Genomic DNA, 60,948 nt, shown 5'->3' on the forward strand with positions numbered 1-60,948 from the left:
TATTCAAACATTCTGTTTCCCAGAAAATTCTGAGCTTTCTGCTTTTCCTTTTTTTCTCAGATACAACAGAATTTCTAAGTCTCTGAATTTTCCTGGGCTGAGAGTCCATAATACAAACATACAGATACCTGAATTGTCTATTTAAAGTTTTCTATGTAAAATTCAAATTTTCCAAATCAAAGGAACTTCAAAAAGTAACATGCATTATTCACTTGTAAAACAATATTCCAAAGGAAGATTTAGTCCAGACCTTTGCAGCAACATGACTATAACCCTCAGTGCTACTCCTTGCTGAGGCATGACACAACACTGGGCCAGTGGTGATGTTTTTCTATATATAAAATGTCAGTGATGTCCATTCCAGCCATGAGATAAGAGAATTTAAAGATGTTACTAAAGATGGACAAGGTATTCTATTGTAAGTGTCTCCCCTGAAGCAGGGGGGAAATTGGCACAGTTAGGTGAGGTTATGAGAGGGTTGGGTCCTTCCTTAATCCTGTACATGTCACTCATGGTAATTTAGGACCCGTTCTTTATACAGAGATGGCCAAGGGTGAAGACCCATGAACACTCTGTAGAAAAATTTTAATAAAAGTAGTAAGGCTGTAGCACATGGCAAATTACATCCACAAAAAGGATACTAAAGCTATAAAGCTAAGGACTCACAGGTCAGAAAATGTGGTGACAATATTTGTCCCTGCCTGCTGATGAGCACTGAAACACGGTCCTTAATTCCATAATTCTGTAATCATATACTTTGATCCTAGACCCATGAGTCCCTAGGGCTTTTGTTCAGTGTACAGGAGAGATCATGCACATTAAATAAACTGCCTTTCAGCATTTTGTTTTGCCTGTTCTTCAGCATATCAAGACTATCAATGGCTTTATTTGTCCAGCAGCCCTTTAGGAGATGTGAAGGTGTTGCTGCCTTTGTGAGGAGGAAGAACAGAGGTACAGAGACTTTAAGATTGAAAGTATCCCCTTATTTCAAGTTTAGGATTCCCTGTTTGGGGGTCTTTGGCATTATGCAGCACTTCAGCTGGTCAGGGCTCAGTTCCTCTGGGCACCAGCCACTGAAGGTGCCCACCACTTCAACAGTTAAGACCACAGATTAACACTCAAATGATTTAATTATGATTAAATTGAGTTGTCCAACTTGTGAGAGAAACTCTGCTTCGAAGACAGGAGTGATTGTGTTTTCCTGTTAGTAGCATTCCTGCCTGAAACTTTTTGTTCTCATTCCACAGGCATTATACATGTTCGGATTTCTGAAAAAAAAAAAAAAAAAAAGAAAAGAAAAAAAATAGCAGTCTGAGCATCCTGTTATATGTTCCAGGTTATGTGCTCAATCACACCATTATAAACACTTTAGGAAGAGTCCTTGTGCTAGTGAGGTGGCACAGTGAACTTCCTTCCACCACAGAAGGCAGGAGAACAGAGTGTGAGCCATATGCAGTACATAAGGGCAGGTTTATACTGGCTGCATTGACTTCTGTTTAGGATGAATCCTCTGAAGTGCTTCACTGCTTCCTAACAGAAAACCCAAACTCGCGTCCCTAACACCCTGCTAAAATCCTGCATGCAGGGAATAAACCGTTCTACATATAGGCCATGAAAATTCATCACTCAATCAACAGAATTATTAAAAGGTTTGTTCCCTTCAGGACCTGGGCTAAGATGAGAGAAAATAAGAACTGGGAGCACCCATTTAATAGGAGCAGGATTCACTCTGCCATTGCAGATACTTGGTACCCAGGTTCCCAGCTTCAAGTGGGATGGAGCCTACTCAGCGGCAGCTAGGCTGCAGACACCACTTCCAATCTTTTGTAGCCTGGCTGATCTATTGGTTTTAAAACCAAAAGAAGAAACACTTGTGAATGTTTTTTTTCCTTTCCAAGCAATTAACTATTTCAAGCAACAGCCTAGGAAACTTTGTTTGGCTCACACACGTTTCTACTCTTTGGACATGTTGGCCCAATGGCTGAAAGGACACAAGCAACACGTGAGGGGTGGTACTCATCCCCCAGCAGGGCAAAGCCCACAGTTTAAATTTTAATTCCACTTGGGTGAGTGCAGGGAAAACTACAGGCAAGCAAAGAGGGCTGCACAACCTTGTCCTCAGGCGCAGGACACAGCCAGCCCCAGGACAGTGGCTATTTCAGTCACGGCTCCTGAGGACAGCCTGTCAGACAGATGCGTTGGCTCGTACTGAGCTGCAGTCCCACGCGGCAGGAACAGGTCCAATTGCCATAGAGCACATTAAAAACAATGCACCACAGCATGTCTGGGCTTTCCCCATCTCTCCCGCTGCCCTTCAGCCTGCCGGTGCTTGCTCCCACCTCCCCACACTGCTTTTGCACCCCTCATTCCTCAGCCAGCTCCTTCCCGCCCACCGTCCCCTCACGCAGACCGCAAGGTACCAGCTACTGAGCTCTTTCCTGCCTCCTTGCTGCTGTGCTGCCTTCTCCATCCCTGGCCCTGCAGGCCCCCCTCACCTGCCCTCCCTGCACAGCCCCTTGATGTCCTCCCCCATCTCTGCAGCCTGTTCTCTGACCTCTCCTTCCCTCCCCTCCTCACACATCCCCGGTCCTGCTCCCGTGCCGCTCACTGCCGGCCTTCCCCCTCCCGCCTATACCAACTGAGCTATATATATATGTGTGTGTGCGTGTGTGCGTGTGCATCTCTATTTCTGTACGCTGCTTGTACAGGCCCAGGCTGAATGCAGAGTCCAAATCAGCCTGGAGAGACAAAGGGTCAGCAACCCGGCATCTAAACAGGACTGTGAGGCAGACTGATGGGACAAGCTGTAGCTCTTTCTCCCAGGAGAGTAGCGTAACTTGTGAAAATTGTGCACGCCATACTGTTCCTGAAAAGGATGTGTCATCACCTACATTTAACAGTGGTATCAGCAGAGCAAATGGGATAAAGCATGCACTGAAGGTATTTGAAGGAACAATTTTTCAGCTGCTTTTCTCTATGCCAGATGATTCTGTTGTCCAGTCCATCTCTCCTGGAGATACCGTAAACAGGGAGTCACATGGGAGAAAAAGCTCTTTCCCTTCATCCATGCTGGGGAAACAAAAAGTGGGGTAAGTTTAAAGATGACCCTCATCCAAAACCAGTCTTTTCTTGGGAATTGGACTCAGCATCCTAACTCAAAGATGGATTTTTCCCACTGATCCCCTGCAGCACAACGCAGACTATCGGGAGGGCAGATTCCAGGTCCAGATTGTAGCTTAACAACTCAGACCCATCACAAACAGTGATCAGCTTTCACTCAAAAACATTAGCATGTGGGCTGCCTTATTGCTCAGATTAGTTTTGAAAACATAATTCCCAACAGCTGCAGGGGACATAACCAGAAATCTACATACAACACTATATACCAACAAGCCATGGGGCAACCACTAATCTATATTGATGGTGGGGGTGTTTGGGTTGCCTTGCTTGTCACAAAGACAGAAGAGTCATAGCGAGAGAAGAAGTGAATGGGCTCCGATGGTGCCACTGATGGTAAGAGCATAGGGATGCATCTTGGAAGGGGAGTCAAGAGGTTGACCGGGCTGCAAGGAAGCACTGGGGGAAAAAAGATCATCTGGGTGCAAATAAGAACATTTCTGGACTACCAAATTCCTCAAACTTTGATTAAAAGAAGGAAAACTCACTGCCCACATTGCACATGCACCTGGTGTCCTTCGTGCACGGATCCTGAAGGCTATGATTACACAGAGAGGCATGCAGCTGGGTGCCAAGGGTGCAGCAGACTAGGGGTTTATTCCCCCTTTTGCCTACCTGAATCATACTAAAATAGGGGAGGCAAGGGGGACAAATTTTACTGAATAAACATCATTACCATTCCCAGTTTTCTTTCCTTCCTACACAGCCAATACTTTTTAATCACCTTGTGTCAGTACAATGTCATGTTCTGCAATAACAGTGCGAGATGAACCTGCTTATCTTTGACAGCACAAACTATTCCTGCCAGGGTTTTGCTCAAAGCAAGTGCTTCTCCACATCTCTACAGACTGGATGTTTCCTCAGTGCCAGTTTCTACCACACCAAAAAGATAAACTGCTTTGTACACAATGATGTTCTTAATGCTCTTGCTTCCATATAGCTGCTCTTATCCCTCAGGAAGAATCTCAGCATGCTTTACAAACATTGCCAACAGATTTATAAACTATATATAGAAATCATTTCACTCGTTACTGATGTACAGACATAGGGTGGCCACAGCAGCTGTTTGGAATTACATCGCGATATTGCTCAACAGGTTTGGACAGGAAGTAGAGGCCACTGTATTGCAAAGAAAGTAGCAGAGGAACTGCTGCATGCACAAAAAATGTGAGGTTTTGGAAGGGCAGTTTGAATCAGACGCTGTTTAGGCACCTGCAGTTTACCTATTCTTTCCCAAAAAAGCATGATAAAATAGGTAACATCTGCCAAGGTAAGCATTATATTATTTGTGGTGGTATTTGCAAATATACCATATATGCATGTCCAGGACAGGTAGTCCTTAAATTATAAGTGATTATAAAAAGTGCATGGAATTAATCCTTTCTTGAATGCCTTACTCCCAGATGGTTTTCCCATGTAGCTTTGCCAAACCTACAGATTGCCATTCAGATAAAAAAATTTGCTCTATTTCGTTATACACAGAAAGCAATACAGGTACTTAACGTCTGTATTTAGCATTTCCTTGGTTTTTGTCACTTTTTTTTAACAGTGTGTGTTTATGAAGATTTTTTTAAAAAGGAGATCCCGGCAATATAAACAAGTGACGTGATTCATAGGCAATTAAATACAAGCAGCAGTACTAAGTAAATTCTCTACTTTATCGTCTTTATCTATGTCTATTTTTTAAGTAGTCCATATTAATGATGATGGGAGTTCTGAGCCCCATATCTACCATGTGCATAATATGCAGGCAAAAGGCAATGCAGAGATTTCTACTGAAATTGTGAATTTTGAAAATTAAATGTAAATTCCTTGTACATGGCACCAGAGCTACACTGCTATATCAGTTTTATAACTACTAACAATTTACTAATATATTTTTACAGCTTTCCAGGAGAACCATGAAACATAGGCTCCTCAGGGAATATTTCTCCTGATCTAAGTACATCTTTTGCTAGCGTGAGTGACACTTAAGGGAGCATTTCAGAGAGAAAATGCTTCCCGTTGCAATATATACCCTTAAATATTTATACAGTAATTTGGTGCACTTACTTACCCATGTATTTCTTCCTGATTTATCCAGCATTTGCCCTGGATTTGTTTGAAGACTGCTCCATACATCTGGAGATGGTGTATTTTTGAATCAAGGTCATGATCTGTAGGGTGCAGAAAAGGCCTCCGATGGATAGACACCTCAGTGGCAAGGTGCCAGTTTTAATTACTGCAACCTAAACAAACAATTACCAGTGGAAAGGTCAGGGAGAGAACAGGCCAGAATAGGCCCATCAAGGCTAAAAAATCACTTTGGCTGGAATTACGTTTCTTGATACCATTTTCCTGAGTAGAGATCTATCCAACTGAATGCTCACAGGAAAAAAAAAAATGGGGGGAGGCTTTAAAAGTACCAATTCGGCAGGCAGAGTACACCAGGGAGGCAAAGCTGGCTACGCAGAAGACACAGAAGTGGAGGGCAAGAGACTGTTGGTTAGGTGCATATTGAAGGGAGTGATGGAAAAGCAAAAGACAAGACCTGTTCTACAGAGATAACTGCTCATTAATTTACGTCACTTTTCTACAAGCAAAGCATAAACAGCTGGAATTTTTAGAAGCCTTTTTCTACTCCAAGTAAGGGTCAGAAAAATTCCCTTTGCCCTACCCCAGAGTAGACACAGAAAAGCCCATGGCTTTGTGACTCTGTTTTTCCATGCATGACTGCCGTACTATCAGCAATAGCCTGAGAAAGGGCAGCTCAGGCACAAAGAGCCCGAGCCAGAACACCGACTGCTGCAGCGAAACACTGACATTGTTCCCCCTTGATACCTAGAACAAGGATCTGCCCCACCAGCTCCCAAGATTAGATGGTAGCCCTTGCATGGAAGTTTTATGGAAGGCACACAACATTATAGTCCCTACAGGGAATAGCTGGTCATATACAGAACTCATGGCTGTGGTTTGGTTCTTCACCGAGCTACAAACACACAGCTACAAAGTCCATCTCACTCGTGCTGCAAAGGCTGACGTAACCACTGTTGAATGTCTGGCTCCTTGGAGAGCTTATCAGTCTGGTGCAGCTGCTTGTGTCAGATTTTATGAGAAACAGAGACCAAATGATACCTCTGCTTTCAAACATTGTCCCCAAACTGATAGGAGTCCCTACCCCAGAGCATGCCTGAATCAATGCCAGGGCATTTCATTACTTCTGGCCAACACGGTCCGTGGGGTGGACATGCTGTGGAATAGGGTTGCAGTGGAACACCCCATGAGTCACACCCAAACAGGGGAGAAAATTAAATCGCAGCATTGCAAGGGTTCAATCACAGTCCAAGCAGAGAAAAAAGCAAGTTTTTTTCCCTACCAATTTCTTCTTCCAGCTGGGGCTGCTGCCTTTGCCTCTTCACACAGCCACCACTCCTGGACCAGCTGCATTTCCTGCTATCACCAGCATGTACTTAACTCCATAACAGTAGTATTCAGTGGTGTGGCTGCAAAACATGGGAGTTGAAAGACTTGTTCAATTGCTGGCTGCGCCATAAGCATGACACAGGGAAAACAGCTCCCCTTCCATGTCTGCCTTGCCTTATATTCCATTTAAAACAAAGTCTTGTCCTTCCTGCCTCCATTCAGTTTACAGATGCTTTGAAAGCATTAAAGGTGCTTTCTCATAATGTTGTATGTCCTTTAGCATCTGGGGAGCCGGGGAAAGTCTTCAATAAACAACTTCAGTGGTGAAGGACAGAAAATATTTAGATCAGGATTAGGCCACCTTCTATAACAAGCTACCGAGCAACAAAAAGGGCCCAGATGTACTGTTTAAAAGATAAACACAGTAATATTGTGTCTTTTTAGCTTACCTAATGATATCCTAAAGACTAGTTCATGATATTTGAAACACTTGGGGCAATGCTCTGTCCTAGAGCTGAATGCTTTGATGCCACAGGCAATGTAACTATTGCTTGAGGCGTGTATAAAGTCCTAAATATAAACCTTGGCCCATGGACTAAAATTACTAATGGAATTTGGCTCTAGCCACAGAAAGGGTTTAAAATCTCCTGTCTAAAGCCCTGTTTGATCATGTTTCGTTTGCTGGTTGCAGTATACTGTATCAGATATGCGACTACCCAGATTTTTGTGTTGTGGTTACTGTATTCATTAAAATTGCCGCTATTTAAGACATTATTATGAAGCCCATACTTCTGTTTAGGATTTCCCACATAGAAGTACCAGTTTATAGGTTATGCAGGATACAATCATTTAGCCTGGTATGTCCAGCATGTATTGACCGGTGGAGCCTTGACTGCTACGTTGGGTTCAGAGGGCACTCTGTGCTCAGGCCATGCCTGGAGGCACCAGCCACCCGGGGCATCCTCCTGTCAGGGGCCTGGCCCAGATGCCAGACACCTAGAAATTGTTCACAAGTGACCAAATTCTTCTTTTTCACTCTGGTCAAAATTTCTGGCAGAAACACAGAGGACATGTTTTGGAACACCAGGTGAATAGTAGCCCTAGTGAGAGCAGAAGCAGCAAATAAGCCTCTCTTCAACCCTCTACATGTCCCAGACCAGTAATTTTCAATCCTTCCATTTGCTTCTCTAAATCTGTTGTGAGGATGGACAGACCCACAAAGGACTGATGGAGCTGCTTTTGGAAGTGGAATCTACATGTCTGGCTGAGGTGTTAAAAAGTTGTATGTGACAATGACATCCAGCAAACAAAGAGGAGTTCTGAAGAACAGGGAGAGGCAGCACAGGCAGCAGGTCAGAACGATGCTTGAGCTGACCTTTGGTTTGTGTGACTGTGTATATGTGCGTGATAAGCAGCGTATCTCTTAAATTACATGTTTAGCTAAAACTCTGACTATGCAGTATGCAATCCTGACATCCACCAACTGAAATCTTTTCTTAGTTTAAGGGGTTTAGATTCTTATTTTTTTTCCTTTTCTTTCCTCCCAAGGTGGAAGGGTGGTAGAACAGCAAAGGGAATAAGTCCAATCCACTTTTAATAGAATAATTTAAAGAATATTTAATCAGATGTGTTTTCCTCTAGACATACGGATGCATACTGCCAAGTACAGCACAGCATGACTGACGGTGTTGTTCAGTCTGGCTGAGAAGTGATCTGTCAAAACTCTGTAGGAACCGTAAGTTATGACATTGCAACATTTCTCAGCCAAGGGGATATGTTGCTCGATTTCCAGGTTTGTTTGTCCATCAAAATCTACTCCTTTACAACAGCCTAAAGTCCCTCAAATTTTGCCAAGCCTTGAAACATGCAGTACTGGCACACGCAGCGGTTGAGCGGTGTCGGGGCAAACACTGCAAAAATAGCTAAAAAGAATATTTTAAGTGTTAGGAGAATTTTATAATAGGACCATGATCTTCAAAGTACAAAATGTGCTACATTTCAGGCCAATTACATGACAGAGATGTGCATTTAGTGGTTTCAATTTCTTTGCCAAGCTAAATTAGGCATTTATTTGCTTTTACAGATAAACTAATGCCACAAAATGAGAGCAGCAACTATATTTACCACCTTCATTGGGAAGTCCACCATGAAAATTCTTTTATCCTTTATTCACCTGAATTGCCATTTAGAGTGTGCTGTTCCACATAATTATTATAGCGTCTTTATTCTGATTTTAGCCTATATTTGGATAGTACAATGTTGTGTTAAAACATGAGCTTTAATGTATTAATTTTGGAAGAAAAAATTTGTTCCCATAAAAGAACTATGAACGACAAATATCAGAACGTGGTGAATGTATAGGAAACACCAAGCAGCTCTTTAGCTAGTAAAAAAAAAACAGTGAGGAAATGAGTCAAATTACAGACTGTATGCAGTTATTTTTAAAAATTATTCTAAATGTATCCCTTTTCCATACAGATCATACTCTTTAAATAGGATATAGTTCTTGAGAACTGGTGGAAGTGGAAACTTCTTCATGGATGACAGTTTCTGGAGTCTCCTTAACCCCAAGAGTTTACGTATTTTCAGGCGACACAGATGTTTCAATGGGCGAGGATTATCTAAAAACAATAATGAGAGAGAAATGGTGGAAGAATCAATGCCATTGACAATGATTGTAAGCCAGTTCACAATCTCGAAACAGCTTTAATAAAATTAATATCAAAACCTAGTACCTTGGGCATTACTATTTTGCCACTTCTGAATAAAATGCCATTCTTTTCACTTCAGAATTGTGATGATACACAATGCTCATATTAATCAAATTTCGGTCAGATACCTGCTTAACATTTTTGTCTCACTTTTGGAAATGTGCACACTGTACTGTCTCCAAAGCACCCATCTGAACACCTAAACCAGGACTTTATTTAGCATAATCAGTCACAACCAATGAATGATCTCCCCTTCCCCTAGGCGCACCTTTTAAAAATTGCATGTTAAGGCCAGCCATGGCACCTTCCATTTCTGCTGTATCAGTAAGGCACCAGGACCAGACCCTACCCATGCTTGGACCCGCTGAGTCTTCTAAACAAATACTTCTTATCAGAATTTACACCAGTCAAAGAGCTCAGTTTAATTTAGCCTTCCTGAACATAACAAAAACTTTTACCATACTTGAAATACTAGTAGTTAAGACTACCAAATTATTTGGATGTTCCTCTGACACTAACGAGAAGGAGTTCCTCTGCATGCCAATGTAAAATACTGAAGCAAAATTGAATTTAGGGTACCAGTTTTAAACCTAAATATTTTGGGGTTTACAGCTGATGTTAGATCAAATTCCATTTTTTTTTTTTTAAGTCAAATAAAATTAATTCATGCAAAGAGAACATTTAATACATTCCCCAACAGATTTTTTTAAGGTGGGTGAAACCTATCTCCGGTGCCACAAATGGTGGAATGTCCAGGCTAATGTGTAGAACTTCGAAAGTAAAGCACACATAAGAAATCTTATTCAGTTACAGTATTAATAGTGGCAACTCCAGATGTCTATCATGTAAGTTGGAGTCAGGAAATGATGGTACTGTGTATCACCATTGTGATGGCACACTCATCATCACCACCTACCACCTTGAACATAGTGGGATCTAAAACACACTTTTACAAAAAATCCTTTAACAATTAATAGACTTGAGAGATCACGGGAGCAAAAAAGATAGAAGTGTGAGCAATATTCCTCAACAAAAAAAGCTGTGCCCCATAGCTGTGCAATGGCTGGTGTCAGAATGGTTAATAAGGAGTCTGAGAAGCACCTCAGTCGTCTTGCTTAACTAAAAGGGCTTCCCACACAACAGTGGCCTGCCCTATGAGATTACTCCTCACCAGGTGCAAGTTTGACATATTCCAGTCCAATTAATTAACTTATGACCAGTGGCAAAAGGTAAAGACCCGTCTCAATCTGAGGACTAGACGACAGGCACAACCCAGTTCTCAGCTAGTACACATTTAGACTGCTAAAACACTTTGCGTGACCGTGACCTGGCATAAGCAATTAAAGTCTCCTATAATAAATCACAACATCATTAACTGGAAGTTAGATATTTACCCAGTATCTGACGTATCTCTGTCCATTCTTTCTGTGTTTCTAAGACAAACTTAATTTTTGTGCATAGAGGAACATAATCCATGTAATCTATAAAAACACGAACCACTTTTCCTGCTAAATGTTTCAACCAAGGAACAGCAATGAAGTCACAGAACTGAAAGGGAAAACACGTCGTCATAATTTCAATATCTGTGCAGATTGATGCCAAAATAACACATTTTAAAGCAATTACACAAGATAATTTAAACCAAGTATTAGCAATGACCTTTAACAGTCATAAATTGTTGCATAGATAGGTTACTTTAAAAGGAATTTTCTTCCATGCTTAACTTTTGTGATCACTTAATTCATGTGGACAGGTCTGAAGGCCAACAATTATTATAGCATTGCTATAATTTGCAGCACTGTTCTGTTCAACAGCGATATCTCTTTGGAAACATATCTACTCCATTGGTTTGGATAGGAACGGAAATTCCAGAATCCTGCCCCATGATTTCTTAAAACGCCCTTCCTGAATCTCTAATATATGAAGCCCAAACTAAAACCACTCTATGTAGAGTTTTCTCTCCCTCAGAGTAGAAAATTAAAAATGGTTGGTTTATTTTTAGGGTGTTTTAAAAAAGGATTTTGTCAGTATGTTGATCTTCATCCTGCACACATAATCTGGAATGTTTAAAGCTGGCTAATGAAAAGAGCAAAGTGAAGAGAAGGAAGGGAAGTTTTGTATTTACTGGGTTATCCTTTATTACAGAAGAAGTCCACCCGGGGAGAATCTCTTCCTCTGGAGTTGACCACACAAAAGAATTTCCAAAGATATCTTGATGCATACAGTCAAAACACATCTCCACATTATATCCATGATTGAGCAACAGCCTCAGCATCACCTCATCGTTCAAAGCATACTGAATGGCGCTGGGGAAATGAGTATCATTAACCAGCATAAAGTAGCAGTTGACGTTTGCTCCGTAAGATAGGAGCAGCCTTACAATTTCATGGTTGCCAGCTCTCACTGCCACAAGAAGACAGTTTAAAGGGTCCTTGTTTGGATTTGCCCCTGCTTTGAGCAATATTTCAGTGCAAAGAATGTCATTGTTAGAAACAGCAAAATAAAGTGCAGTTTTCCTTTCATCATCGTAACTATTCGAAATGTGTTCAGCCAGCAGAGTATTGACATCAAAACCATTTTCAATGAGGAGCTCTAGGCACTGCGAATTCTGGCCATCTGCTGCAGAGTGAACAGGGCTTAACCCACTTTTCTGGACTGCAGTTTGGGATGTGACCGGAATGAGATACTTCAGGGCCCTAAAAAACAGTGAATAAAACTAGTGAGGCATCTCTTCCCTGCATGAAGAAAATGACCCTCATCCAGCTACATGCTAAATTACCAGCTAGACACTTTACACAGGAAGATCCAAACACAGACGCGCCAGCTTGAGCACTGTCAAATAGGACCTTGTGTTTAAGTTCTTTCAGTAGTTTTTACTTAGTTCTAAGGAGTATGTTTTGCATTTTGCTAAAAAACACTTAAAAGTTAACTCAAACTAATGTAACACAGGCACTTCTGAAATATATATGATCTGTACATTCACAAGTTTACTGCAGTCATCTTCAATGTGACCTTGTGCCATGCTACATCTTAAAGAAGATGTGAAGTCCAAGCTCATACTCACAGGTAATGCCCCTCATAGGCAGCTTTGTGTATTGGAAGCAGTCCTGCCTTATTAGGCACGTTGCCACTTCCTCCATATTCCAAAAGAAGGCCTATGCAGTCTGGATTACCTCCTCCGGCTGCTTCAAACAGTATCGATGCACCATCATCTGCTAAGGCCTGGACATCTCCACCTTGAAGGATGATACAGAGTTTATAATTATGTCAAAATTAAAGTATTTGATCTGCAGTGATCAGATGCATCTTTTGCAGGTCATCACAAAAACAAGCCCAAAGTACCTACTAGTACTCAGTACTACTAGAAATTTCCTTTTCAGATGTAATTAAGTTAAAACTTTACTAAAACAAGAAACAGTTCTTGTGGCAAATTTAAAAGTCAAGCAAACGAACTACATGTTATAACTGAAGATTTTCAAAATTCTGGCATATTTCAAAAATACTTCATTTCATTAATACCAATATAATTCTGTACATGGAAGGATGGGAGGAAGGGAAGAAGGAAAGAGGGGGACAGAGGGGGGTGGGAAGAGGAAGGGAAAGGAGGGAAGGGAGAGGGAGAGGGAGAGAAGGGAAGGGACAAAGTGCGGGAAGGAAGGGACGAAGGGGAGGGAAGTAAAGAGAAATAAAGAAGGGCAAGAAGGGCATGTATAGCAGTAAGTTTCTCCTTGACTGACGTGGATTGGTATCAGCTCTACCACTCCCCTCCCATGCATTATAGAAATGTGTCAGCATCATTCCAGTCTAGCAGGAACACTCAGAGATGCTTCCTTTCCTTCCAAGAAACCAAATCTTCTCATTCATCACTGCGCCTTCTTTCCTTTTCCATGGTCACCCTAAAATACCTCAGCAACCAGGCAAGACGTATGCCAGTGCAGAGGTGCACTTCCCTTTCTCCTGACTACATACCTTTATGAATAAGATGCTCCAGCACATCACAGTGACCATATTCAGCAGCAACACCTAATGGTGTTACTCCATATCCATCCTTAAGGTTCACATTTCCACCATTCTTCAGAAGAAGAGCAACAATGTCTTTGCGTCCCTGCTTTGCAGCTTCATGCATTGCTGACCAACGTTTTACGCATGGCTGATGGATACTACAGTTGTGTTTAATCAAAGTGGATACCATTTCAAAAGAGCCCCTTCTTACAGCTTGAAGATATTTTAAAAGGAAGAAAATAATACAATTACATTTTCAAGTACGTTGTCTTGAAAGTTAAAGACATCTAATAAGTTTAGAAAAGCTTTTCCTTGTGTATGGTTATGAGGAAACTAAAAAGATTTCCAGTCTTATAAATCTGGGAATCCAATTTACTGGTAAATAAATGGTAATGTCAGCTGCTCGGGAAATCATGGTAAACCAACACAAGCTGGAAAACATGTCAGTTTGGTACACGGAGGGCAAAAGCAGCACCACTTCAGTTCTGAGAAAGCAGAAGCAGGTGTATCACGAGGAAAAGAAACAATAAAAATAAAATAATATTCAAATACGGTCCTTACTTATAAAGTTGGTGCAAACACTACAGTGTCCCCAGAAAAGTCCGCTTGTGACTTTGTCACCTGGTAACTCTAATCCTGCTGTGTACTCAGTGGCTGTTGACATCTGTCATACTTAAAGGCCACGTTCCGCCCTTTTGAGGTTCCAGTTTTGAAATTTTCATGGATAACTACACCTGCAAATTATTTATATATAAAATAGTGATCCTGAGTAAGAGTCTAATTTTACTTCTGAACTACCCTTTGGGGTATAGCGGATCTCCCCGCTGACTGGTGGGGCAGCAGATGGAGATCGGCATCATAGGGTTAGCAAATTTAACTTTTGTGAATGGCCCATTATACAAGTAAGAAGGTTTTTAAGAGTCAACAGTCTTCATAAATCTCTGCAATTGCTTTGAAGTAGAGTATTACCAAGTGTACCTGGAAGCAGAAATCATCTCACTAGATAGATACTTCTTCAGCATTTACCTTTGTACTGAAGAGCCCTTCAAGCCAGAGCTTTAAAATTAAAAGGAGTAACTAAATTATAAGCATCAACTATCAAGGGTTAGGCACTCCATCCTCTATTTCACCAAGATTGAAATGTATGACACACAACAATATCTACATACACATTTTTAGCACTAAGTGACACAAACACATAAAAAGCATCACATAAACAAAACATAGCTGACAAACCTAATTTTCAGGAGTTTGTCTAAAGAAATACTTAGGAAAAGAAATTTTGCATTATGAGGGGGAAAGTCCCTTTTCGTAAGGTCTAGTTAACTCTTTGAAGGATTCATTAAAAGCAAAGACTGAAAATAGGTTAAAAATTTCACAGACTTACAATTACTGAAAAGAGCTGAAACAATGCAAAGCAAGACATTGCAGAGGAAAGCTCTAGAAATGCCTCAGAGCCTTAAAATGTTAATACAGTTATCACATCTGATGAAAGTTAACAAAATTCAGAGAACTGAATGTTTAAATACTGATAATTGTATTATATATTGTATTTTCTTATATTGTACTAATTGCACAGATTGATTCTCTTCAGAAGTATGGAGATGTTTTGACATTCAACAGAAATCAGAAGCTAACATAGCTAAATTACTCATGTATAGTAAAGCCCATTTAAGTCTACCAAAAGCATAAAACCTTACAAAGGAATCATCTTTCTTTAGATTGGTGTATTACTTAGAAATGCAGTTGAAGCTTATTTTCATTGCAAGAGGGGAGGGAAATGAGATGGGAGATTTTGAAATGGAAAATAGAAGCCTACTTCTGAAGAAAACATCCTGTAAAACTAAAAATCTTCAATAACCTCCAGACCTCCAGAAAAAGTACATTCGGGGTAAAGTAATGGCTTATTCATCTATCATACTTGTACCTTAAGATGCTCAAATAGGACCAGGTTGGTAAAGGTTTTACAGCACCTGAAGACACCAAGAAGGTGCTTTGAACAAAAAAAAATAGGTCCCATTTTCTTAGGAGCAGCTCAGCAACCACCTAAAGCATAAGGAACATCTTTAAGAGCAGCTCAGTGATCTCCGAAAGCATAGCAAGTGCTGAACAGAACATTGGGTACATTTCTCTAAGTGCTGGGCATTTAATTTCATCTAAAAAGATGACCAGCATCTAAACCACTCAAGCCAACAGGAGTACTTGGGTGAATCCTTAGCAGAGTGATAAGTGCTATTCACTTTGCTTCAACCCAGGGAGGGGAGGCAATTACCAATGAGAAGTGGAGTTTCTCCTTTGTCATTTGCGGTATTGGGCCAAACGCCCTTTTCCAGTAACGTTCGTACATTTTCCACAAAGCCAGCTTTTGCTGCCAAAGTTAATGGTGTTTCTCCATCACACGTTTTGTATTCCCACATTGTTTTATAAGACGCTAGAGGTAAGAAAGCGAGAAAAGATAAAACAAAATTAAAGCACAAGGCTGTTAACACATACACACATACCAGAAATCCTTAAATGCTAGGTCATTATGAAAATTACTTGTAATTACATTTAACTTAACCTAACTGGTACTGCCAAACACACTGAATACTGAACAGTATTTCTGCTTTGTCTGTAGGCTTCTGAACAGAACATTAAAAATGGTCCAAGCTCTTTGCTGGTGTAAATTGATGCAACTTTTCCAAAAAGAACATTTGCCTGAATATTTACACAACATAAGCAAGATATTCCATGGAGGAGTTGATCTTGGGGTTGGTTTTTTTTTAAGTAAACAGTTCTAGCCTGTTGTTGTGGATGGCTGTTTATTGTTCTGTTTTTCTTTGCTGGTCCCCTTGTCTTCTGGGATATTTTTATGTTACTCACCATCTAAAATGATTTCAAGTATTTGCAGAATTGGCTGAGCTGCAGCCTCATGCAGTGGAAACCACCCTCTTTCATCAGCTTCATCCAAAGCATATTTCTGTTTCACAAGTTCTTGGAGCCCAAATACTCGACCTTTAAAAAAATCCAACAGATAAATAAAATGTAGTTGGAAAAATAATATAAGGGAAGCCCAGTTTTGCAAAGGGACTATTTTATTTTAGGGTTTTTACCTTGCTTTATAGATGTAACAATTTTCCTATTTTCCTCACTTGGTGGTACAAAACTATCAAAAAAGAGCAGAAAATAAAAAAAATATAAACAAAAAGGAGATGCATTATATTATTCATTCAATATTTTCCATTGGGTTCCCACCTGAGCCAACTTTCCTTTGAATACATCAACCACAATCTTGATGAGCCTTGTGACCTCCTAAGTTACACCTGTACTGTGGACCTCCAGAGTATCCAAAGTTCCCAAGTTAGGTACCATTTCTGCTGCAGGGTGACCTGATACATCTCCTGATTTAGTAAAGAATTCTGATGTGGACTAAAAAGCTGTATTTGTCCTACACTACAGGAATGAACCCTTCAGATTCAGAAACCTTAGACAGTGAATGAGAATGTGACGTTGTCAGAATGTCAATATTCACTAATGAAGGAGAGTTTGATGATACCAGTGGAACCCTTTTCCCTGAGAGTCGTAATGTTTTTAACAATATCATTTAAACCTCCATGAGATGGAAGTTAAATACTGGTGCCTACTAGTTCCTTGAGATATTTTGGTGATAAAGCATATTAAAAAATAATTAGATTTAATAAAAAAACACAACCCAGCCAAATAACAAGAGTAGCCAGTGGCTCTGCTGAGTGCCTTCCAGTGAAAAGAGAGATTCCAGTCCTACAACAGGATCCCAGAGGAAATGAGGAAAGGTTAACAGTCCCCCAAGACTTACTGTTCTACATCTCTCCATTTTAGACAGGGCAACCTACAAAAGGTGTTTATGGGATTTTTGCCTAAGAACTATTAAGACAAAGTTTAGCTTTGTTTCACACATATATTTTTCATAAGATGAATGGCCTTAAAAGCTAAGGGAAGTATTAGTTTAGCCAAGTGAATCTCATCTCCCTGAGCCCTCATCACCCCACATAGCTCAGCTGAGCCCTACATTTCCTAATCACAGGAGCTGCTCTTAACCATAACATTAACGTCCCGTATGAACCCTCACGAGAACACCTCTCTGGGTTTTTTGTTGTTGCTGTTCTGGTTTGGATTTTTCTTGTATGTGTATGTATCCGAGTGCACAGGGAAAGACTGAGACACTATTACAATTACAGAGCAGACAGATGACTAACATATCCAGATTTGTTGCCTTAAAAGTTTGAGGTTTTAGAAACGTTTGAGAAAAATAAAGAATTTGACTTTGTTTACTCTTTTCAATCATTGCTTCAGAAAGTGCTTCGCTGAGAAAGAGGTGTAATAGTCAAACTAAGAACTGCTTCAAGCATGATGTAAGGCTCTAAATATCAATGTCTCCAAATACTGTTAAAATATGGCATAATCGCTAACACATACTGAGTTGGCAGTACCTGTCATTATAGCTGGAAGACGCTGGCGGTTTGGCCCCATTTGATTCTTGAATGCTAAGCTGTATGGCATACTCAGTAAGCAGATCTTCAACCAAGTCTTCTCTTTCATCCACCATTTTTTATGGTGAGCTATTTTGAAATACACACAAAAACATTGTGTAAAGGATCATATCCTGCTTAAGGTATTTTTTGTAATAAAATCCAGTGTTGCCATCAATTTCTTTTAATTTAACAATGTTTTGGTGAGTTTATTCCTATTTTAAAATGATAAAATTCCTGTTTAAAAATGGTGATAGAAAAGAAAACAACCCTGGAAACATTTAGTACTTCTCACACCATTTCGGAAAAGTTCTTTTTATTGTTCAGACACTACATTTGTCATCTACAGACAAATACTGGACAATTTGTGAATCATAAAAAGAGACTTTTCCTCTTTAGAAAGCTGTGGTCATCAAGTCGGTGAATATATTATTTCCATACAAGCATGAATAATGAACAGTAAACAAAGTTATCGCCTCATGAATTATTCCTAATCAAACACAGGCATTCACAAAGAACTAATGAACGTAAATGCAAACATATATACATTTAAGAATTATAGACTCAAAAAATAAAAACATTCAAATTGTTTCAGAATTATTTAGAGAGGGTCTGCAGTTCAGAACGAAACACAGGACCAGTTCTAAGAGTGATCACACATCGTACTTACTCAGGATTTAAGCAAACATCAAATTATTTCAGAGAAGCTACGAACTAACTTGACTCTTTTGCATGGGGGGAGAGGATTTTCTCCCTACCTCCTTCACCCAATATGGCACTGGGAGCAGACATAGGATGGATCCACCAACCAGTGCCATGTGGACACAGGATTTCAGTGTGAGAAATCCCACGGCACATCACTATGGTTTAGGCGGTGACGTGTCATTCAGTTCTGAATTAAAAAAAAAAAACTTTACTAGAAAAGTTTTCAGCTGTAACCTGTATTCACCCCCCCTCTCCTGAAGCTGAACCCAGCATGGATGGGTAGGATAAATCAGGGATTCGAGACAGAGGATACCAAATACAGAACCTATTTTATGTTAATATAATAACGTATAAGATTTTGGACTTCACAGATAGGTAGTTGTACAGCCAAACATCACAATGGTCCTACGTCATTAATTATCACTTTCAGACATCATTAATACATTGAAAAAACCCCAAACCCCACTTGCAAATCTTGCTTTACTTTTGCACTGCCAAGGCATAGTCTATCAAAGCAGAGTAAAGACTTCGCGCCTCTGTGCTACTTCCGCGGATAGGAAGTTTCATGGGTTTTTCCCAGGAGTTCAGTGCACGAGCTCGGATGATGGTCAGGCTGCGCCAGTTACTGTTTTCAAGCTGTGAGAGCAGTTGGAAGACTCAGTAACGGAGTATGTCAAACCTTTTAACTATAGTCACCAGCTTAAATCCAGTCTGCTTGTATCACCAGCTTTAGCTGTGGCTTATGTTCACTATGCCTTTTGCTAGTGATATCGCATCAACCAAATGCCTTGCTAGGGAATGGTAACTGGAAGGTCAGGAATATTCCTTTTTACACCATCTTCCTGCAGGTTCTTGAAGTGTAAAATGTGGTATTTAGCTATCATAAAAGTCATATCAGGAATAAAAACTTAAGTTAATATATGCTTAACTGTACCTACCTATACAGGTGAGCGTTGGGTTTTGCCAGAATTTCTCCGATTCAATCTTAGCAGTGTAACATGTTTGGTCCTTAATCAGACTATGGACACCAAATGTTGATTTAAAAAAAAAAAAAACACCAACAAAAACCAAACAAGTAAACTGCTATTCCCACAGTTTATGCAGTAGTTCACCATATGCACCACACAGAATACCTGCCATTGTCAAAGGGTTGCACAAATATTAAACATTTACACTAAGCATCTGTTGTATGTTTCTCACAGAACAATCACAGATTCATAGAATGCCCTGAGCTGGAAAGGACGCGCAAGGATCATCGTGGGGTGTTCTAGTCATTCCACAAATAGAGAAGGAACATTGTAGACATTATTTAGAGGCCATTTTCTGAAAATGATCTTCAAAGGAAAGTGCTAACCAGAATTATTTTTAGACTAATTTCTGCATTGTCCCAGTAAATAATAAGTCAAAGTACCACATCCAATATTATATATAATCCCATTCACAAATACTTTACTACTTAGTAGATTATGATAAAGCTTGCAAAACAAAATTAAATTAGTAGGGGCTTAGAGTCAGATTGACTCACAAGCTAAAGGTCTCTTGGATTCAGATTCCCACATAATGAAGATTCCCTCCTCTTTCAATATGTACTAGAACCATGGCCCAAGTGTTTATCTGCAAGGATGGACAATCTGCAGGAAAGCAGAAAAAATCCCTGCTTCGGTCCCAGTTTCTTTGAAGGAAAAAATATACAACTTTGGTCCTGACTGCCACCTCTGACTGCAAACCAACTTCCACAAAAAATTTAAAAAAAAATCATGGACACATTTTCTGTTTTGGCTTAGAAGAACAGACCTTCACTCTGTTCATAACAGGCTGCTTGTCTCAAGGGTTCTCTGCTCCCTCCTTCTGTATCTCTAACCAAGGCTTCAGTGTAACAGTCCAAAACCAGATTTCACACACAAGCTAGACTGAAGAACTGGTCAGTGCAATGCAGACACACGTACCAAAACTTTTCAGACACTACCTAGCGTTAAATCTGCTGCACATCATATTAATGCTCAGAAGTTCTGGAAGTTATCTTTTGGCACGCTGTTTAGGTAGAACTTTTCAGGCAAAAAAGGATGCCTGAAATGACAGAGAACGTCGACTTACTGATATTCTGTTGGACAGGATGGACAATACGAACTTCTCTGTAATTCTAAAAAACAATGATAACGATGCTCTGAAACCCTTATTATCAAAACAAGCTTATGAAAGCCTATCAAGTTTGCTGCAGTAAAACCAAGTTAGTAAGAGGCATGTGGTTTTTTTTTTTAATATAGTTTGCTTTATGCAGAAACGAAGGTATCCCATGTCAAACTTCCAAAGTATAATACAAACCATAGAAATTTCGAAAAGCTAAACAAAACAAAGCAGCTGACCATTTTTTTCTAAATGCTGCCATGAGTTTCTTATTAACCAGAATGTGAAATTTTCCTCATCAACAATAAGATTAAGAAACTGAGGCTCTCTTCCTCAGCTCTTATTGGCACTTGGTTGGCAGGCAGGAGAATTCCAAGTCAAGGTGTGTTTATCTTCTCATTTTCATAAACATTTTTTGATGGCACCTTAAAGCTTCCACCATTTAACCCACAAATATACAGTTGTGAAAGCTGACAAACCTTTTAGACAGCAGAGATAAAACCCCTCTTTGACTAGCAGTTTCAGCAGTGTATCTCAATAAAAATACTTACAATCTGTCCCTGCCGTCAGCTGAAAGGGAAGTACATTTTAGAATAAATTAACACTTCACTGGCAGACAGGAGGTGCTCCTCATGAGACTAAACAGTTCATTTACGTAAGATAATTTATTAAGGAAAAATGTGTAACTTTCATAAGCTCTTGTTTCCCCCACAGCAGCTTAAAGGCAAACAGAAGCTATCCTCCCTTTCTTCCCACATTTCCTTATGTTTTGGAAACCCTTCATTTGAAGACTTCATGCCATTGCTGAAGTTTTTGAAGCATTTTTTATGAATCATGCTGACCCTCTCATATCTACATGGATAGATCTTCATGCCCTGCAAGCCCTAATGAAGTTGCGGTCCTTCGAAGAATTGAGACTGAATATTATTACATTACAGCCCATCATTATTATACTTACCCTAGAGCCTGACCCAAAAAGACTCCTGAAGACTTACATAGGCCTTAGGTTAGACCCTCACGCTGCAAACTCTGCAAGAAGGCTGTTTTGGTAGATTACTGTATCTTTGTGAAGGTGTTCACGTATGGTTTAGTCCTGTGATGTGATCAGTACCCTCCGACATCACTGACTCCAAGAAGAGTTAAGAGCACAGAGCATCTTGCAGGATAGCCATTTAGTAAGAAAATACTTTCATTTTCAGAACAATGTCTTGACTTTCTACCTCCCCTTTCTCTCCAAAAGATCAGAGGAAGAAATCAGTTTAGAAGTCATCACAGAAACTTGTTTTCTTTTCTCTGGTCATATACCTTCCATACCCATTTGGTCAACTAACTCCTGCTTTGCTGTATTCCCCAGACTGATTATGCCACAGGCAACATAAAGCTCTGCTTGAACACAGACTTAACCAGAAAGGTCTCAGATAAGCAGTGTTTCAGATTTGTTGTGTGTACTGTTTTCAAATTATCGTATCCCACAAAAATTCATAATATATTATAAAATGAGAAACTTAATAAGGTAGCAAGTGACTGTGACATGGTAAAGTAAGCGTAAGGCAAACAGCTCACCGTGGCACAAGTGCTGGACACATTGCCAGGGGTCTATATATGCTTCAAGAGCCTGATTTGCTGTATCGCTGCTGGTTATACGCTGTGCTGAGGTGACAAGGTCTGACTGAAGCGTGGATGTTCCACTAGGATCACAGTGGAATACAACAGCATGGCTGGTACATGGAACAGCAGCAGAGACATCCCTGCTACATTACATGACGTGGCAATAAAAAGGCTAAAAAAGCTCAGCAGCAAAACCTTTTTCCATTCACCTATGGAAGTTTCGCAATTACCAGACCCAGGCGCTATAACACTAGAAACAATTTCAAGTGCTTAACTCTAAACAAGCTTTACTTTTTGTATTACTGAGAACATTTTCCTTAAATAACATTTTGAGTAGTCTGATTTTTTTGATATTTTGTCCATTTATGCCTGAAAAACAAGGTATCGCTACTCACAGTTTTCCTTAAAAAAAGAAAAGTTTTGCTCTCTTAAATGAAGTTAGTTTTTTCATTGAAAAAAAATCTGAGCTACTTGCTAATCATGGAAGCTCCGTCTTTGCTTGGGAAGAAGAGTATCGAGCGTTCATCACTTTTAAACACATAGGTATAAAGTTAAAGTTACATGAGTGTTAATGTTATTCTAATTTCTTATCCTTAAAATAAACTAGACAATCCTAGCTTTGCTCTCTATAAATAGAAGGCCCTCAGGCATGCAAAGAGGTTATTCATAGCAATAAAATAATTAATAGTCTAAGTTTGGACTCAGTCTATTAAATATTACAGTCTTAAACGATTTCTCTGTTAGTCTAATTGGCGACCATACCATATATTCTCACCTTTTCAACCCATTATCTTGCCACTGTTACTCTGGGGCCTGCATTTTGAACAGCCAGGAATGGTGCCCTGCAAGCTGATGTGTCCTGTGATACTTCTAAAATTAAATACGCAGTTGCTAGATAAATTAAGGTCTGACCTTGTACAACTGTAACATAAGCGGACTCGACCCACAGGAAAGTATTACACATGACTTCTCTAAAATCTCGTCAAATGTAACACGAGGTCTGGATGGTATAATAAGATTATCTGTGCCCTCATTGGTTCAACGACTCTCATTAAGAGAATAAATTATTTGCCAGCTTAGTATCAAGGGCTACATTAACAAAATCTGGTAACGTATTTACATAAATTATAACAAATCTGAGAAGGTTTAGCCTTTAACTAGTTGTAGATCCTGCCATATTACGTCACCAAACACTAATCTCTCTCTCGAGGCCAATACGATGCAAAGCTTTATAGATTCAATGACAGCCAATTATGGTACTTATTTGACTAGATTTAATAACTTGAAATTAGACAAAGAAGCAGGAGGCATGGCACCACAGAGAGCAGTGATGCAAAAGCAGAATAACCCAATAGTAACATCAAGAATAGCAGTACCCAGTAAGTTAAATTGCAAGCATGGGATGGGGAAGAAGACGGGTATTTTTTTTTTCCTCTAGCTAGGCATAGGTATCACTGATGCAATACCTCTGTCTTCTTTTGGTTTTAACCAATTAGTTACTATCTTTACCAAAATTAACAGGAAAAAAAAGGGAACATAACAAAGTGAAACAACAAACTTTCAACTTATCTTTAATTGTTCTGATGAAACGAAATTGTACACTGTGAACTCTTCCATGCCCCATGATTCACTTGCATTTATAGAACCATAAAACTGTAAGCTTAACTAAGGCACTACATGCATCTCGTCTTTGGACACAAGATCAAGAAAACCATTTAATGATGATAAATAATATTCACTGCAACTTCTTTTGCCAGTGCAACCTAAGTAAGTGTGGCAAGCCTCCAAAAAAAAAAAAGTACAACAGAAGGAGACAAGCAGGGCTGAGACCCTGCTCTACTGTTGGCTAAGAGCTGACAAGAACAGAAATAAATTCCTATATAATAGAAATATCTAAAATATATGTTTATAATATATATAAAGAACACAAATGTTTTAATTGCTTACCTCGAGTTCTTTCATTTCCTTTACACAACCAGGATATTATCAGAACTGGTACATATCCCTAATACAAGCATGGCATTGTTTTGCTTTTCAGGTCTTTTTAACACTATTTTGCATTGCTCTGTAAACAGCGTCTGATTCTGACCTTACATAGTTACTATTTATAAATCCATGTCAATTACATTCCATGCACGTAAAGCCAGAATAAATAAAGACTATAAGACCATAAGATACCAAATCATATGGTTATCTGCAAGACTTCACAGGGAGATAAATTCATTGGTGAGACAAAAAAGGGAAGAGGTGTTATAGCTATAGCAAGGCCTCCTTAGGGCACCTACGTGCTGTATGTTAACACACAGGACAATACTCCGAACAAGAGCCCCCAACGTTACACAGGTAATAAACTGTGAAATGCTACATGGGTGGTTTTGGGGTTTTTTTTTGGTTTGTTTTTGAAAATAGGTAATTATTGTACATATTCTCATAATACTTCTTAGGTCTTGAAGTTGTTATATTTTAAAATATTTACAGAAACAGAGTTTGGCAATTTGGGGAAATTCCTACTGTATCACTTCTGAATTGATTTCATGAACAGTCTCATCAACATGGCTTGCTGGTTTTCACTCTTTGTACTAGGATGTGGGAAGGACACCTACTTTCTTGGGTTGTCTGAACAGATGGTTAGAACTAGTGTTTGAATGACGCCAGCTGAGCTAATTTGGCTAAAGAAGATTGCCAGGCACAGAACAATTTGTGCTGCAGTTGGTTAGTGTAATCAGGAGAGATCATCTGGTTGGACCATCACAGAGCAGGGAAAAATACAGGGATGATCTAATAAAAAAGGCTGAAAATTTTAAAGAATGTAATTTTGATAGGAAAGAGAGATCCTCAATGCCTTGGAAAGAAGCCCCAGGTCTCCCTGATGCAATCTCCAAGAATATTCAGGTGTGGAGAAGTACAAACACTGAATTCTGATATAAACTGTGTTAATCACTTAGCTTTAGTCATGGATCAGAGGTAGCATGTGTCTTATTAAAAGACAGTGAGAGCTCTACGGTATTCTGAAACTTGGTTTGTTGGGTTTGCTTACCAGTTATGGAAAAGAGGAGCTCAAAAGCAGGCCAAAGGAATTATAAAGAAAAATTTGTCCTGAATAAACACAATATAAAGTTGCAACACAATTATTATCAAATCTTACTGACTGTGCAAAACTCACCATTCAAATCAGCAGCTAGGCCATAAAGGACTGTAGAACTAGAAGTGTATACAAGGCTAACTGGAAGATCAAATGAACATCATGTTTACCTCCAACAATAATTTAAACTATCTTTTAATTGTTCTTTTCTCCCATTCTACCTCAAGTCCCTTTATTGAGTTTTCAACTTTCCATCAGTATTTTACAACTATTTTTTTCTTTATTAATGGATCACATTAACTCAGAAATGACCTATTTGCCATATTCTACTACTGATCCTTATTTTTGGTTCTACAGTTAATCAGCTACTTTTAACATACTTTCTTGATCAAACCAATTTCACAGCTAAAATCCACAGATAGTATATGCATGCTTCTGCTTATTAAACAAATTCCAGAATACTATCCAGACTATTCCCTGAGGTAGAAAGTTATCAACCTCAGGAAGACCTGACTAGTAAATGCACACACATACAACCCTTTAACATAATAATTTTGCTCATATATAAAATATTCTAAGTGTTTATAAGCCTCTACGTTATTTCTAAATTAGACCCTGTCCCCAGGCATAAAAATGCCTATTGTTACACACTGCATCAGGTATCACTCAGAAGGTACTTTTTATATATATGTTGCAGAAAACTAGAATTGATGTACTAGTAACTTTTGCATACCCTAAATGTGTTTCATGAAAGAATAACACAAGCTGACACATATTCAGATTGTATCTACTACACCAAAATCTCACCTTCAGTGGACATGAACAGCTTTATTTCCAAGTACACATCACACAAAACTGCTCTCAGCAGCTGCCAAACATACTTCTGAATCTTTAAGGTTTAACTCATGAAAGGGAGCTTCGAAACCAACTCTGATGCTTGGACTCTGCAAGACATTTTTGAAAATAAAGAATGCCAAAAACTATGAACCTGTAATAGTTCTGAGAACTCACTGCCAGCTATTATCACTTGGCAAAAATCAGTTGATTCCAAGCGCTGTCACCTGCTGCACAGAACACATCAACCAAATGCGTATTCCATCTTTCCTAGAAACATGCTGAAAATCTAAATACAACATACAGCGCTTATGACTTCCATGTGATGCATTTCTGGTAACAAATCTTTCAACAGATTATTCCTCATTTAGAAACTGCCAAGTTCTACAAATTGATCACAAGCTGTCTTTGGCCATTTCACGTAGACAGCTTCACTAACTGAGAACATATTTAAAAGGGGAAATTCAAATCTGTGTAAGCGTAGCAAGGCACGACCTGTGGCGCGCTCCTACAGCACACCCAGCCCACCTAAAAGCGCTGGGCTCCAGAACCTGGGCTGCCTGCCAATGCGACAGCGCTCCCGCGTAAACACTGGGCACGGACGGGCCGCCCGTGGTTTGAAGGGCAGGGATCCCAGAGAGCAGTCCGGGCCGGGCCGAGCCGAGCGCAGAGCCCAGCAGCCGCTCCCTGCGCAGGGCCGAGCGGCGCTGCCCAGGCCAGGCCTGGCCCCGCCGAGGCTGGGCCGCTCCACGGCAAGGGCCCAGCCGCCTGCCCAACTCGACGGCCGCCACACCGCACAGGACGGAGGCTTTCTTCAGAGGGGGAGCCCGCGCTGGGCTGGGCTGGGCTGGGCTGGGCTGGCCTGGCCTGGCCTGGCCCGGCCTCCCGGACTAAGCACGAAGCTGCTCAAGCGACAGTCCAGGCCCAGCCGGCACCACTACGCGCATGCGGCCCCCCGGCCTTCCGCCTGCGCATGCGCTGGGCAATCCCGCACCCAGCCTGCGCCGTTCCCCGCCCGCCGGAGCCGGGAGCCGAGAGGCCACGACGCATGCGCAGTACGGCGTCCTTCGCGGCGTCCTCTAAGCAGCGGCGGCCGGCGCCCGCCTCTGCGCGTGCGCCCGGTAGCTGTGGCGGGGCCCTTGTAGCGGCGCGGTGATGGCGGGGGTGCTGAGGAAGGTGAAGTGCTGCTGGGTTCTTGGGGCGGGTAGGCCGCCGCGCGCTGTCCCGGAGGGTTTCTGGGGAGAGGGGAGGGGGTGCCCGAGCGGTGGGCTGGGAGGGGGCGGGCCCGTCGTGCGGCGAAGAAGGAGGCGGGAGGGCTGGAGGTCTCCCCGCCGGGAGGGTCTCCAGCAGGTGCCCGGTAACGCGAGCCGCTCGCCTCCCTCCCGGTGCGCCGGGCGAAGCACTGCGAACGCGTGGGGTGGCAGGTGTGTGGGGGGCGGAGGCTCGTCTCGCGGAACGGCCCCTGCCGGGTGTGTGTTGAACCAAAATAAAATGATCAGATAGTGTGGAAACAGATGTTTAGGTATATTAAATGTATTCATGCTCTCCCTGCAGACCACCGGACTTGTGGGGTTGGCTGTGACTGAAAACCCTCATGAGGTATGTCGCGTGCCGTGTTCTGTATTTAGTGGAAGCTGTCAGTGAAATCAAAGCTTTTTGTTATGTGTTTGCGTATGTAGGTATGCTGTGTACCTTAAAGCTGTGCCAGCTTAGTGCAAAAACGCTCCAAAATGATAAAGGAAGAAATTCTTAAAGGCTTAATTCGTATAGTAGGGAGTTATTTTGCATATGTATTTTTTGTTGTGCGTGCTGATTTCAGAAACCTTTGTATAACTACTTTTATGAACCATTGTTTGATTTCTCTCATCTCCAGTGCAAAAGCAAAGAACTCTTTAAATTTAGTTCTTCATACACGTAATTTCTACTCCACAAGCATACAGATTTTTGCTGCCTTGCTATGTTGTGTTTCCACCAAGGGCTGAAATAACATACACCTGTATGAAGGAGATAGGCCAGTCTTACATGACAGAGGCTAATTGTGTGGTGCAAAGCCCCATCAAGGCCCTGTGATGGCACTGTTGAGACTGGAATGCTTCAGTGGACCTTGGGAACCACATTAGGTTGTTCTTGTAGCAATTTGGTGCTTGCTCTTTACCTCCACAGGCTCAGTAATGGAAGTATGTCTGACCCATCTTGCTTATTCAGGAGGTGTGAGCTTTGAAAGGATTTCAGTAATTCTTTGATTTCTATGCTTTGAAATTTCCCACTATGCAACGATTCTATTTCAAAAATGCTTTTGCCAACAATAGTTAGGAATACTGTCAAAAAGAACCATTGAAAAAAATCATTATTGTTCTGTACAGATAATTCTAGCTCAGCCTGCAGCCTTGGCAGATGCCTTCTGGGTGAACTTACTGAATTTTAGGTTTTTTCAGTAACTTAAAGCCAAGAGTAAAGAAATCAACAGTGCTTTAGTTGAAGTATAGGTTCTGTGCCAGCCCCCTTTGTGCCCTGTTTTTTCGTCTTTGTATTTCTTTGACTGCAGTGTTCTGCCTTTATTTCTTATGGTTCCTATAGGATATCCATTTCTCTTCAGTTAGATGCCTACATATGCCTATGTATGGCCCAAAAGCTGCAATTTCTTTGCCCCAATGTGTCCTTTATTATTGCATTTAAATGCAGCAATAAATGTTTCGGGTTTTAGTTTAAATTAAATTTGTCTGTCACTCAGAACTTCGCACCAGCATGAGGAGAAGTGCCAAAAAAACATAAAAATCTCATTCTTTGGTAGCTTATGTGCTGCTTTGTGTCTTTCCCAGGTAACTTTTCAGAAACTGATGGTTTGGACATGAATTTGCCTTGTTTTTTAAAAGTATGGTTAGTATTAGAAACACAGCTTTTATTGTTTCCATTTTTGTGTCAAGTGTACTTCAGATGGCAACTGTCCTTTTTTTTTCCCTTTGTCTTTGAGGAATCTGACTGTGGTAACTTCCCAGTCTTACCCAAGACAGAGTTCTGTGGTTCGAACTTAGTTATTTTGTTATTCCTACATTTTTGGACTGAATATCATAACCCTCTATATTTTGTGTATGGATAGTTAGCTAGTAGGTTAAGTAGGACAAGAAGTTAAAGAATTCTCTTTGTGTATTTTAATCGTGTCTTGTGATCACTTCAGCACCTGCGAATACTGTACACAAAAATCCTTGGTGTCCTGCAAAACATTCCCAAAGAAGCAGCATATAGGAAATACACTGAGCAGATTGTAAATCAGCGATTTAATTTGGTGCAAACGGTAAGTACAGTGCTGTTTCATAAATGTTACACTTGAAAATATTGTTGGAATGAGAAGAATGATTTTCAAAATGACTTTTTTAGGAGTATATGTAACTTTCAGGTATCAGTTCAGAAATAATTGGAGCCTTGAGGTTTGTTTTTGTATTGAATGGAATATTTTGATGGTGTATTAAAAAGAATTGTTAATTTCTTACTGATGCTTTCTGTGAAAACTAGAAAAAAATGTAGTTTTTTTTAGGATTTGTAGAACAGTGGTAACTTCCACACACTTGCACAAAAAATGTGTGTGCTCTTACCAATGTAGTATCTTAGTACAATCCTCGCCTTTGACATTTTAAAACACTTTTTGGTACATTAAACTATGCAATACTGATATTGAGTATTTAAGGTGATGATTGGAAGGTTGCATATAATTTTATAAAAAGCTAACATCAACATTTCCTTTCAAGATACATACAAACGCCCTTAGCTGCTCATGCTTCTTTGGATGTCATTAAATAGTACTTGATTTTTGTCAATTTGTCATTGCAAGTTTGATGTTTGTTTTCCAATACGAAAAGGGTATGAGATTTCTTTGATAATGTAAGGTGACAAATTAGCTAATTTGATGGTAGTTTTGAGGAGGACTAGAGCGTGATCTGGTTAAAGTACTGTTTTCTTGCTTTATGTGGGCTTTCTACTTCTCAGTAAAACTAAACATTTATTTATCTGTATTTGAATACACAGGAGACTGATGTGCAAAAACTACAAGACAAACTGAATAGTGGCCACATAGAAGAAGTCATTTTACAGGTAAAGGGGGGAAATTTAAGGTTAGATACAAAAGGGAGCAGTGGTTTCCAGTGTTCCTTTGGCTGAGCTTCTGCTCAGAAAATTGGCAGTTTTCTATATCTTCCTTTGCTGCAAAACCAACAGTCAAACAGAAGAAAAAAATCTGAAAATGAATTGTCAAATAGTGATTAGGATGACCATATTAAAACCTAACACAATTATGTGTTTGTTGTGTCATGCTTACATACATACTCTGTATACTTAAATTGGTTCTTACAGAGTCTAAATCAGTGGAAAGGGCGGAAGATGATTGAATAATAATCTGGGGGATAATCCAAATACACTGGAAAATATCATGAAGTTGTCATTGGGAATGACTAGGTGAACAGACTATATTTGGAGGTGATTCAGTATGTTTTTTAATAACGAAAGCCAAAACCCCTAAAATACACAGTTCCTTTTGATATTTATAGATGAAATTTGTGGTAGTCTTTGACAGTGATAGGTAGTGACATCACTGAGATAACGAACTGAAGTAGAGGTAATTTAATACTTTGGCAATTGTCTAGAACTTAAGAATCTGTGTGGTGTTTATTAACAGGCTGAAAGTGAGCTTTCCCTGGCAAGAAAAATGATACAGTGGAAACCATGGGAGCCTCTAGTTGAAGAACCCCCTTCTGACCAGTGGAGATGGCCAATATAACTTTCAAAATGGTGTAACCTCTTGAAATGACAAATATAAAAAAAAGTTAATTATTAATCTATTGTTACTGACAGTTGTCTTTAAATTAAAGATAATAACTTCATAAAAGCATGCGTTGTCCTGATGTCCACTTACATTTAGCAACCTAAAGACTGCTTCCAATTTCTTGCAAAAGTGGGTTTAAGAAAATTCTTTTCAGCTGTTGTACAACCTTTGGTTTATTTCCTGTTGTAATTTATTAGCAGCTGGGTATTTGTGCTTATTGTGAGTTATTTTTATAATCTGTATTTGTATGTTAACAAATCCAGATATTATAGGCCATTTGAAATGAAAATCAAAATTGTAGAAAAGTATGATCCTGCCCTTCTCTCCCACTTCTGGTTGGGTATTTTTGCCAGCCACTGCCAGTGTCTTTATGACCGGGCAGATACTGAGATCAGGGGTCTGATGTAACGAGAACTAAACAAAAATAAGAGGTTTTTTTTTTTAGATTTCAGCTGAATCACTGTCTTGAACCGGCTGACTTCACTACCCACATAAACACTAAATCTGACTCGGGGGAGGCGATTCCAAGATCCGAGGGGGAGAAGGAAGATGGCCCTTACAGTGACAGCAGGAACAGGTTTCTTGGTTAGCAGGAAGGCTACCGTACTTGTCAAAACACACATGGCACAGACTTTGGTACTGGGGCCTTACCGAGGCTTTGTATATAAATGTGTACTTCATAGATTTATTTGTATATTATTGACTCAGACCTTGAATATTAGTAGTATGAAAAAAATACTGGATCTTTCTTGACACGTCTGGCGAGGTTCTTTCAAACGTTCAAGTGGAAACAGTGCCTGCCTCTTATGAAAACTTTTGTTTACGGATTAAAGCTTGTAAGCCCCATTTAAAATATCGAGACTAGATCTAAGGATACTGTGCGAGTTTGCCTTTACTCACATTTTTTCAGTACCATTCGTAAAGTCCTTGCAAGTTTAAAGGTAGGAATATAGCTGTATGTTTATGCAGCTTGTTAAACGTTTATGACAGAGTGCCACTGCACTATATTACTTAACATAGTTTGTCATAGCTGTTTCTTTCAGTCATTAGGCCTATAAGTTTATTTGTGACATCATTATTAATGATTAAATACATCTTTATATATTTTATACATTCAAGGTATTAAGGGAGTAGGACAGTAGAAAATAAGCATACCTAGGGTAATAACTCTTGCAACTATTTTCACTGCATTCTTTAGCATTGTTTTTTTCAACTATTACTATAATTACATAAATCTTTTTTTTTATAATTGAAAAAGTGGAAGGCATTGTTGGTTGGTTTTGAAGGCTTTTTTGGCCTTGAAAAAAGTAGAAGCTGGTCTCTTCTGAGATAAAACCACTAGGTGGCATTCCAGGAGAGGACTTTGCTAAGGTTAACAAACACAATTTTCACATGAGAAATATTAAAGGATTACAAACTTGAATGAGGGCGAACGATGTCAGATAAGTGAAGATGAATGGCTTCAGGTAATAAGTATTGAGCTGATGTGAGAGGAAGCAAATTAAAAGAGTAAACAAAAAACCCCGAAGTCTAGTATGAATGATTTTGGCATGCAATACTTGGTGGGGGGGGAAGTTGCCAGAATATGGAGGCAACACTGGAATTCTGTCTGCTCTTTCATGACTGAGACATTAGTTGAAGTCTTTTTTGCTCAGTTATTTTCTGTTTCTAAAGCTGTATTTGCCGTGTGACTGGCAGTAGCTTTCCTGTAAGCTCGTGAGTCGTGTTGCAGGGGAGAGGAAGTCTCTGTTACTTGGCCCATGGCTGCTGAAACTTGATAGGTGGTCTTTTAAACTGAGCTTCACTGATCAAAAGCATACTCACATCTTCCCCCTTTCACAAATGCACAAATATAGCCTCAGTACAGACCCTCATATAAGCTGTTTACTACCTTAAAGGGATTTTTTGTTTTTATTAGCGCTGCATTTCCTAATTTTTATTCTCAGTGATTTTTTCTGGTCTGTGTGTTTCTTTCATGCAACTCAAAGTAGGATGATTTTCTAAGTCTTTCTATACAAAACACTGGATTAGCTCTCACAAATGTTTTAATTTAGGAATCAATTAACTTGAGTCTTAAGAAGATTCTACTGAAGCCAAATCTAGGAATCATTAAGAAGGACTTTTCAGCTTTCTGAGCGTTTTATCAAATTCTCAGAATGTGTTATGATTTCATTATCATTGGTTAAATTTGGTTTCGTTATCTTAGCATAAATTAATCATGTGCTAGGTAAGATTACTAAATTAGTATTATGTTGTAGCATCAGCTTCAAAATAGCAGTTACTGAGAACAAAGGGAGGAAAGAAAACGGATTGCAGTTCTGAGATGTAATGGTGTATGCCTTTTTGTACAGTATAGATCACGTCATCCTTGTTCCTGGGTAATTTAAAAATATGTCTTTGCCAAGGAGAGAAACAGTAATTTTTACCTTGCTGTTAATTCCGTAGCTATATCTCTGATACTGAAATCCACACTGTAGCAACAAAACAGTACAGACATTTTACAGGCAAGAGAAGCTATATTAGGAGTGCTACGTTGCAAATAATTTACGATGAATATGCTAGCAAGGCATAATTTGGAGTCTGACTGTAATGATTTTGCTTGATTTTTCTCCATTAACTATGTTGGAAATACATGATGATGCAAAAGATTTTATCATTATGTGCTGTAATACAGTAAGGTAAATCACTGCAAGCCTCAGAGTTAACAAACTAGATCTTTAAAACACTTTGAGATTGGCTGATTGAAGTCATCATGCAAAGGAAAATCACCCTATCTGCAAGGATGGTACCTAATAAAGACAGAGCCTGTTAAACCAGAAAAACAGCTTTTGGATTGCCAGGTAGCAGCAGTACTGAGGGTTTTGTTATTCCTCACGTGTTATCTGTGATGCTTAACCGATTTTGAGTGGCTGTGTTCTTAACAGGACACCATTTTCAGCTTTGACATAATTTCTGATGGTGTTCAAAGCAAGACAAGTGAAAGCTGCTTTTATTTACAGCATATATGCTATTTCGTTAGAAAAAAAATCCTCTTGCAAACTGAAAATAAGTTGGAATGTTTAATCAAGTTGACTATATAATAGTGACAAAGCAACACAAAATGACAGTATCTTTCTACAGAATTACTGCTGGTCCTATTCTACCCTGAGCTCAAGTTCAGTCAGATTTGGAAAAAAAAAAAGAGCATTAACAGTAGTAATGGGAGATTTCTGTCCTTTTGATGGGAAGCAGGCCCATGTTCAAATGCCTGTCAGTGTCTCTGAAAGTAGGTAACGGTGACCATGTCATACTGAGTATGGATATAACTTCAATGCCTGCTGAAATGCAACTTTTTTTTTTTCAGAATTCTCCCAGAGCTGTGACACAGAACTCTGCATTTCGCCTCTAAAATGGTGTGAAGTGAGCGTAGTCTCAGTTTTCCTGTAGCGCGCTGAAACACTTGCAATGGTAGTCTCAGAAATCACACATCAAAACACCAGGAAATTCAGTTTCGTATGGTTTTAATTCTGCTGTGTCTTGATTTCCACTCGGCAGCCTCAGGAACCGCAGACCTTGCAGGGGAGGATGACACTGTTGGGCTGACAACAGCGTGCAGGGCCGTGCTGCCGCGCAGCTGGGACGCGATGGTCTGTGGAGCGAGGGTTGCCAACACCCCAACGCGCCAGCTGTTCCTCACATCCCGGGAACGGGGCTGGGCATTAGCACAATTCCTGCTACCGTCCTGTATAAACTGAAAGGAAAAAGGGCTCTTTTTTTTTTTTTTTTTTTTTTCATGAACGCCACGATGAGCTAGTAAGAGTTCGCCTTCGCCCTCCGTGGACGGCAGCACAGGGTGGGGTGCCAGCGCCTGGGGTGCCGCGGCAGGGTCACCGCCTTGAGGCGGTGGCGGAGGCAGCAAGCACGTTCACCGGTGCCGCCGTCCTGCCGTTAACCGCCGCGGGGTAAAAGGGAGCCGGGGAGGCCTCTCTGCCTCTCCTTTCACGCCGCTTCCGTTTCTGCGCCCTTTTTGGCCTTGCCCGTCCCTGGGTCGGCAGGCGCGGAGCAGCGACCCGGCGCCGGAGGCGGGGGCGCGGCGCGCAGGCGCAGTGCGCTGCCCGCCCTGGTCGCTATCGCTACCGCCACGCGCCGCCGGGCCGGAGCCGCCCGGGCGGGAGGCCCTGCGGGGAGAGGGGCCCCCCGAGGGCTGCCGGCCCCGGCGGGTGGTGCCGGGGGTGCGGGGTGGGGGGTCACCCCTCGCCTGACTCCTGCCGGCGGCCTCCTCCCAGGTGCCCGCGGGGTTTTGCTACGAATATGGGATTTGGGCGCTTCCAGCCCAAATCAGTTGAGTGGCAGCCCGAACAACCTTCGCAGTGCGGTGTCTCTGGGTAACACTGCTCTGCTCTGTAAAGCCTTGTTATATATGTGTATAGCTATATAGATATATATAAAGAATTATGCCGACTACCTCTTGGCAATGCTATTGAGTATTCTGTTTGTTAAACACTAGTGAGAAGATGTCAAGCGTTTGCTGGAAGCAAACACCTTGTGCTATTCTAAATAGGCTATTTTGGAATGGATAGAGGAAAAAGCCTTTCAGGATATGAAGTGACCCATATATTTGGTACTAGAAATGTGCTAGTATGCTTTTTTAAATAGATACTGTGATTATTCTTGCAGAAAGGTTAAAAACACGCAACCGATACTTTAGGAAATGGAAGATTCATCGGGTGGTTGCTCTGAAGTTGTTATGGTGGAAAGGTCAGGTGCAGAGCAGCCATCTGCATCCTCTGGAAGAAGAGCAGCCGGAGAGGCCAAGAGCGGGGACCCAGCGGAGAAGCCTCTGCGCTCAGAAGCTACAGGCGCTGTACAGTCAGAGGAGGGCTGCGAGCAGCAGGCTTCCCTGGAGCAGTCAGCTCTGAAGGAACAGGAGCAGTCGAGTTTGGCGCAGTGGGAATTACCCAGCAAAGGACTAGGCAATCAAGAAGCGATCAGAAATAACGAGCAAGATGTATTTGAGCCAGATGCCCTGTTCAGCGCATCATCGGAGAGCACATGTCCCGTTACCAATGAGAAATATTCTACTTTAGTTGAATTAAGAAATTCAGAAAGGGAAGAACAAACATCTCAAAACTCAGTACTACCAGAGAATGCAGCAAGTGGGACAGTAACAGGTAAAAAATTTATTAAGGCTTTCTAAAGAGATTTTCTTCAACTTGATTATGGCTTCTTGCTCCTCCCACACCCTCATTCTGTTCATGTTTGCTGGTTTTTGGTCTTGAAGTGACTTTTTAAATTCTAATATAAAGCATGCTTGAAAAGGTGAAGAATGTATTCTGTATCTCAAGTTCCAGTAGCAATTTATAGACTAACTTGGCATTTTATAGAGTGGTCTTCGTTTCCAGAAACATGCGTGAGAATGTGTATGTGTTTTGTACATGCATTTGAAAAACAACAGTGCGTAATTCACACACGTACGTGGGCTACCCACAGTTTAGACTAGACAGTAGCAGTCACCTTACTATTTTACGTGTCTCAGATTCTCCTGTAACTTACCTGCCACCCTTCTGTTATCCATGCCTTTCTCCTGCAGTCCTTGAAACACTCCGTCATTTCCTGTGCTTGTTCCTCTCCATTCTGGGTGTCCTGTGTTACCTTCTCTTCCCAGTTCAGTGCCCTGTTTTCACAGGTCTTCAGAGCGAAAGGTAACGCGTCCCGTTCAGCAGGCGAGCACAGGGAGAGACCCTTCGGAGTATGGAGCTGCTGACTGCCTTCCTCTTGGCAGGGCTGCATTCAGATGCTCTTGTTCTGAGTAGCTGGCGATTGCTTCCTAGGAAGGGCACGGCACCAAAGCCAGACTCTTATCTCTAAATCAAAAAGAAGTTATTTCTGGAGCTTCAAATTAAGTAGATCTGGTTCAGAATGTAGTCTTTGAATAAACACCAGCTCAAGTGTTGTGTGACAAGACGACAGTGATTCAGTCATTGTGTACTTAGATCAGGTCTAAATTGGAGCAGGTTTAGGTAAGATTTTTCAATAAAAATTCACTGTATAAATGGCTAACTTTGATTTAAAATTTTGCGTTTGCAAATAAAACACTTCTTGTAACTTTTTAAAAATTGTAGTATGAATTTTATGTGGTTACAGTATTATGTTGGATGTCTTTAGAAAGTGTGTGATTAAATACTGTTTCAGCTTTCAAGCAGAGTGTCTTCCCACCTGAAAAAAAACCTATGATTGTTCTGTGTTTCAATAAGATAAATTCAGGGTAAACTTCAGTTATTTTATTTATTTTATTTTAAGAAACATATTAGGAATTAATTTTGGGTTTATTTTTAGGAAGTATGATTGAGGATTGTGAAGCTTTTAGGAGGACTAGAACTAACTTTGATGAAACTATCCAGTCTGAGAAGCTATGTCTTGATCAGGAACATTTTCCTGGGAAAGCAGTTCAACAGGATTATCACATGCCTGATGTCATAACTGTCAGAGTACAAACAGGTAATTGCTGTTTATAAATGTGTATCAATAAATATACATGCTCTAATCTCAATCTGTTACTAAAAGAAACAATATTTCTATCTTGGAACTTCCATTTCAACAGATTCTGATTCATTCCAAGATGTAGTTGTAAAAATTGAAAGACCTACCTATCATAAACCGTTTCTGGGTGGATTTAAGAACAGGATAACGGGAGTGGAATTTCATAATGCAGGATCACAAACGATACCCAAAAAACGACCTGTCAAAGGAATTCAATTATTTTGTAGGGAAACACAGGTAATGGCTTTGTAGTGTCTTTTTAGAATGTTGGTTTTGCCAAACAGAATACAATGTTGACACAATTATTTCCAGTAGGAGTGAGGATGTATATCAGAAGTAAGAGTGCAATTGAAAGTATTTAGTGGATAAATATCATTAGTCTTGTGATTTTTGTTACAAGTAGCTAATTTTGCCACTTACTGTAATGAGAGAAAAAAACCCTCTGTATATTTTATCTGACATGCATTTTTTCCCCAGACGGTTTTTGAAAAAAATAAGCCACAACAAACAAAAAATACAACATCAACACAGATGACTAAAATTGGCCTGTATGTGTCAAACATGACTGACAAACTAGTAAGTCCTGGAAGGTATCTTACAGCGGAAGAATACCATAGACGTAGGCTTGAAGCAGTAAGTTCTCATCTATCTGAAATTCTATCTGTAAAGCAAAGTATTACAAAGGTTATATGAATATTTAATGAGTGTTCAGAGAGTGAATTTAACAGCGAACTGCAAAATGTCTGCTTAATCTTCACCTTTTGTAATCTTTCAGATGTGGGGAAGCATGTGACTGCTCGTTTACAATATTAGTGCTTTTAATGACATCCGACACCTTGTGGTTTCTTAAGGCCGACGTGCAGTGGGCCTGTGGAGTTTTTTGGTGCGCTTAGTCGCCTCGTGCAGGCGATTCTGAGGACAGATTGTGTATAGTCATTGTGCAGAGGATGCCATTTAGGCACTCCAAGTTGCTATTTGAAAGCCCCGTATTCAGTGACTGCACACCTAACTTAAGTACACCCAACATCACGTTAGGTGGGGCACTGCTTTGTAAATGGTCTGCTTAGTAATTTAATTGCTTAAAATAGGCAGTCTTAATCTAACTAAATGGAGAAACATTTGGTTCCCCACGTGTCCAGGTAGGATAATTGTATTGACATGGTTGGCAAGATGCTTCCAAATCTTCTGGGTAGAAGTTTTCTGTAGAACCTCTTATTTGGTCAGCATCGGCTGGTGGAAGTAAGTCTCTTGTAGCAGTGGAACCCAAATAGGTAGTTGTTTCCTCAGGACTGCTGGTATGTTTTACTCTGATCATTGCTGCCACTTACTGAAGTCTGTAATGTATCTGTAGGTAATCTATAACGCACAGTAGAGAGACATGAGCTTGGTGTTGGTTCAAGTTGATGGATTTGCACAGCGCAGTGTAGTTCCATATTGAAATACTAGCTGAAGACCTATCCAAGGGAAACGTTAGGTTAAGATATCTCTAGAGACAGTATAACTGTATTAGTGTGGTATTGACCTGGTTAAATTGCTTGTGGTGCAAGTACTACCTCAGCTGGCAGATGCTCAGGCTTGTGCATTGTGCCTCCTTAGCTTAGTAGAGACATTTCCCCAGTCTTTATTGGCCAAAGCTTTGGAAGGTAGATTTTTAAATTTTCTTTTTTAAGTTCTGTCATAGGAGCATTGGTAATTTCAATTCCATTATTTGTTTACAAACAGAGTGCATTTGATTTTTGTGTGTGTGTGTGTACACGTTGATTTTTGTATTCAGGAATTTAACAGAAATTTTGCAAATGTGTGTCTAACTTCTGAAGCTAGACACGATATAAATGAATAGTAAAATGAGGACCTCTACCCACAAAGCTGAAGAGAAAAGAATAAAAACAATACATGGCAAAAGCTCTTTTTTAAGGAGCGATTTGAAAACGAAAAATAGATTTTGTAATTGCAGTTTATACTTTAACTTGATTGTTTAAACATCGTTTCTCCACTGTACTTGCTGATTAAACTCCTGCAGTTACCTACATAAGTAAGCACACTAGTGTTTAGACTAACAGTACATGAGTGTTTTTGTAACATTTAAATTAGTTGGAGTACAAGACAAATCTTAGAAAATGTGGTTAAGTAGCTAGAAGAAATAACAGTTAAAAAAAAAAAAAGCCATATAGTTTTAAATTCACGATTCTTTGGTATTGTATCATAAACAGGTAATAGTATTGCAGACGTATTTCCGTCGTTGGCATGCTATAAATGTTGTACAAAATCTGAGGGAAGAAAAGAGGTTAAGGCTGGCATGGGAGGCACAGGAAGAGTTACGGAGAAAAAAAGAGAAAGAAGAAAAACTGAGGAGGGAGCATGAACGAAGACTGAACCCTAAAACAAAAGAAGACTTTGAGCTACTGTACCATGCTTTAGAATGTAAGTTGTGGTTTTTTTTTTCTTAAAGAGGTACTTTTAAATCAGCAAAAGAGTACTGTTTGTTTAAAACAATCTCTTATGATTTTGACATTTCTGTAGATACTTCCTTGATTTTTTTGACAGAGTGGAATTTCTTTAATTTTTAAAGAACTATTTGACATTTGTATATTTCTAGAAGCAGAAAAGGCCTTGACTCTGTGTAAGCACTGCTCAGCAATAACTAAAACATCCCCATGTTATCAACTTTGTTTTCATCACAAATCCAAAACATAGCCCCATACTAGCTACTATGAAGAAAATGAACTCTATCCCAACTGAAATGAGCACACCTTTTTAGGAAGTAATCAGATGGAAGAATGATGCTATTTGGCAGGGCTTGGGTTTTTTGTTTTGTTTTGTTTTAATTAATCTCTGATATTAAGGTCAGCTAGAGAAACAGGAACTGTTTTTTTGGATCAGAGTTACTTTAATCATCTTAATCTACATTTAGGATGCTGAAAATAATACAATGAAGAAATTACTCTTAGGATCCATAATTCATCATTTAATATAGACTTTTTTTTTTTATAACGGATTATATTTTTTCTCAGAGTTTTACAACATATGACTGAGGTTATTCTTGTTGTCCTACTTCTCCTGTTTTTTCTCCTTTTTAGTTTATTCCATGTTTCACAAAACAATTGCCAAAATTTAAAAAATCTGTTAGGAGTCCTACAGGGCATCCTGAAAGACTTACTTTTCCTGTTGGAGTGGATGGTGTCTAATATGGGCAAGCACCTCTAAACTTTCCTGGAAAAATAAGGTGAATACTGCAGAAAATTGACATAACCTACAGGAGAATAATGTTGCAAATGTAACAAAAAACCTAGAGTATGTCCTTTTGGAAAAATAAAACCAATAGAAAGTGGTGGACCTCTACCAGCTTATAATGGAACTGCAAGAGTTCTTTTTAAAATGTCTCCGTTTAAGCAAGATGCTTGCATTGTGACTTGCAACAACTCTTATATTATCTAAGGTTGTATAGCTCTTTGGCAGTTTGGACATTACTATCTGTGCAGCAGAACTGGCCTAATGGACTACCTGCTTCATTACAAAGCCACCTGACCTATCTTAAACCATCCCAGCTATTTCCTCCATGGTAAACTTGGCATAAATTTGGTGGCGTGTGTTATTTGTAGAGGTTAGGATCATGATTCAGGAATTCCCAAGTTATACGCTAATCTTTTAACACTGTCATACTTTTTGTGGCATTGAACAAATCTTTTTGTCTGAATGTATAAATGACTTCCAAATATTACTGTTTGTGACAAACTGGTCTTAAACGTCAGAATTTTGGGAATGGTATCTCGATGAGACATGTGGTTTGTTAGGGGTTGTTTCCCCTGCCCCCCTTTTCTGTCATAGTCAGCTTTTCACTTCACAAGGATCAAGCCTTTTTGATTACCTAATCAGACACACCTTTAAAAGCCAAGGTGCTCAAATAATCATTTTTTAACTCTCCACTTAAGGCCAGTGCTACTGTTTGATATCTGATTTCCTGCAATATTTTCTTTAAAAAACTGCTTCCGATCTAATGTGCTACCACAAGTATCATCCACTTTTTTTTTAAAGTGCTTATTTGCAGTAGAAACAACAAAGCTGAGTAGAAGTTGTGAATGAGTGCTGATATTTCCAGTATTTTTAGATTTAAAATTTATTCAGAAAATAGTAATATATTAATGAAATTAATAAATTAATAGCTAATTTAAATTTTAGTATTATATTAATATACAATATATTATTTTGTATAAAATATAACTATTTTCTTTAAATATAAATATATTAATATATTATACAATATATAAAATATACAATACATAAAGTATATATCAAATGTATAATAAATAATAAACATATTAATTTATATTTTGTATAAATAAGTATATTAATAAAGTTAATATTAAGCAAAATTTTTTGGGCTTAATTTAATGTAATTGGATTCACAAATAACAACACTTTCAGCTTTGCATGTTTGGGAATTTAATATCTAGGCACCCTGAAAAGCATGTGCCACTTCAAAACTGGAGGATCAGAACAAAATCCAGTATTTGAAATGTCTTTCTAACATTTTGTTAAAAATAACAGCCTGGTATCAATCTTTTCGGTCTGTTTTTGTTTACTGGCGTTGACTAGCTGCTTCTCTACGTGGAGACTTGCAGTCATGCTCTTTATTTTAATAGAGCTTAGTGGTTCTAGGAAGTGTTTTTTTTCTACCTGCATCTGAAACTACTTTTACATTCTTATAGTGTCAACAGTCTACACAAGCTAAATCATTGTGACAGTAATAGAATGAGACTATTGGCCTCTAGAGACCTGTGAAGGTTATTGCTGCTGATCACAACAGGGGGATACTATTACAGGGTCAGCCAGTACAAGCAATCCCTGTCGGTACAGAAACTTGCCTGTTGACTGTATGGTGCAAATGAGATGTAGCTATATATTCAGTGTGTCTGCATACAGAGACGTTGGTTATTTACTTGAAAAGCATGAACTACTTCATTTTATAAAAGCTGGAAGAATAATAATTATAATAAGTAAAATCTCTGTCTGTATAACATATAATCTAAGAGGAATGTTTTTAGCTTGATTGCATGTGTATGGTGAATCAGGAGGTGAGTATTGATGATAACTGGCAGCTTCATTTCTGTAAGTACGAAATTGCTTACTGTATTTATTAGCTCTTCCTTTGAAGTTGCTGCCCCCTTCAGGCATATAAAGCTTCATGTAAATGAATTCTACAGAGTGCTTTTGTTTGCTGAAATGGCTGTATTTAAAAATATATCTTTTGGTACTTGGAACTTGTCAAACAGCTGTCATATTAATACCAAAGCTTGGAGAGCCTTAAGGAAATTAATTGAAATATTTCAAAATGGAAAACATAAGGTATTGTAGATAAGAAAGCCACAGGCAGAAAATAAACCTTCCTCCTTTCTCTCCTCCCGCCTCTAATCTTACCTGATACAGGATGTTACAGGTTTTTTCAGTAAGTATACAACACTTATTGGATTGTTTTCTTATGTTGGCTTTTGCTTTTGCATAACTGTTCTGGAACAATAACAACACTTTGAGATATTATTCAGGAATGTTGAAGTTTTGGATCTTGTAAAATTCCCAGCAAAACTCAAGATGTATTTGAAATGGAAAGGACTCCTCAGCAAAGCCAAGAATTGTTAAAAGGAACGCAAAGGATTCCTTATTGTTCAGTAAACACAATTTGATTTTACTGACAGATATCTGTAAGGGCATTAGTCTGTGTATCAGCACTTAAAGTCAGAAATGGGTACTACCAAATAAACCATGACAGACACATATGTATAGTTCTGAATGTTTCTGTCATTAAGCAGTCTAATTTGTAAGTGCAGCAGGTACCTGTGGTTTGGAGATTTGACCCTAGGAGTCAGAAGGCCAGATTCGTATACAGCACGTATGTATTCACGTGTTGCTGTCATTATTATCCTGTGTTTTGCATGCCACTTCCATTTGAAGGGTTCTGTTGTAGAAGAGGAAAGGGAGAGTAAAGCAATGGCTGTCTGATTATTAATGCACATCCGTCTGCCTTAGATGGCAAAAGATGATACCACTCAAACATTCAGTGTAAGACCTGGAGTGCTAAATGTTACTGTCAGTCAAGTTTTATCTCAGTTTTGGAGGACTTCAAGCTTCTTTAGATTTTACTTACTTATGCAAGGAGAAGCAGTAAGATTCTCAGCCCTGAGCACTAGTGGTACCACAGTAAGATGCTGTCCGTAGTCTGTTGAGAGGATCTCCGTGGTATCTTTTCTTGTGACTTTGATGAGCAATTGTTTAAAAAGTTCCTATTGCTCATACCTTTTGGAGATATTTGAGTCTCAAACAGTTATTTTAGATGCAAAATTGTGAAGAAATAATTTCATCACGTGTTTCCACAGGAGCTAAATTCTTTTTCTCACATAGAGCTTCTTTTTCTCCTAACCCATCTTCGAGTTTGAAGTACAAATTGGCAGTTTGGAATTGGTGTACAAACACATGTTCTCACAGAACATCTGTATAATTTACATTCATTTCTGGGCCATTTTGCATGTATTGAAAATATGCATAACAATCAACTCCCTAATATAGAAACTGGCTTTTAATGAATATTGAAAATTAATTATGTTATTTCTTAAATGCAAAAATAGAACTTTCACTGGAAAACATCTTGTAAAAGATACCCAAAATATTTGTATCTGTAGTATGGAGGCAGGAGGAGACTGAGCGGATTAATAGAACTCTTACTGGAGCTGAAAGAAAGGCAGCGTTTTGTGGACTTGTGGAACAAGAGGCACAGCTGATTGCTTCCATTGGGAGACACAAGCTAAATGCAGATGAGGAGAATCAACAAAAAGCAATACTGCACTTTCTCGATAAGGTCAGTGATGTAATTTTAGGCTCAACATAAAGAATAACAAAGTACAAGAACAGAAAAGGCTTCTGCAAACTGCCTGCCAGAAGTAACTTTTGTAGCTTTCACAGTGAATCATGTGAATGCTAATGTTACAAATGTCCCTATTATCTAGTTGTTCATGTCGGTACGATTCAGTAAATTTCTTTTCCAAGCTGAGAATTTCTTAGCTCTGTGACTGATTGAAGAACTAACAGTGCATCATTAAGACTGTTAACTACTTGTGTCTACAGTAAATCTCAGGGGTGTGTATATAATAAAATCGCACTGAGTGGATGAATTTTGTATAATGTAACTACTCTGCCTAAAGAACATGATTCTGATGGCATGGTTAGCAGCACTAAAGCTTCAAATTCAAACAATTCAGAATGGTTAATTTGAGGTTATAAAGCATCAGGATATTGTGTACGTACTGTTCTATATTCTGTACTGTGCACATTACAGTGATGTAAGAATTCATGCATGAAGCTATGCTCTTTCCTAATCTGTTTTTGAAACTTTAAAAATCTGCCTATTAGCTTCTCTTTCCAAAATACTCAGTTTCACTAATCAAAACTAATGACTAAGATTTTCCCTCTGGTATGTTCTGTTCACTGTTCTCTAGTGAAAAGTTTGCTACTGCATTTAAACTTAAATGCAAATGTTTAAGCAAATATTTGTAAAATTAAACTTTAACCCTGCAGAATGTTATCTTTCGGGAACTAGATTTGTCATTTATTTCCCCATTGAGCGCAGGCCTCTGGTCATCATGTGTCTGTCTTCAAAGAAAATATTTATTCGGTTTTCATGTACAGGATAGAAACCCAGAAGAGCTTTGACTGAATCTTATATCATATTGAACTCAGTTACTAATCACTAGTTTCAGTTGCATTAGAGCTTTACCTTGAGATTCTATTCTTGTATAATCTTGGGCATGAAATTTAACACAAGATTTTTTCAGGCTTTCGTCTATAAAACAAAGATGAGAATTCATTCATACACAGAGATGATTCAGAATGGCATTAGATCCAATGGCACCTTAGTGTAAAATACACATAAAAGTCCTTTTTAGGTAGATGTGCCAGCAATCCCATCCCCTCAGAAAAAAGAAATCGTTTATTTGGTGGCTGTTTTTATATTATGTGACATAATTATGAAAAGAAATATTGCAACAGAAATATTTTTATTATTTTTTTTAATTTTGACTATTTAGTGCTCAAAAGTAAAAATGGCAGTTTTATCCAAAAGAGATTTTTTTCATCCTTTTTATTACTGATGCATGGGACCTGGACTGTAAAAAGCGATCTGATAAAACCTCTCATCTTTCTTCATTATGAGCAAATTACTTATCGGAGACGGTGGAACTGTTACCAGGTTTATTGCTGTGATGTGATTGTATTCTCTGTTACTGCTTTCAAGAGTGCAAAAAACCAGAAAACGAAGTATTTAGGAATGATATCAAAACCTTGAGTCATTTCTATGTTGAATGTTTGCTTCCTCTATTTACAATCTGATCTGTTGTCTTCCCAGAAGAAGCAGCCTGGAACAGTCAAAGCAAATATGTTTCTCTCATAACTAAGTCTCTACCTTTATTTTTCCTTTGAGGACTGCTTTCCAATGTGCTACCCTATGTAGATTACTTCCAGTATATGTTCTCACAAGTTGTACAGTTTTCTTACATCTAGGAATCAGAAGCAAAATGTTCTTCAGTACCAGAATTCTTAATGACAATTGTTGTTTGCAGATTCAGGAGACGGATGAGACTCAAGAGATGCTCTCTCTTTCCAAACAGTGGGCATGTTTCTGAAGCATTTACTACTAATCTATTTCTTCATATTTTAACTTTATTAATTATCTTTTTCATTAAAGGAACTGTTTTCTTTTTAATTGAAAATCTAGTGAGCTTCTGAACTGTTTTGAGTGTTGTTCTAAACTGTTGACATAGATAACCTAACTCATAGGAAAAGAAAGTAACGTTTTCTGCCTTTCTTACATAATAAAATGAATTAAAAAAAAATTTGGAAATCTCAAAATTAATGGATGGTTTGTTATGTCTGTAACAGTGCAATTTAAACACTTTGTGACATTGTTGCAGTGCTAGATTATAGATTATTCAGTTATTTCTTGAACTTTGAGCCGATAATGTTAATCTGGACACTTGCCAGTTAAAGTTGAAATAACACCCTTCACATCTGAAGACTGCAAGCATTTCCTTTTGCTGCAGTAGCCAATGTGATATGAAGCTTGCTTCTCCATGGAAACCTTCGTTCCCTTCTTTGCTGCTTTAAGCATGTACATCCTCATGCACATGTGCTTTTACAGTGGGTGCTACTGGTTGTAGCACTACGCACTATGTTCTAGGGTGTTCTTTTCTGTGCTGAGCGCATTCTTCAGCATTTGTATTTTGAAGAGGAAGTACTTGATTAAGCTTTTATACAGCAATCATATTTTCTTAAAAAAAAAAAGTAATTATTAACTGTTCCTCATTTTATACCTTTCATGCTTTGTGGTATTTCGGCACCCTTCCTATGGATTTTTTTTATTGTTTTTTTTTTTACTTTTCTTACCGTTTTCTCTCTGTGCCTGCGGTGGTGTGTTTCTCTCCTGAGGTACTTTTTTTCTGCTTTCACGCATTGGCAGCAGAGTGCAGTTATAATCGTCTTGCTCTCTGAAGTAACAGAGATAACAGGATTATTGTAAATTCCACAGCACTGCCAGCAGACTAAAAGGCAAGAAAAAGCTGGCAAAAAATCTCAAAGTTTTAGTTCTCTCGCATCAGTCTTGAATACATGAAAATGGTCCCGAAATCAGAGAGCTTGTGATTCTGAAATACTGAAAATCTTCATGTTGATGAGACCTCTGTATTTGTTTTTTCAGTAAAAAGCTGCATAATTCCTTATTTTAAATTTTTTTTTATTTTATATAATACCCAGTTATGATGAGGTAGTAAGAAGAATTACTGAAGTTACAGATACGATATCTTGCTTTGAATAATTTAGACGTTATCATAATATAGTTGGTCAGTGTTAAGGGTCATTTGCAGAGTAGAATACCAAGACTGCTAGCTCATATATGGGTTGTTGCAAATTTATCAGAACAACCTAGTTTTAATAACCATTTCCTAGGGTGAACTCTGCCTACTGTCTCTCCCTAGCATAAGCAGGTGAACGTTCTTTCTTATAATAAGTGATTTCGTAGAAGAGGATCAAATGAAGGTACTGTGGAAACCGGTGATTTTTGCCAGTCTACCATACAAAGGAGTTACAGCGTGATAATAGCCTCTAAGTTGGGCGTGGGTTTTTGTGGTTTGCTTGGGGTTTGGGTGTGTTTTGGTTTTTTTTTTAGGATTTCTAGTATGGTACAAAACCAGTGAAACAAAGTCGTGAAGTTACAGTAGAATTCTCCCTCTTTATGACAGAGAGAAAATTGCCTCTTTCTAGTTTTGCAGAAGTTCAAAGATTTCATTAAGGAATTAAGAGTTTTACTTTTTACTAATGTCTGTTTTTCTATTGCATTTCTTAATCGGCTCTGAATTGTGACCTCTGATTAACAATACCTCCTTTAATTAGAGTTCTACTCCAATTGATAATGTAATTAAATGTCAGTTATTCAGTGTTAAATCCTTTTCTAAATTATTTTGTCTTTCTGTTGCTTACCTAACTTTATAATTTATTTAAAAGTGGGGAAAGCTCTGTTTTGATTGTCGTGGTGACTAATCATATCTGTTGTAACTATGTAATATTCTTGGTGCTTTTATGACTTATCACCATAGCAAGCCTGAATATTTGGTCAAAACAATGATTACGTCAATGCTGGGGTTGTATCCAGAAAACTACTAGGCACGTGAATGCTGCATGAAGCGTTGCTGTAGTTGACTTGCACTGAGACTGCAAAGTGGCATTCATAAGCGTTTGTGAACGCTCAAATTCCAAATACAGTGAAAGAGAATAATTAGTATGCAGAATGAGGTTTCAAATGGCTGTCAGTTAAGGAAAGGGAGTGGTAATGATGGGGAGGGAGTTTTGAATACTATCTTTCTACTGGATTTAGATACGTACCTCCCTACGCAACAGTGTGGTTTGCAACCAAAACCAGTCCTCTTTCAAGAGGAGAATAGCTGGACCTTTCAAACTGAGTGGGGCAGCTGACACCATGTAACTTCTCACTGTCTAAAGAAGTTAAGGATGTGGAAAGAGACAATTGAAGTAGCAGGCATATGGTATGTGGTTAAGTTAGCAAACATGGAGCTAGGTGAAACATCCGATAAGCTGTAAACTTAGGTTTAACAAAGGCTGTGCCTTCTATCCATCTATAGCTAGCATAAATAGAACAGTTCCCTGGAGGTATTTTGTACTGCAGTAGACTGAAGCATTAAATTTGCAATCTTTACACAGTCAACTGTCCCATTGATTTTTACTGATAGTTTAGAGGAATTCATGACTGCAAGATGAAATACAGAGCAAATGTGTTCTAACACTACTGTAAGTAAATTAATTTTAAAGAAGTAGAAGCATATCCCTGTAGGAGAATATTATTCACTTTTAATATACTGTAAGTCAAAATTTTAATGACCTGCAACTTTAAACAAAGCATGCAATTGAATACGTGCTGGAAATACTTGGTGGAAAAGGTACTGTATAAATATCGATAATAGAATTAGCCTTTTGTGTTAGGCATCAGTGTTAAGTCCCTGTTTGCTCTGGTGAAATTTGATGTAACATAATGCACTTATTCAGCTGTTGATCAGGTTATAATAGCTAAGGGTTATACAAATTGTTTCTGAAGTGTGCACAACCTAAGAGATGGAAAGCGTATGATGGAAAAATCACTGAAATGGATACAGAGCACACGCTCCGTGCCAGAGAACTATTTGAAATCTACCGCAGCATTAGCATGAATGACATCCCAAAAGATGAGAGAATAGATGTGCTGTTAACACTCAGACGTACGGTGAAGGTATGTTTTATTTTCCTATTTATGTTTACCTTGAAGCTGTACTTCCCAAAGATACAGTGACTTAATTATGTTGACACATAAGCAATGCTTCTTCTGGCAAACAGGTGCCAGGATGATCAGCTGGCAGCAGGAGAAAGCCTAGTGTACCACCTGGCGCACGAGTGGAATTTACATTCCAGATACACTCTAAATTCATATTTCACTTTGTGATGTGCACATTTTTCTTCAAGTTGTGTTTGAATTTTAACCCCTTGGTTTTAAACTTTTTTGTATATTAATACATAATACAGTTTTAGTACAAAGTTTAGCTTAATATTTATATCAGCTTGATGAAAACCATGGCAGAGATGTAAGTGGCTATTACTATCTTTTTTCTTAGTTCTTTGAAATGTAGGTCTAAAGCCATATTTCTCTGTTGGTTTGGGTTACCAAAACTGGCAAATATTGATTTCCCCACCACCCCGCACTGCTGCCAGTGTTCCCTGTGAATTAGAAGCTGGCTGCTTTCTTTTAGTCTTTTGTATTTGTTTCTTTACTCATTTATTTATTAATTTACAAAAACAATAATATGGGTTTCAAGGTACTTTCAGGATGATATTGTTGACTTCAAACTAGAATAGAGTGCTGCTTCATGGTCTTAGTAGTAGTACTAGAATTTGATCTAAAGCCAAAATAGCACTGGGGGCGTTGCTGGTCTATGAACTCCTGCCCATCTTAATACAAGCCAATATTGCTGTAGTCAACAAATTCTAGATTTTCTGTAAATTAGCACTCTATTTTAGGTGAGAAAACATTGAACTCATTCACCTCTGATATCTCTCTGGAGAATCTCCTGCTAAACATTTGAAATATTGAAGTGACTAATTTCCAAGTGTACTCATGAAGTCCCCCATGGCTTTTGTGCGTCGGGCTTTGTTGTTTGTGGGTTGGTGGTTTGTTGATTTTTTTTTTTTTGTGATGTTTTTGTTTGTTTTAAACCATCTACTGTGTATATACGTTACATCTCCTATCACATAGCCAAAGGAAGCTTCTTAGGGAGATATTTCTTGGGGCTTTTGGACACTGAAAGCTTTGTATGTGTTCTGTGCCTCTGCTTAGCATTTTTTAACGCCTCCAGGTTTACAGTTCCTCACAGCCTCTTAAAGCAGGATCTGTAAGCATTCTCCGTTTTTTAGTTCTTTACATGAGTTTTCTTGGAGTCTGTTTTCCTAAGACACTAAGGGTTCTTAGATGAATGTGTTCTTATGTGAACATGCAGAGGTATGAAACGATGATTGGCAAAAAATCTGTAGTTTGCCTTTTGTATCTGCGTTAGAATTTGTTTGTTTGCTTCCTTGTGGAGTTTGCTTCCCTTTTTCTTTGTGTTTTTCTTTCAGGAACATGAATGTAAATTAACATGGGAAATAGTGGAATTAATTGACAGGGAAGTTGATCTTATGTCAAGAGAGGTGAAAGAATGCAACTTAGAAGGACTGAGGAAAAGAATTTGTACATTATTTCTTCAGTATATTAAAACTCCAAAGTTTAACCCTGAAGTTGCTAGGATACTTAAGGTATTATTCCTATTTTGCAGTCTGACATGGTGGCCATCAAACTAAGGATGGTGGAGAACGGAAATGGAGAACAACAAAAGCTTTTTATATTTTAGATTTTGCTGTAGAATTACTGGAGCAGTTCCTCAAGAAGTAAAATATAGCAAGTACACAGGCTTCACACAATTAGGCTTATATAGTCATATATGAAGCATGGGGCATAGACATACATGGGTATAAGAAGCTGACAAATGGCTGGTAGCACTGAGAGAGCACAGGAACACTATGTATGAAATAAAAAAATCTGAGAATTGTAAATGGTAGGTCTTATGGGGTGGAAACAGTAAACTGTAATAGCAAATGGGCAACCAATAGAAAGAGCGATTATCTTTTCCCCACTGGACAAGAGACAGCATCCTTTGTGTCCAGAAAGGAAGAATATTGCCATTGTTAAAAGTGATGTCTAAAGAGCTTGCACCTAAGTAAGAGGTGTTACAAGCTTCTGTTGGACAGCCAGTTGCCACTTCTTGAGAAGCAGGTATACCTATGAAGTGGAGATAGTGATAGACACCTCTCAAGCTGTTTGATTGTTTTTCTTTTCTGACTACAGATTACGGTTAAAAATACAATTCACTATCATATGTTGCTGCTTTGGGCAGCAGCAAGTATTCTGCATCTATCAGAAGAGGATTCTTCTTACAGTGGTTGGTGGTGTCTCAGGAGTAGAGAATCTGTCAGTAAATGTTAGTGGGATTTAGAACCAACCAGCAGTTATTTTACACTAGGTATATGAAAGGGTTACCCAGATGGGTCATAGCAGAGACTGGACATGGGAGATCTTTGGCTTCTGTAGCTTTTGGTTAACTGTACCTTGAGTTGAAGGCTGAACTGGCCTATATTTGTATTTGAATCTTGTAACCTTCTGTAGACCATAAAAGAGATGGCAGTTCATCAGTAGACAGTCAAGACGACCAAATCCTCATGGTACTTTCAAAAAAAGGCAGATGACCACAATAGGTAGCTGCACTATCAGACTACTCAAACTACCCAATTACAGACTCGAGTCCTCTTCACAGACTACATTAAATTCTTTCCAGAACCCATAAAGCAATATGAGGGTGAGGAGATCATTAGCAAGATTATTTTATTATCTTCCCATATATTGTTTTTGGGTGTGTGGCTCTGATGATTTTATATTCTTATGCCAAAATATTAATATGCCCATAGTCTTAGGGTTTTATCTTTGACAAAAAGGGCAGATTCTATATGAAAAGTTAAATACAGAAGAATTAGTTTCTCTTTTCTCTGTGTTGTCATCTTTCCAGAGTGGCTGACAATCTGTATACATAAAAGTGCCAGCAAGGCCACTGGAGCATAATGTCTAGCATCTCCATATAGCTTAAAAATTAATTGACCGATTTGTATAACTGATTTTAACAAGTACATTAAGAAGATCGTATGGCTTATGGTATTCTATTAAAAGAAAAAAAACCCAAACAAAACAAGAAACCCCAAACCCTACCAGGTATTTCAAAATAAATATTACTGGCTTTCACATATTACAATACTTGCATGTGTATTTGTAAAATATATTCCAATAGAGTTAGGGTGGCACACAATAATACAAAGATACTTTGCGGTAAATTAACTTTTTTTTAATCTTTTAGGTTCCACCAGATCCCTTAAAGCTTTATAAAAATGTTAACTTCTGTATTAGCTGTGAGAATGACTTACCATCTACTGAGTTTCCTGTTCCTGCTAATTCCCGCACCATTGGCAGATGTCGCTTGTGTTGCAAACTTGATAATGAGGCTCAGCGACGAGAAGCATTTTTGAAGTACAGACTTATACTAGAAAATCTGAGAAAGTCTGAAGCTGATTATCAAGATGATGCTAAAATTGTTTTCGTAGTTCAGGTACTGTCTGAAAGAGCATTGCTAATAATGGAAACTGGTGGCTTTGACTATAATTTTTCCTTTTTATTGTGTATGTTGTTGACAGGTGGAGAAATACGCTAAAAGCTACAAAAAATTCCTGTAATATGGGATGTTCCATACTGTAATGAAGAAGCACTTAAGCTTTTGAAGTATAGCTGCACTTTCAAAAGTGGTTACAAGCTATACATTTGAAAGAAGGTAGAAGTCTAGCTGAGAGGTCAAAGAGTCAGATGATCAAAATTCTTCTGGTTTTGCTATGGCCATCCTGTTGGATACTGGCATCATCCATAAAGCAACAATCATGTTTTTGTGACTATAATATTGTTCAAGACGTAATTCTAGTAAAATTTTTTAAGCCCCATTATTTGTACTGCTTTAGTAACACAATTGTTCTCTGTTCTCAGAAGGAAAAAAAAATAAGGAAGCTGAGGTTTTGACATTCCTGTTCTATGTCAGCAGAATATCTGAAAGTTGTACTGTGCTTTGCATTTATTAGGAGGGGATTCACTAAATATTTTAATTTTCTAATTTTTTACCATAATCTGTAATCATCTGTAATCTTTTACAGTATTACTATGTAGCTAATTTTTCTTAATAATCATTACTGGAATAACTCAGTTCAAAGAACGTCTTGCCTCTCTGCAGCAAATTCTCTCGTTTAGTTGTTATTACTTATTCTGTCAACAAAAGAACTTGACATCCACTATCCACTGGGAAAGTTTTAAATCTGAGGTAATGACAAGGTGTTATTTATTGAAATTATTGAACAGCTGAAATTTTTCTGAACTTTCTGAAATTTAGTAATAAAACCCTCTACAGCATCAACATTCATAGAACAGTTTTTGAACTGTATTTTCAGTATGTCTGAAAAGTTGTTTGTCTGTGTCTAACTTGGTTTATTTTAATATGTAACCATCCTCCAAAATCTTTTGGACCTCTCTCACATCACATCATTTGTCATGTCTGGTGGCACGGAAACGTGACTGCTTCTTAACTGCTGACACCGAGAGTTCTCACTTGCAGTTCCGTTTGTGGTCGTACCACTGCAACATCTCTAGCGACTGTGTCATTTTCATCCAAATTAACTTCAAGTTCTTCTCTTTAGAGTTGTAAATATCTGAACAACAGAGGTTTTTATCTCATATCACTAATTTCCTTGTTCTTTTCCTAACACATCCTTAAATTATTAATTTTTTTCTGTGCTACTTGTGTTTCTTCCCAACAACCACCCATCCCCTTTTATCCAGAAGACAGCTCTAAGGCATCTAGAATTACTTGAGCATGACTAGAAGTCTTTTGTAGCAGCTATGACAGCTTCATTCATTGCACAGTGCAGTACCATTACTGACTCTGATTGTATTGTCTGTGGATAGATGCAAGACTTTTGTGAGAAGATAAAAGGTGTTTCTTCAGCTCTCTTGCATACTGATTCTAACTGAGTTTGTTATATAGGTTATATAGGTTGACCACCTATATGAGTTCTGCTAAGGTTTAAAAGGCAAAAAGCAGTTGGTGAGAGTTACAGTAGCTCCACTAAATTCTGCTTACTGTAACTAAAGACCTTTTTGGTATCAAAATGAACTAGTTCAGCAAATGTGTCAAGTCCTGAGGCTGCCTTTTATTCTTTCAGAAGGTTTAACTATACCGTGCTCCTTAGGATCAATGGTTTATACTCTGGTTTTGATATTTCGTGGTGAAGATCATCGTAATGGGAATGTTGTATTCATTTGAAGTTAAAAATACCCTGAAGTCCTTTATCGGTTTGCTGCCTACCCTCTTTACCCCATCTCAGCTGCTGAGCCATCAATGATAGTTGCTTCCAACCTGTCAGATGACAGTGCTGAAGGCCATTTCTGTGTCTTGTGAGCACAGAACAAATTATTAGGGGGGTGGAAGGGAAACATCATTTGAAATGAATGAAATGTAAAATTTCACAGCAAAATCCATGCCTACCTTTAGAAAGTGCAGAAGCTGCCTCTGAAATCAAACTCTTCCCCATAATCTGAGAAGTTTTAACACAGAACAAGCTTTTGCCTATTTTTCAGGCAGAAAAAAAAATTGTAATCCAGGAAAAAGGAGGAGTCAAATTAGGAATCTGTTTTACATGAACCCTTATGTGCCTCAGTATAGATTTTTGCAAGATCTGGTTAACTTTTGGGATGTGTACCTTAGCACACAAATAGTGGTACTAGCTAATATGTCTGCTTGCAAATTTCTGTCTTCTAAGAAGAAGATGCAGAAGTTACTTGAAATTTTATGAAAAGGGAGGAAATACTGAAAACGGAAGCCAATTAGTGAAGCATAATAAGGGAGGCCCTGTAGGACCAGATTTAAGACCAGGTGTAGGAGCAGTCTGGTGTTCCTGAAATCAGTAGCACAGATTTATTACCAGTGGAGGTTCTAAGCCCAGCTTTTATCTTCTATTTTCCCTGGCAAGAATTTACATGGGTTCTGCATTTTGGAAGCAAGATGGATGTGAATACATACCTTTCACTAAAGCGCTGTGTTGGTATAGTTCTATTCATTCTTTTTCAAGAATTTAATGTTACATGTAAGTATCATTATTTAATTAAGATTTCTTTTTAGAGGAATGAGTCTTCTTCAGATGGCTAGTTTGTAGGAAAACCTATTTAAGTGTCTGTTGTTTATAGACTCCTGTGGATAAAAATCTTGTAAAACTTTTCCATGACTAATACAGAGAGGAATTAATAGAGGCTGACAGAAAAACGTGCCAAAGTTCAGTAGTAACTGCTGTCCCCCTTTTTTTTGTTCAAGAGGCTGTTTTTATCAAGATTTAGTAGTGATTTCAGATGGCTAGTATTAAATTAAATTGAGATTGATGTAAATTGACCTTAGACATAGGTTAGAAGTACATTTAAAGGCCTTTCTGTACTAGAAAACCTTTACAAACAGACCTGTTGTTTTCTGTTAATATTGTAGCATAGCTGATCTTATAATCTCATTTGGTAAAATGAACAAGAGTATCATGGTCACAATAAACTCTTCATAGGCCAACAGCCGAGTAAGGGGAAGAAAGCAAAGCAGGCAGTGATTTGGGGTCTGTCACAGGTGGGAGTTTTTCTTGTCCTAATTCCCCACATTTTTCAGGCCAGATTATTCTGTTTATATGTAAACTTTAAATAATTTAGTAGTGTAATAACTCTTTTATTGCATAATATTAATTTGAAGTCATCTCAGAAATGGCAAAGATGGATTATTGTTATTAACTAAAAAGATCTGAACAGGCTTAAGCATGCTACATGAGAAAAACCATGAGATTTAAGAACCTTTATATGAGCAGTTAAGCAATCAGGATGTCAATGGAAGACATGAATTGCCATTGGCAGAAACACTCAAAGTAAGAATGTAATATTTTAGAGATGATAGAAGAAAAATGCAGTTGTTAATTTTGTTGTGGAATGAAACATGCTTCTTCCTTCTTAACCCTGTTTTCCATTTCAGCGTCAAGATCTGCAGTACATGATCGAGAGCATATGGGGCTGCCAGTCAGCTCTCAGTGCCTGCAGTGACCTCTATGATTTGGTTATGGTCAGATGGGATAAGCAGCGTGAGTGGTCTCCATGGAACACTATTCTCCTCACTAAAGATGAGGCAGACGCACATCTTAGGCTGTGTAACCTTCAGGAGGTAAAATTAGATGGGCTTAATTTTTCACAATATTTATATTATGTTTTAATAAGGTCCTATGACTAATGATATTTGGCCAAATTTAGTCCTTACACTCATCCATGTTTAAATTGATCCATTGTGACTATTTGAATGATTGTATCTGTACTATTAAATAAAACAGGCACTAGTCCAGAGGACAGCTGGAGTAGTACAGCTCATATCAATGTACCTGAACTCTGTCTTGCCCCAATTCTCCCTCCTGAAATGCAAGAAGCTAAGTGGCCTCATTGATGCTGCCTACTGAGAACAGTGCCATGCCCATGCTCTTCCCTCAGCTGAGCTCAGACGAGAGCTGGCCTGGATGAAAAACATAGTGAGGACTAACCATAAATACCATGACAATTGTGTGTCTGTGTTCTTGCACGTGCTCTGGCCTCATTGGTTTCTGGCCTTATAAATTTCTCACCAAATAACAGAATGGCTCTTTTTTTAGAACTTAACCATTTGTCGTAATTTGTTTCAGTTTACTTTCTTACATAGATGGCATTTAGGTACCCCTAGCAATGTAATCTTATAGTTTGTAATTAAGCAATAAAAACATAATTGCTGTTCTGGATTGAAAAAAATCTAATAATTTGTTAAAAAAGTCATTGAAACTGTTTTTTCACACCACTCCCTCCAAATTCCATATCTAAACATGGTAGTCTGGTCAATGTCTCACTCCACTGGACATCATACGGTTCAGTATTTAGTTTTCCGGGGCATGAAAGAATCCTGGGGGTTGTGTTTGTCCTGCAATTAGTAATGGATTATTAAGCCTTTCACCTCCAGGTTATTGATTCATCTAAGGAGTGATCTGAGGTCATTGTTGTATAGTAACTGTTCAGGGTATTCTTAATTCGATTTCAGACACAATACGTGTGCATCACAAATGCAGCTTCAGCTGTTACTCATGGCCCTTCTTGTTGGAAGTCTTGAGGGTATGTGATAACTGACTGGGCAAATGAATTGCTCTCTCAATGGAAGGTCTGCTATGGGGACGAAATATATTAGTCGGGGTATTCTAAAAGTAAAAGGAATTCTGCCATCCGTGATATGTTTTGTGTGTGTGCCCAACTTGTGTCTTCAAGCAGACACATGTTTATGTGAGCATTAGCTTTAGAAGGTAAAATCAATTTCAAGCTGGAAATGCCTTTATTGACTCCTCTGTCTCACTTTCGGTCAACAAGGCTGTTCGGGCTGTCTGAATCTAGCAATGCTTCTCTGCATCCATAAATTTATGTTACTAGCATTACGGCAGGGAAAGATTCTGGTTATGCACTTACCTGGTTTAACTTCATAAGTGGATGCCGTAGTCAGAGAGATGCCATTAACTTGATTAGGTCCAGAGCTTCAGTGGAAGTGGGAGTTGGGTCAGAAGAGCAACAGGTAAGGTATGCAAGCCTATGTAAAAATAGTAAGGTATTTTCACTTAGCTCTTGCTACAAAAATGGAAGTGGGCCAGCTATAGTGAGGAGTCGCCTTTCTTCGCTGGTAATGGCCAAAGTTTTATTTAAAAAAAAAAAGAGTGTGAAATAAGGAAAATGAGGTGAAGTTAGAATGTTGTAAGTTGAATCATTGTTCATGATTCACTGAAACAGAAAAAGGCCTCTCAGGCACTTTCTTTAATAGCAATTATTCATAACGATGACTATAGTGATAACAAAGGGTTTTTTCAACTAGATATTCTGGTTATTTATTACATCATCTGAACTACTAATCACCAGAAATTTAGAAAAATGTCACCGCTGAATGCAAAAGCTGACTGAAATGCTGCAAAATGCTTGCTGGCATGATTATTTGTAAGTAATTACTCCTATTCTTATCAAGGAAATTTCCCATAGTCATCGCCTTGCAAATGCTGATATTTAAGCATTGCCTTTTTTAGTTTTCAAAGGTAAGTACAAATGTTCTTACCTGAAAGAGATGAATAAGTTTTATTTTAAACAGTTAAAAAAATGCCAGAACTTTTTCTGTTTTTATAAGGTGACACAGGTGTGGTTAGTGATTTTCACTATTGGGCCATAACGTAGCAGCATAGAACTACAAAATATTTCAATATGTATCACATACGAATATATTATCTGGCTTAGTTTATTAAAGGGTCACTATTTATACTGTCTGAAATATGAAGCAACATGTAGATTGCTAGATATTGTAATTGTATTTAATGGGATTTGAATTTTTTTTCCTTTCAGGCTTATGAACCGGCATTTATTCACAGAATAAAATATAAGCATATCCGGGCAAAAAACTACTTTGCTCAGATTCCAGCGATGGCGTCATTTTTGCATAGGAGTGACAATCAGGCTAATGCAAATGCATTTTTAATAGCTACGCCTATTCCTACTGGTACAAAAACATAAGTCTTAGGCAAAGTTAATTCAGGTAACTTTAACTTCATTGATTAATACAATTTCCTTGGTTTTAAAGAAATGTGTTTTTCCATTAATACCTTAATTGTATTACGCATATCAAAATAAACTTCTGAAAAAAAAAAAATTTGATCTTGACCAGTCAATGTAACTGCATTTCATGTTTTGTAACCTCATTATTTAAACAGAAAAATGTTGATGAGCTTTATAAATTCTAATTTTTAGAGCAATGACTGTCCTGTGGTGGGTTGACCCTGGCTGGGTGCCAGGTGCCCACCAAAGCTGCTCCATCACTCCCCTCCTCAGCTGGACAGGGGAGAGGAAATATAACGAAAGGCTCGCGGGTCGAGATAAGGACAGGGGGAGATCACTCGCCAATTACTGTCATGGGCAAAACAGGCTCAGCTGGGGGAAATTTATTTCTTACCTATCAAATCAGAGTAGGATAATGAGAATTAAAAATAAATCTAAAAACACCTTCCCTCACCCTTCCCTTCTTCCTGGCTTCAGCTTCACTCCCAATTTCTCTACCTCCTCCCCCCGAGCAGCACGGGGGAACAGGGAATGGGGGTTTTGGTCAGTTCACACGTCTCTTCTGCCGCTCCTTCCTCCTCAGGGGGAGGACTCCTCACACTCTTCCCCTGCTCCAGTACGGGGTCCCTCCCACGGGAGGCAGACCTCCGTGAACTTCAACGTGAGTCCTTCCCACGGGCTGCAGTTCTTCACAAACTGCTCCAGCGTGGGTCCCTTCCCTGGGGTCACAAGTCCTGCCAGCGAACCTGCTCCAGCGTGGGCTCCCCTCTCTCCACAGGTTCACAGGTCCTGCCAGGTGCCTGCTCCAGCACGGGCTTCCCAGGGGCTCACAGCCTTCTACGGGCATCCACCTGCTCCGGCGTGGGATCCTCCATGGGCTGCAGGTGGATATCTGCTCCACCATTAACCTCCATGGGCTGCAGGGGACAGCCTGCCTCACCATGGTCTTCACCACGGACTGCAGGGGAATCTCTGCTCCAGTGGCTGGAGCACCTCGTCCCCCTCTTCAGTCACTGACCTTGGTGGCTGCAGGGTTGTTTCACATACTCTCACTTTTCTCTCCTGGCTGCAGTTGCCATTGTGCAGGTTGGGGTTTTATTTCCCTCGTTAAATATGTTATGCCAGAGGGGCTACCACCGTCACTGATGGGCTGGACCTTGTCCAGCGGTGGGTCCATCTCGGAGCCAGCTGGCATTGGGTCTGTCGGACATGGGGGAAGCTTCTAGCAGCTTCTCACAGAAGCCACCCCTGTAGCCCCCCAGCTACTGAAACCTTGCCATGGAAACCCGATACACTTTCTCTGTATGCCTGTGTTGCCGGGAACATTCTGTCTATAGTGTAATATTCCTGTTGGGGGAATTTAGCTAATTCTTTGCCACCTTTTAATTACAAAAATATTACTATAAACACATGTATTAGATTTATTTCTCATCTTAAGTATATAAAGCAGAATATCCCTCAATCCCTAAATTCCATCAGAACAACAGAATTGATGTGTCCTTCCAAATATAGCTGTTTTGTCTTGTAATCGTTTGTGCAAAAGAATAACTTTACTTTTTATAGCTCATCTTGATGGTCATAATCAAACTGCCAGCATGTAATTATTGTATCCAAGATCTTGAAATTATTGTAAATCAGACTTATAATTTGAAATACACAATGCAGACTGTTTGGAACATGTTTATTTTTTTAGGATTTTGTGCTATTTGAAGTAAAAGCTCTCCTCGTACACTTATTTAGCTATGCTTATGTTTTATTATAGTTACAGAGAAAAATATGGTATGGTGTATGTTCAATAAAGTCCTTCAGAAGGTTGCAAAGTTCTGCTTTAAAACTCTGTTCTAGACGTAGTTTTGACCCAAGATAAAGCCATTTGCTCTGACAAATAAAACTGTCTAGGAAAATGCAGTAGCATTTACAGACAGAAATAAGTATATATTTAGCAGGAAACAGTTGGAAACAGGATTGACTCCCCCAACAGAATGTGAACTGTGGAGCTAGTACCCAACTGCCCAGTGCATCCTAACATCAGTGGAAGCCTTTCTATTGATTTTACCATTAATTTCAAGCTTTGGATTTTTAGTGCAGTACTGAACCAACTGTAGAATTGCTCTTGGGGAGAT

The 60,948-nt window shown here is 39.0% G+C and overlaps 3 protein-coding genes across 11 annotated transcripts; 2 read left to right on the plus strand and 1 right to left on the minus strand.

Annotated features, from left to right (window-relative positions):
- Positions 1-8,838: 8,838 nt before the first annotated feature.
- On the minus strand, positions 8,839-27,040 carry ASB15 (ankyrin repeat and SOCS box containing 15). Of its 7 annotated transcripts, none has more exons than XM_064446337.1 (10): positions 26,661-27,040; positions 17,741-17,869; positions 16,385-16,437; positions 16,155-16,286; positions 15,565-15,723; positions 13,260-13,505; positions 12,355-12,526; positions 11,416-11,986; positions 10,685-10,838; positions 8,839-9,200 (listed from the first exon to the last, which is right to left on the minus strand). In XM_064446337.1, exons 2-10 carry the CDS (start codon positions 17,854-17,856, stop codon positions 9,028-9,030), a joined length of 1,776 nt encoding a protein of 591 aa, XP_064302407.1. In that variant the 5' UTR covers positions 17,857-17,869; positions 26,661-27,040; the 3' UTR covers positions 8,839-9,027. The 7 variants fall into 7 exon arrangements, with proteins under 7 accessions (XP_064302407.1, XP_064302393.1, XP_064302399.1 ...); XM_064446323.1 differs by lacking the exon at positions 26,661-27,040 and adding an exon at positions 25,380-25,456; XM_064446329.1 differs by lacking the exon at positions 26,661-27,040 and adding an exon at positions 18,538-25,454.
- Positions 27,041-27,163: 123 nt separating this feature from the next.
- On the plus strand, positions 27,164-31,011 carry NDUFA5 (NADH:ubiquinone oxidoreductase subunit A5). Of its 2 annotated transcripts, none has more exons than XM_064446374.1 (5): positions 27,164-27,308; positions 27,687-27,731; positions 29,308-29,424; positions 30,153-30,218; positions 30,799-31,011. In XM_064446374.1, the coding sequence occupies exons 1-5, from the start codon at positions 27,288-27,290 to the stop codon at positions 30,898-30,900; spliced, it is 351 nt and encodes a 116-aa protein (XP_064302444.1). In that variant the 5' UTR covers positions 27,164-27,287; the 3' UTR covers positions 30,901-31,011. The 2 variants fall into 2 exon arrangements, with proteins under 2 accessions (XP_064302444.1, XP_064302455.1); XM_064446385.1 differs by lacking the exon at positions 27,164-27,308 and adding an exon at positions 28,952-29,009 and having other exon boundaries at positions 27,688-27,731.
- A 4,033-nt stretch (positions 31,012-35,044) lies between these two features.
- IQUB (IQ motif and ubiquitin domain containing) lies at positions 35,045-60,616 on the plus strand. 2 transcript variants are annotated; one of them, XM_064446308.1, is made up of 12 exons: positions 35,045-36,095; positions 37,261-37,422; positions 37,526-37,701; positions 37,942-38,097; positions 39,675-39,885; positions 44,136-44,311; positions 49,109-49,279; positions 50,656-50,832; positions 52,479-52,727; positions 56,211-56,396; positions 58,616-58,805; positions 59,604-60,616. In XM_064446308.1, the coding sequence occupies exons 1-11, from the start codon at positions 35,636-35,638 to the stop codon at positions 58,781-58,783; spliced, it is 2,292 nt and encodes a 763-aa protein (XP_064302378.1). In that variant the 5' UTR covers positions 35,045-35,635; the 3' UTR covers positions 58,784-58,805; positions 59,604-60,616. The 2 variants fall into 2 exon arrangements, with proteins under 2 accessions (XP_064302378.1, XP_064302372.1); XM_064446302.1 differs by lacking the exon at positions 59,604-60,616 and having other exon boundaries at positions 35,045-35,210; positions 35,602-36,095; positions 58,616-58,919.
- Positions 60,617-60,948: the final 332 nt, after the last annotated feature.

The sequence above is a fragment of the Phalacrocorax carbo genome, chromosome 1 (genome assembly GCF_963921805.1).
Source record: "Phalacrocorax carbo chromosome 1, bPhaCar2.1, whole genome shotgun sequence".
Lineage (NCBI taxonomy): Eukaryota > Metazoa > Chordata > Aves > Suliformes > Phalacrocoracidae > Phalacrocorax > Phalacrocorax carbo.

Excerpts from the sequence above, each read along its gene's own strand:
- NDUFA5 (XM_064446374.1), top strand. The coding sequence starts at position 27,288 with ATGGCGGGGGTGCTGAGGAAG. Across the intron at positions 27,732-29,307 it reads TGACTGAAAACCCTCATGAG|CACCTGCGAATACTGTACAC; the intron begins GTATGTCGCGTG and ends TGATCACTTCAG. Across the intron at positions 29,425-30,152 it reads GATTTAATTTGGTGCAAACG|GAGACTGATGTGCAAAAACT; the intron begins GTAAGTACAGTG and ends TTGAATACACAG.
- IQUB (XM_064446308.1), top strand. The coding sequence starts at position 35,636 with ATGGAAGATTCATCGGGTGGTTGCTCTGAAGTTGTTATGGTGGAAAGG. Across the intron at positions 37,423-37,525 it reads AACTGTCAGAGTACAAACAG|ATTCTGATTCATTCCAAGAT; the intron begins GTAATTGCTGTT and ends CCATTTCAACAG. Across the intron at positions 52,728-56,210 it reads AAATTGTTTTCGTAGTTCAG|CGTCAAGATCTGCAGTACAT; the intron begins GTACTGTCTGAA and ends TTTCCATTTCAG.
- ASB15 (XM_064446337.1), bottom strand. The coding sequence starts at position 17,856 with ATGGTGGATGAAAGAGAAGACTTGGTTGAAGATCTGCTTACTGAGTAT. Across the intron at positions 16,287-16,384 it reads TGTTACATCTATAAAGCAAG|GTCGAGTATTTGGGCTCCAA; the intron begins GTAAAAACCCTA and ends ATTTTTTTAAAG. Across the intron at positions 9,201-10,684 it reads AGAGATACGTCAGATACTGG|ATAATCCTCGCCCATTGAAA; the intron begins GTAAATATCTAA and ends TATTGTTTTTAG.